The following is a 60948-nucleotide window of genomic DNA, read 5'->3' on the forward strand; positions in this document are numbered from 1 at the left end:
GGTGATAATGGACACCCTTGTCTTACACCTTTCTTAATTTGAAATGTATTTCTCATGTCCCCATTTATTATTATTCTTGCCCTTTGTAATTTATACATTGTTTCTATCATTTTCTCAAAATTGGTTCCAAATTTCATTAATTTAATTTGTTCAATCATGAATTTCCAATTAAGGTTATCAAAGGCCTTTTGGGCGTCCAAAAATACCAGAGCCATTTGCTTCTCCGGATGGGCTTCATAATATTCGAGAGTATCCACAACTATTCTTATGTTATTCCTAATTTGTCTATCAGGTAAGAACCATTCTGGTCTGGGTGTATCATGGAATTTAATATTCTTTTCATTCTTTCTGCAATTATGTTCATAAAAATTTTATAATCCGTATTTAGGAGGGAAATTGGTCTGTAATTTCTTATTTGTTTTTGGTCAGTACCTTCTTTTGGCAATAGTGTGATATAAGCTTCGTCCACGAATCGGGTATTTTTGCTTCCAATAGGGCCTCATTGCATATCTCAAATAGTTGTGGTGTTATTATTTCATCAAATTTTTTGTATATTTCTCCTGGGAGACCATCTGGGCCTGGTGTTTTATTATTTTTAAGTTTTGAAATTGCCGCTCTTAATTCTTCAATTGTAATTTTTTTATTCAACCTTTCTCTCTCCTCCTCTCTTACCAGCGGGGGCTCTTCCTCCAATAAATATTTTTCAATCTTTTCTATTGATACATCCTCATTATTATAAAGGTCTGTGTAATATTCTTGGGCAATTTCAAGTTATCTTCTTCTTTATTCTGTAAATTTCCCTTCGTGTCTTCCAATTGTTGGATGATCTGCCTTTCATTTTCTTTCTTTAATTTATAGGCCAGCCATCTACCCGACTTGTTTGCATTTTCAAAATAATATTGCTTGGATTGCCTAATCTTATTCGCCATTTCCTCCTGATCTAATATGTTCATTTTGTGCCTCAACATTGTCAATTTCTCTTTCATCACTTTATCTCCTGGACTTAATTGTAGTTTCTTTTCCACATCTCCAATTTCTTCCTGAAGGGTGTTGTGTGCCTTCCATTTTTCTTTATTCTTATATGCAATATATGTTATTGTTATCCCCCTTAAGTACGCTTTCATCGTATCCCATAGATTAATTCAGGATGTATATTGATTTTCATTTTCTTTAAAGAATATTTTCAATTCTCCCATTATCTTTTCTATATATTCCTTCTCTCTTAAAATTTGTAAATTTAATCTCCATCTCCTGAACTTCATTCTTTTGGGGGTCTTTCATTTTACTTCTAGGGGGTTATGATCTGCCCATATCTTAGGGTTAATTTCTGCTGTTTCAATTTCCAGTCCTAATTCTTTATTTACCCACATAATGTCTATTCTGGACCATGATGATTGGGGATTCGAGAAAAAAGTGTATATTCTCTCATTTGGGTGTAGGGTCCTCCAAATATCTATTAAATTTAGTTCTATCAAATTGAAAAAGGTTTTAGGTAACTTCTCTCTTTTTTTTTATTGTCTTTGCCGCTCTTGTAATCTTTTTCTATGTCTATTATCCCATTAAAGTCACCCACTATGCAAATATTCCTGTATTCCATTTTACATATTCGTTCATGTATTTTTGTAACATTCTCCCTGTTTTTTTAAAAGTTTTATTTGATTAAAAACAAACTAACAAAAAGAAAAAACAGACAAACAAATACAGTTATGACAATACACAACATAGACAAAATATACATTTAAATCAAGTCTTGCAACTTGAGCCTAAATAGAAAAAGAAAGTTACATCGGTATTCTATATTTCTTTATATGTATTTCTACATCTTTCATTATATAACGATATTTTAAACTTATTTCTTAATTTATTGTTTCCTTAGTTGGTATTCCCTTTCTGTCTTGCTAATCTGTCTCTTTTTTTGTATGGTCCTATTTTTTATTTCGTTTTCCTTTTCTCCAACCAGTCGTACCATCGTTGCCAAACCAGTAGTATTCCGTATCTTCTTTTTCTTGTATTTCTTTGGTAAGCCTGTCCATCTCTGCACATTCCATTACTTTTAGTATTATTTTGTCCTCCAATGGTGTGTCTTCTAATTTCCAAGTTTGCGTGAATGTAATTCTTGCTGCTGTCAGGATATGATTTATCAAATATTGTATTTCTTTTTCATAATTATTTGTTAATATTCCTAATAGGTATGTTTCTGGTTTCAATGGAACTCTCTGGGTAATAATTTCTCCTAATTGTTTTTGGATCATTTTCCAAAAATTTTTTGCTTTTTGGCATGACCACCACATATGATCGTATGTCCCTTTTTGTGATCTGCATTTCCAACAATCTTGTGAAGTGTTAGGGAACATCTTTGCCAAGCATGCAGGAGGGAGGTGCCACCTGTAGAACATTTTATAGATATTTTTCTTATAGGGTACAGACATTGTCAGTTTGGTATTTACTTTCCATATTTTTTCCCATTTGTCAAGTTCAATATTATATCCGAAGTTTTTTGCCCATGTAATCATATTCTCTTTCACCACTTCTTCTTCCAATTTATATTTTAGTAGATAATTATAAATTTTAGTTATTAATTTATCATCTATTCCCAATAGAATTTTATCCAATTCGTTCGGCTCTTTTTGGATTCCAAATTTTTTCATGTCCATCTTATATCTTGATTTTATTTGTAAGTACAGCCACCAATCAATGTCTGTACCCTGTTCTTTCAATTATTCTCTTATCTTTTACTTAAGTATTCTTTAACATCTTCTTCTCGAATTTCTTCTTGTGTGTATAGATTCTGAAAAAAGTTCTTTGCAATTCTTTTTTTATCCTCATTCCTGTGGTACATTTGTCCTTGTTCGTCCTGTAGTTGATGTATTGTTCTTTTCTCCTTTTCTTTTTTTAGTTTGTAAGCCCCTCAACGTCCTGTTTTATTTGCATGTTCAAATTGATTTTGTTTTGCCATTTTAATTTTCCTCACTATTTCTGTTGTTGTGGCTAGATTTATTTTATGTCTTGTAAGATTTATTTTTTCTTTAACCATTTTACTGTGGGGTTCTTTCTGTAGTTCTGCTTCGTATTTTCCAAGTTCGGTCAATAGATTATCTTTCCATTGCTGTTTGTCTCTATTTTTCTTTGCTTTATAGGAAATTGTTAAATCTCTTATGTAGGCTTTGATGGTGTCCCATAGATTTTGAAGTGATGTTTGTTCTCTCGTATTTATTTGGAAAAATATGTTCATTTCTTTCTTGATCATTTCTGTGTAGTCTTTATCTTTTATAATCTCTTTGTCCATCATCCATCTTCTTTGTTTTTGGTGGCCTTTCCATATTACTATTATTGGATTATGGTCCGCCCATACATTTGGTGCAAGTTCGATTTCTTATATGTCCTTTCTTAGCTCTGTGGTCATCCAGGCCATATCTATCCTGGACCATGATTGATGTGGATTCGAATAGAATGTGTATTGTTTCTTGGTTTTGTTCATTTCTTTCCATACATCCTGTAGTTGTAGTTCCTGGGCCATATCTTTGAAGGTATCTGGGATCTTTTTCTATGTCTATTATCCCATTAAAGTAACCCACTATGCATTCCTGTATTCCATTTTACATATTCGTTCATGTAGTTTTTTGTAATATTCTCCCTGTTTTTTATTAGGCACATAAATGGCTACTAGTAATATTGGTAGGGTTCCTCTCTTTATTTCTATCATTAATGTTCTTCCTTTGGGGTCTGCATAAATTTGTTCTGCGGCAATCCCTCCCTTGATATATATTTCTATCCCCCTCTTTTTTTTCCCCCGCTAGTGCTGTAAATGTTTTCCCTAATTTGCTGTATTCTAGGTATTTTTCATCTTGTTTCCGTATATGAACTTCCTGGAGGCATATGATGTCAATGTTTTCTTTAGCTAGTTTTGTAAATATCTGTCTCCTCTTTTTGCTCTCGTTCAGTCCATTTATATTCATTGATAATAATTTCCAATCTTCCATCTTTTGATTCCCCTAAGAGGGGTTAGTACTTGTTTGTCCTTGTGACCCTTTGTGCTCTTGGTGTCAGGTTTCGATGCTATCTTAAAATAAATGAACTTCCAAACTGCCGATCTTTAAGGAAATTTTCTCTTTATTCGAGCACAGCAACCTGATCCTGACTCTTCGCGGTCAGTACTGACCTTTGCCCCCCAATCCCTCCCTTTCCGATCCCCAATTCTCTGCTTCTCATTGGCTATCTTCCAAGTCACTTTCCTGATTCCTTTCTTCGTCAGGTCACAGGAATGTCTCCCCCCTCCCCATCTCCAAGGAGACTGAATCGTCAAAGGGATTTAGCAGGCAAAAGTTCAGGCTTCTCCTCCCTTTTCTATGTTAGTTCTGAGGCATTTACATCCGGCCCCTCTCCCTTCACTCTCCCAGTGAGGCCTGCACGAGACAAACAACAAGTTTAGTACTTTTACCCTGTCCGAGAATGTGTCCCACCCCCTCCCGGCTTGTCCGGGTGATCTGCATGGAATTTAGCTATAAGGCGGTCAGGTTGAATGTTCGTGCTCTTCACCCAGGAAGCTTCTGACAAGGGGTAACCCTTCCACTTAATTAAGTATTGGAGGCGCCCTCTGTGCCACCTCGAATCAAGAATTCGCTGTACTTCATAGTGGGTATGGCCTCCAATAATCAAGGGTCCTGGGGGGTCACGTGGCACCGGCCTTAAAGTTGACCCTACCACAGGCTTCAGGAGGCTACTGTGAAAAACGGGGTGTATCCTCCCTAGTAACCGGGGCAACTACAATTGTACTGTAACAGGGTTGATTATTTTCACTATCGGAAATGGTCCTATGAATTTCGGGCCCAGTTTCCTGGTCGGGAGTCTGAGTCTTAAATACTTGGTGGAGAGGTAGACCTTCTCCCCTACTCGGAATGGCCTTTGGGGGGCTCGGTGCTTATCTGCTTGTTTCTTATAAGACCGTGCCACCTTGTCTAATGCCTTCTTGACGTTCTCCCAGGTTTCTCTCAGCATTGCCATCCATTCGGTCAAGCTAACTGAGGAAGGAGGTTCCCTTGGGTACTCTGGCATGGGGACGAAATCCATGCTGCTCACTATCTTAAATGGGGTTAGTCCTGTGCTACTGTGGACAGCATTGTTATATGCGACCTCCGCAAACGATAAGAGGTCCGCCCAGTTCGATTGTTGGTAGTCAACGTAGCACCTCAGGTACTGCTCTATCATGGCATTCAATCTCTCCACCACCACCACCCATTGGTGCTTGGGTGGAATGCTGAGCTGAGGCCTTGGGATGATCCTATGGATTGAAGGAATTCCCTCCAGAACTTCGCTGTAAACTGGACACCTCGATCGGAGATGATTCTTCTGGGTACTCCGTGCAGGTGGTAGATGTGTTTCATGAACAGTTTGGCCAATTGGCGGGCTGAGGGTAGTCCGCTGCAGGGTATGAAATGTGCCTGTTTGGAGAATAAGTCTATTACAGTCCAGATCACTGTGTTTCCGCCGCTCCTCGGCAGTTCGACTATGAAGTCCATAGCAATCTCCTCCCATGGCCTTGACATTTCAGCTATTGGCTGCAGCAGCCCCGGGGGTCTTCCTGGTCGGGTTTTCATCGTGGCACAGATGGTACAACTTTTTACATAGCTGTCTACGTCTTTTCTCATGTGGGGCCACCAAAACTGTCTCCGTGCTAAATGCAGAGTCTTTAGGAAACCGAAATGCCCCGCTGGTTTAACGTCGTGACTCCTCTTGAGGACCAGGGTGCGTAGAGTCTCTGGGACATAATGTTTCGTCCCTCTCCATGCTAGGACATCTCTTTTTGTCAAGAGATGTTGATTGTCTCGGAACCAGGGGTCCGCCAACGTTTCTGCCTTGAGCCTTGTCGTCAGGTCACTTGCTGGTTGCCGCTGCTGGTTGCAATGCTGCCGTCTGGTGGTTACCTGACCCACTCCTTGGGCAGAGGGGATGATGGCATTCACCACCTGCTCCCGTTCACTGTTGTATTGGGGCATTCGGGAGAGGGCATTGGCCAGAAAGTTCTTCCCCCCTGGGATGTGCTTCAGCTGGAAGTTGAAATGATTGAAGTATTGGGCCCACCGGACTTGCCTGGGCAATAACTTCCCTGGGGTCTTGAGGGCCTCCAGGTTTTTATGGTCAGTCCAAACCTCGAACGGTGTTTGGCCTCCTTCTAACAGATGTCACCAGGTTAACAATACCCACCTCACTGCGAACGCTTCTTTTTCCCACACCGCCCATCGTCTCTCTGTGTCAGTGAGTTTGCAGGATGTGTAGGCACAAGGTCATAGGTCCCCCTGGCTGTTCCTTTGGAATAGGACTGCCCCCACTGCCACATCGCTGGCATCTGCTTGGATGACAAAGGGTTATTCGGGGTCAGGATGCTTCAAGACCGGTTCTTTTGCAAACATTTGTTTTAGTGTTTCGAATGCCTGTTGGCAGGCCGGGTCCCACTGTAGAGGTTGTCCCGGGCGGGGTTTCATTGTCGGACTCCCTGTCTTTAGGAGGTCCATCAGGGGTTTGGCAATTCTTGCAAAGGAGGGGATGAATTGCCTGTAGAAATTTGCATACCCCAGGAAGCTTTGCAGTTGTTTGCGGGTGTGAGGGGGTCGCCAGTCTAGGACTGATTGTACTTTAGCGGGGTTCATCTCTATCCCCTCGTTTGACACTTGGTAACCTAAATAGTCTAGCCGCGCTTGGTGGAACTCGCATTTTGACAGTTTGACATAGAGATTTGCTTTCAGCAGTTTTTCCAGCACTTTACGGACGAGGGGTATGTGTTCGTCTATGGTCTCCATGTAAATGAGAATGTCATCTAGGTAGACGAGGACCCCCTTATACAGGTGGTCATGTAGAACTTCATTTATCAATTGCATGAACACCGCTGGGACTTCCTGTAGCCCAAATGGCATCACCTTGAATTGGAAACTTCCCAGGGGACAGTTGAATGCTGTTTTCCACTCGTCTCCTTCCCTGATGCATATTCGGTAGTAGGCTTTGCGGAGGTCTAGTTTGGTGAAAATCTTTTCCTTGGCCAGGTGGGCTAGCATGTCTTTCATGAGGGGGAGGGGGTATAGGTTGTGTACGCAGACCGCATTGAAACTGCGAAAGTCAACTACCAGACGCATAGAGCCGTCTTTCTTCTCTTTGAAAAGGACCGGTGCTGTGACTCATGGTTTCTGTCAGGTTTTGATGCTATCTCAAAATAAATGAACTTCCAAACTGCCGATCTTTAAGGAAATTTTCTCTTTATTCGAGCACAGCAACCTGATCCTGACTCTTCACGGTCAGTACTGACCTTTGCCCCCCAATCCCTCCCTTTCCGATCCCCAATTCTCTGCTTCTCATTGGCTATCTTCCAAGTCACTTTCCTGATTCCTTTCTTCGTCAGGTCACAGGAATGTCTCCCCCCTGCCCATCTCCGAGGAGACCAAATCTTCAAAGGGATTTAGCAGGCAAAAGTTCAGGCTTCTCCTCCCTTTTCTATGTCAGTTCTGAGACGCTGACATCTGGTTTCTTTCCTTTTGTGTCCTTGTCTTCTTTTTCTTCTATGTCCTTCTTCTCCAAAAGTCCTTCTTTAGGATCTCATTGGTTGGGGGTTTCCTCTTCCTGGGTTATCATCTCCACTTCTTCCTTACTACTCTGTTCTTCTTCTGCCCCTATCAGTTGGTCTAGGAAGTCTTGTGCTGTTACTAGACTATCAATCTTTATTTTTTTCCCTTGCCACTTAATGTTTCTTTTGTTTAATTGCATAGCAAGGAAACAGTAATGTCTTCGTAACTCTCTTACCCTCCTGGGGTCTTGTTTCAATGTTATGACCTCCTTCCCTCTGAATATCATTGGTTCTTCCCTCATTGTATTGTACAATATATCCCAGACTTTTTTTCTGGCAAATCTAATGTGGACCTCTCTTGGCAACTTTTGTCTCCTGACGTAATTTGTTTGGACCCGATATACCTCATCCAATTCTCTTATTATTTCCTGCTTGTCCCTCTGTAAGGCCTCTGCAATTATCTCCGCCATCATCTTCCCAAATCTTCCTCCTTCCCTTCCGTTACATTCTGGAATCTCAGGTAAAACGCTGCCCGGTCCATTTCCAGCTGGATAATGGAATCTTCAAGTTGTCTGTTTTGGGCCATCAATTTTTGGTCTACCAGTTCCAGTTTCCTTTCATTTTCTTCCACTTTAGTTTCTACATTCTTTATTTTTTGTTTGTTTTTGTGGATTGAGTCTTGAATGTCATTCACTTTACCATCCAGAGACTGGATATCTGTTTTCAATTCGTTATGATTACTAGACTCCTGCATCTTCATCATCGTCTCCTGTATCAATGTTAAAGTAGATTGCATGGCCTGCATTGTTGGAATTACCATGTTTTTTTCAGTCTTTGACAATCCTTCTGTTGATTGTTGAGTTGCGGGTGATGCCATAGTAATTGTTGGGTTTGAAGTGGTTTTCTTTCCAGTTTTTAATACTGTTGTAGATCTCTCTCTTTGATCTCTCACTATCCTGTCTATATTTCTCCAAACTATCATCTACTAACGTTATCTATGTGCCTTCTTCTTATTCTCCTTATCTTTCCTTGAGTTAGTCTAAAATGTCACTAAAAAGATCTTTCAGTATTTTGTCCAAAAGGGGCTTATATCTATTAGTTCTGTACCTTATATTTTCTTATCACTTCTATTCCTTATATTTGTTTATCCTAAAGAGACATGTGTTCACAATCAAAATAATTCAAATAATTTTAACAATAATCTTTAATTTCTATGCAATATAATCTATATAAAGAGTAAATTAATCAATATTTCAATCAATATTTCAATTAATATTCAGTTGATCTAATAAGATATATGTTCGTTATTTAATAATTTCTACTTGATTAATAATTAACAGTTAACTTATTTCTCAAATATATATAACTTACTTAATTAAACAGATAGCATAAAAAGGGAGAGAGGGGAAGATAAAATAGTAAAAAAAAGTTTATCTTAGTAAGTATATTGCCAAACACTATTCAAGACTTATTTCACTTTGTTATATTACAGTTTTCCTTTCTTTCTTTTTTTTGTTTTTGTTATTGTTGTTATTACTGTATGTCCCAATGATCATATAATAGCCTTTTTACACAGTTTCAGTTTCTTATATTGTTCCAGCTGTTTATTCTTTAAGTTTCTACAATCTTTTTAAGTTCAAATATTTTCAAAGTCCTTCTGTCGCCACTTTATCCTCTTGGGTCTAGATCCAAAAATTAATCCAATTATAAGTTCGTTTTTCTTATGATAGTCCTTTCTTTCTTTCACAGTTCTAGTGATCACTCTTCTTCCTCTATTTACTCCTTACAATGGCAGCTCTTCCTGTTTCCTTTCTTTTCAGTCTCGAATCCAAATCCCTTCTATCCCTCAACAATGCCAATGCTCCTTCTTCTTTATTGTTTACTCACGAAATCCACCAGCTCTTCCTCTTCATGCCTCTGCTGTGTTAAAAGTGCTGTTTCACTCCAGTGTCGTGCTTGTTCTGTTGATTCATATTCCTTCCATCCAATTGCCGCTCAATCTCCTTCCGTGAGTCCTTTATCCTGACAGGCACGATCTCACTCCACCAAGTTTCTGTATCCTTATGGTGTTCTCGTAAAAATCCACTCCTGACACTGTCTGCTCCAATCTTTTTCGCTCCCCGGCTCTTTTGTCAGCTTATCGCAGCCTCGAGTCTACCATTTCAAAATGACAGACGCATTCGTGCTGGGTTAACAGAGGCGTCCGTTCGAGCGGCAAGCGTTCGCCCCACGCTTTACCACTCTCCGGACTGCCTCTCTTGTTCGCAATGCCCTCCAGGCTCTTGCGCCCCTAAGGGTCCCCAAAACACAAAGAAATCCGGGGTTCAAGAGCAGAGATCGCTCTCCTTCCACCGTCTGCCACAAATCACCAACCAGAAGATATCTGTTATCTGCTATTGTATTTAACTCACAGAAAATTTACAGGAGCTTCTTATCTACCACAGACCACCACAATCATTATGTCTGATCCATCCAGAAACTCTCCAGGGTTAAACATCATTGTTTAATTCTTAATAATAATGCATTTCCTTAAAATTTTAATTAGGATCTTTCCCAACAACTGCTTTCCATCCCCCAAAATCACAGGACCTCCTGTAAATTGAAACTCAGTGACTCTTAAGACTTGTTTTCCAGTTAAATATGACAACTTTATTCCCCAATCTCCCTCAATCTTCTTGAAAGAATCCATTTTATCAGTCATTGGTTCTGCCCACTTTGAGTCTTCAGGGTCCATGGTCTCTCCAACCATCTCCAAGCAGCCTCCCTTCAAACCAGACTCCTCCTTCAGGGATGCCAGCAGCAAATTAAGTTCCAGTCCATCCGACCATCCAATCCATCCAATTCAACAATTGTAGCTTGCTTCTGATTATCCCCTTTGATAAACTTTTATCAAACTTTTAAAATGAAGTTTCAATTAAGGCTTGTAAGTTGAAAGACTTTATATTCTTTAAATCACATCAAATTAGCTTACTCTAAGACCATATTAATTACTGTATTAATGACACCATAGAAAAATTGATGAGCAATAGCAAATTGTTATCCACCACCTTCAGGTTTCATAGGAAAGATTTAAAAGGGTTAAAAATTATTTGTGTATCATTTTGAAGTCAGTTTTTATCCACTTAGTTATCATACCATCCGCCCCTCAGTTTTCTAATCACATCACACAATTGTTTGTGAGTCTTTTACTGAAATCCAGTTCTATCACCAGAGTTCCCATAATCTATTTAGGAAGTGTAATGATGTGTGAGAATGACTTTTGGGATGAGGGGAAGAGAGGCTGCCTAGGGAAGGATCAGAGAAGAGGGGAGAATCCTGCAGCTGCATAATGGGAGAGAAAGAAACTCAGAAAGGATCCTGGCTAACTTTTCAGGCTGAGAAAAGAGTTGGCGGGAGATTTGTTCTTTCAGATCTGCAACATTTTGTTAATGTTGCATTACAATCAAGTAGAATTAGCACATCTGGAGGTGTTTTCCATCAGGATGACCAGGGAGAAGATTAGCCTGACAACTTTCTTCTTGATCAACCCATGCTTTCTGGGAATCAACCTCTTGTTTTCAAAGAGTTTATGAATCATCTGTTTTTTCCTGTTCGTTTTATTTGTCATCTGCTCTAGAATGTTCCCTATAATTGACCAATTGTGTCAATTATTTTTATATTTTGTCAGTATATGATTGACAATTCTTTCTCAATCTTTTTCATTCAATTATGAAGATAATGGCAGTATTTGTATCCTATTTAAGCATATTTGGAGATTAGACAATTGTGGAAGAAAGATTCAATGTGCCATAAGAAAAAAGTTTTCTGTTTTTCAAATTCCTGGATGTTCCCATTCCAGTTTCATCCCTTTCTGGAGAAGAATGAATTTTGGAATATTTCCAACATTCAACTGTACGTGGACCAAAATGGAGAGATAACAGCAGATCTGACCATTGACAGCTTCTTCGTTCTCTCCAAGGGTAATCCCAAGGTAGTGACTCTGGCATATTTTGTAAGACAGAGACTTTTTGTCAACCAAGATGCTCTTTCACGGCTAAAGTTGCTCAATAAGGTGAGAGAAATTTTGGTGTCTTTTCTGTTTTCCAAAGCCTGAGGTCCCATTTAAAGTGGGCAAAGCCTAGAGATTCTAGGGTGGTTGGCCTTCCATGCCAGGTGGTGTCATGTAATGGAAGCTCTTCAAGAGATGGGACCTAAGTGGAGTGGCTTTGCCATGTTTTAGGAAAATATTTGAAGATCTTACTGGTTAGAGGTTTCTTTCTTCATCACAGTTTAATTTCATATTAAAAAATCTAATAGAATAAAATTTCTTAAATCTTTTACAGTAAACTTTGTTATCAGTTTTAATAAGAATATATCATCATATTTAAAACTTTTTTCAACTCCATCCCTCTAGACTACATTAAATAGAAAAGTATCTTATTATAATGTTAAATTCCAAAAGTAAAAGGGAGGAAATAAATGAAGAATCTGCTAATTGTACCTCCTGCATCTGTTTGGAAGTAGTCAGAGGTTTCATATTTACCTCAGTGAAGACCAGAGGCTACTTGTCTCCATCCATTTCTACCTCCATTTTCCACAGATGGAGAGTCCTAAACTATTTCCTTTGGCATTCCTTGTTTTTCTGCTCAGTCCCTGCCTCAGTCCAAATGTGTGGAAAGTTGTCGTCCTGGATTTGTCAAGAGGGCTCGAGAAGGAGAGCCAGTTTGCTGCTATGACTGCGTTCCTTGTCCGGAGGGGACCTTCTCCATGCAGGAAGGTGGGTCACACTGAGGAAAATGGGAGACTTTATGGAAGTGTATCCAAATTAAAAAAAAAAATTGAAGCTCACCTGGTTTTTTTATTTTTAACCTGCACAATTTCTTACCTAAAAGGAAGTAAATCAAGAAGACTTGGAAGGAGGGGCTGGGAAGAGATGGGAGGAGGGAGTGGCAGACTGGGCAAGCTTTACTAACAGCAGAGGAAATATATGTTCTGCTTTTTAGTTTGGATATGTGCTGCTAAGTTCACCTTTCTAGGAACATCTGACTTCTTTGAAACTTGATGAATTATTTCAGGCCCACCTTCTGAAAGGCCTTGCAATCCACTGTATATTGGATCCTCCCCTTGAGGATCACTGAGAAAGTGCCACTGGGCCATAATCTGCTGCTGTGGATAGTTATGGGGGAAACTCATTACACAAATAGTCTTCCAATCATATAGATCAATCAATCAATCAATCAGAATAGAGCTAGAAGGAACCTTAGAGGTCTTTTAGTCCTACCCCCTCCTCAAGCAGGAGACTCTAGACCATTTCAGACAAGTGACTGTCCAGTCTCTTCTTAAAAACCTCCAATGTTGAAGCACCCACAACTCCTGGAGGCCAACTGTTCCACTGGTTAATTGTTCTCACTGATAAGAAGTTTCTCCTTAATTCCAGGTTGCTTTCAGACGTAACAAGATAATGTAGGTAACCTCCAAGTCCATGATATTAACTGGCATGTGGCAGGACTCAGCATGTTTGCCTAAAAAGATTATATGATTCATTATTTATCTCTAATAATGTAGGTTCCTATGAAGATTCTACACATTACACAAATAATTAACATCCTAGAACTTCCCTCAACTTCATATACCTAGCTACATTTTATAAGGGAAAAAAAATCCTTTTCATGTTCTTTTTAATGAAATAGTAAAGAAATTCTTCTTGGAAAATGTCTGTGGTATCAGCTGTCATCCAAAGAAAGTTTTCCTTGCAAGAGAAAAGGACAGAATATTAAATATATATTGCTTTTTTGCTATCTCAGATATGGAAAAATGCACCAAGTGTCCAGATGATAAATACCCAAATGAAGCCAGAGTCCAATGTATCCCCAAAGTCATAACCTTCCTGTCTTATGAAGAACTTTTGGGCATCATCCTGGTCTCTTTTGCTCTACTCTTGTTCCTAAACTCAGGCCTTGTTTTAATCATCTTCATGAAATACCGAGAAACTCCCCTTGTCAAAGCCAACAACCGGGACCTCTCCTACATCCTCCTGGTCTCCCTCCTGCTTTGCTTCTTGTCTCCTTCTCTCTTCATTGGTCAACCAAGGAAAGCCACCTGCCTTCTCCGACAAACGGTTTTCAGCATCATCTTCTCAGTTGCCGTTTCTTCTCTCTTGGCCAAAACCATCACGGTGGTGCTGGCCTTCCTGGCCACAAAACCTGGAAACCGAGTGAAGAGATGGTTGGGGAAGAGCTTGGCCAACTCCATCATCCTTTCTTCTTCTTCTGTTCAAGTTATCATCTGCTCCATCTGGCTGGGAGTTTCTGCCCCCTTCCCTGACTCTGACCTCCACTCCCAGCCTGGAGAGATCATCCTGCAATGCAACGAAGGGGCCGTTGTCATGTTCTACGTCACCCTCAGCTACATGGGCTTCCTGGCTGCCATCTGCTTCACGGTGGCTTTCCTGGCCAGGAACCTGCCTGGGGCCTTCAACGAAGCCAAGCTGATCACCTTCAGCATGCTGGTCTTCTGCAGTGTCTGGGTGACTTTTGTGCCCACCTACCTGAGCACCAAAGGGAAATCCATGGTGGCTGTGCAGGTCTTCTCCATCCTGGCCTCCAGTGCTGGTCTGCTGGGCTGCATCTTCATCCCCAAGTGCTACATTATCCTTCTGAGGCCGGACCTCAACACAAAGGACCATCTCACAGCCAGAACAAATGTAAAAACCTGAGATATAACACAAATGTTATATTGAAAGAATTGTTAAAAGTTTCTTTTATTTGGAAGGAGATATTCTTTCCATTAGCATGCAGGAGTCAAAGAAAATCGTATGTATGTGTTTCAAATTTGGAAATTATTGAATTCTTCACAAAGGAGCAGCTTACAGCCAGAAGAAATGTGTAAATGTGAGACTGAGGAATTTCAACTTTTAACATTTTCCACAGTCCAAACATAGAAAATGATCTAAACTCTTCTCCATGCATGAGTGGGCCAACTATTTTTCTTGAAATAAATAAAGGGTGCGTGGAATATTGTGAGGAGACAAATTTCTTGGAGAAATGGGAGCATGTTAGCAAGACAGAAATATAGAAGGAATGTATGGAGCAATGTTGATGCCCTCATTTCTCAGTACATTTCACCTAAACTGCTGTGGCAACGCAACTGAGACGGTTCTTTCTGTTTACACAATAACTCTTTCTTGAGGGTAACAACAATACAAGGCTGGGGAGGTAACTTGAGTCTCCCTAATTCTGAATATTCATGCTCACATCATCTATTAAATGAAATATGCATATGTATGATTGTCCTTTTCTCCTCCTTTCCTGGAATATATAAATATTTATTTATTTTATTTATTTATTTTCAATTTATATACCGCCCTTCTCCCTGAGGACTCAGGGCAGTGCACAGCCAGAATTAAAAACATGAAATACAAATATTAAAAACAATTAAAATCTATATAAATTTGGCCCAAAATTTAAAAAATCACAAACCAATTAAACATTTAAAAATTTCTTCCTAAGCCACCCCGGCTTGCTGGAAAAAGTGGGTTTTAAGGGCACGGCGGAAGGCACTGAGGTCTTGGATTCTCCTTATCTCTGGGGGCAGCTGATTCCAGAGGGTAGGTGCCCCCACAGAGAAGGCCCTCCCCCTGGGGGTCACCAGCCTACATTGTTTGGCTGATGGCACCCTGAGGAGGCCCTCTCTGTGGGAGCGCACGGGTCGGTGGGAGGTCGTCGGTAGCAGCAGGCAGTCTCGAAGATAGCTAGGCCCTATGCCATGGAGCGCTTTAAAGGTGATAACCAACACCTTGAAGCGCACCCGGAAGACCACCAGGAGCCAGTGCAGCTCATGCAGAGCGGTGTTACATGGGAGCGCCATGCTGCTCCCATCACTACCCACGCTGCTGCGTTCTGGACCAGCTGGAGCCTCTGGGTGCCCCTCAAGGGGAGCCCCATGTAGAGAGCATTGCAGTAGTCAAGGCGAGAGGTGACAAGGGCGTGAGTGACTGTGCACAGGGAATCCCGATCAAGAAAGGGCCGCAACTGGCGAATCAGGCGAACCTGATAAAAGGTCCCCCTGGTTACAGCCGTCAGATGTTCCTCCAAGGACAGCTGAATATCCAGGAGGACTCCCAGATTGCGAGCCCTGAGTGCATATGAGTGCATCTTTTTGTCTGTAAGATTTCCTCCCACTATTTTCTGGAGGGAAATTCCTCCAATGGACACTGAATAAATAACAACTGCAGTGAGCCTGGATTATTGGGTTTTTTAGGTCCTGTGTTTGATTCCACAGAAACTGGTGTCAGGAGTGGGATTCACAATCTTCCATCTGTCACCAGGGACAACAGATGGGGCAGCCCTATAGGGTGAGTGTTGTGAGATTGATCCCATAACTCTTCCCGCTCCCACATAAAGGCACTATTGAGGAGTGTGTGTGAGACCACAGTATGTGTCGAAGTGTCTCTTGTGGCTGGAAAGGTTTGTGGTCCTTTCTGTCCCAATTTCTCAGCCGCCCTGGCCCTGCTGTGAGCTCAGCCGAGCGATGTCTGAAGGTATCCAGGAACTGAGGGGGAATTTGGCTTTGCAGAGTGAGAGGAAGAAGAAGAATGGAGACTGACCCAGAGGTTCTGTGCAAACTCCCTTTTCCCTGTTGTCTGAATGGAGGAATTCAGTTGATCCCAGGCAGGGAGGGAAGTGGATGATGGGGCTCCAGCAGACTCTGATTGGGGAAGGAATCTTTCCCAAAGAAACAGGGAAACATGCTGTGTCCCAGGGCTGGGAGGGGGTCCAATGCCCCCAAAGGCTGGAAAAGAAGGGAGAGAGTGAATTTGGAAAGGATGACTAAAAAAAAAAAAACTGTTCCTCCTTGTGAGAAGAGAAATTCCTGTATCTGCACAAGGCTGTGACAGATTCCATGCAAACAGAAGCAGGAAAGACAATTTTGATTTTTCTTAGACTTTTTTTCCAGGGTTTTATTATTTTTTCAAATACCTAAAGGAGGTGAACATCTCCAACTCTTCTTCCTCTTCCTCTTTTCCCCACAACAATCACCCTGTGAGGTGAGCTTGTCTGAAAGAGAGTGTCTGTCCTGAGGTCAGCAAACAAGCTTTCAGGGCTAAGGCAGGACTTGAACTCAGGATCTCTTGCTTCCTAGTCTGCTGCCTTAACCATTGTCAATGTTAAGGATGGGCAGATTTTGGGCAAAGGCCCTGCTGGTCACCACTGTTGCCTCGTCTTCCAGCAGAACACCAATCCCCACCTCTGCGTCTTTCTGGGGTAGAGCAGCCCCATCCGAGAGCAAAGGAGAGAAACTCCTGGACACAGAGAGCCCCTCCCCCCATCACAGCCCCTCCCTCTTGCCAGGGTTCAGCTAAGACTCACTGCCTGTAGGGGGCAGCATAGAGTCTGGCCCTGAAGTCCTAGCTGGGCCCTGGGAATTGAAATTGGGGCCTCCAGGTGATTGGCTCAAAGCCAGTGGTGGGATTCAGTAGGTTCGCATTGGTTCACCTGAACCGATAGCTAACCACGCCCAGCCACGCCCCTTGCCCCTCCCAGCCAGTCATCTCGGATGAGGCTGATGTGTCTGACAATGTCTTTGCCATGTTGCCTTCGGCTGAACAGGCAGGTCTGGAGTGCGTCTCCCTCCCGTGGTATGCCGCCTCCCGCATTTAATTTTGGAGCCACCCAGGTGAGGGCACCCCCCCACCCCCCCCAAGCGGTGGTCCCTGCCACCATCACGCAAGCCAGCCAGCCAGCCAGCCCAGCCCAAACCCACGTGGGAAGGAAGGACCGCCCTCCACCAGCCGGCCCTGGCCCACCTTGGTCAGGTTGTGGGGGTGCCTGGCCTCCCAGCTGCTCCCCCTTGCCCCCTGGAACGGCAACAACAGCAGCTCCCGTCGTCCCAGCAACGCTGCGCAGCCTCTGCGGCCTCGTGTTGTGGTTCCCGGCTGCCTGGGGCTTGAGGGGGAAGAAAGAGGCCAGCCGGCTCTTCAGAAGCACCGCTGGCTCTGTCCTCCTGCCTCCGCTCTTGCAAAGGGGGAGGCGGCGCCTTCTCTCCCGGTCAGCAGAGGCTCCTGGGTGGGAAAGCTGGCTGGGGCCAGTCCTAGCCTCCCTAGGAACCTCACATAACACACGGAAGGAATGCTTTTTTTGTAGCCGCCACTCTGGGCATTAGCTAGGCAGGCTGCCTGCCAACTCCGTGGTCTTCCGAGGACCCTGGCCGAAGTTTCACCCGTGGAGGCTCCAGGACTCCCGATGATGGGATGGGGTCCTTTGGGCTCTTCATTTGGCTACCCAGGAGCTCCAGCCCAGCCTCCGCCGCAGCCAGTGGAGCGCGAAAGTCCGGCTGGGCTCCTGGAGAGGCAGAGGTGGCAGGAGGCCGATCCAGGCACTGCTTGTAGCACAAAGGTTCCTCCTGGGCTTTGAGGCTCCTGGCTGCAACGGGCAGCAAAGCTGATGCAGCAGCTGGGAAAGGTGGGGGGGAGAGAAAGGGTCCCGTTGCCCAGGTACGCGCGGGTTGGAGGGTGGAGGAAATGCCAACTTTGGGCTCCTGGTGTGGTGCGGGGCTTTGGGCAAAGGCTGGAGGGAAGGGCCTCTGGCTCCCTCTCGCCTTCCCTCCCTCCCTCCCCAGCCTCGGGTGATGCAGGCAGAAGCTCCCGCTGCCCTTTCCAAGGCCGCTGCCGGAGAAGCTGGGCGCCGGTGAGGGCCGGCGTTTTGCCTGGCTTTGTCCGGCTGTGGGGGGGGGGAATGGACGGGGGCCTGGGGAGGAAGCCTTTTTCCCCCGACAGCTGGACAAAACAATGAAAACAGCCAGCTCTCACCGGCTTCTCCGACAGCGGCCTCGCACAAGGCAATGTGGCTCCACCTGCAAGCAAGCTAGATTGGGGAGGGGGGAGCCTGAGCGGGCACTGAGGAGGCCATGGGAGAAGGGAAGCCAGGCAAAGGCCCAGGAGAAGCTCCGGGTATTTGGGAGGCCGTTGCCTGGAGGGGATGAGATCTCCCTGGACCAAATTCTCTCCCTCCAACAGCCGAGGCTCTTTTCCATATATATATATATATATATAAACCACCAAAGACCAGATTGACCCAGACTCCATACTCACAAACACTAGAAACTTGAATTTGATTTAGGGTTTTTTGTCTCTACCTTCAATGGCTGGGGTGAGAGTTTTATTTCACAAATAGGAAAGCTTACACATTTTTTTATCGAAATAAAGAAAAATTCTAAATTCTACATCCTTTCAACCTGTGCAGAAAGTAATCTTAACACTATAACTATTTTAGCTATTTTCTATAAGCTGTTTGACGACACTATTTTTTTAAACGTCCAATTTCACTTCATCTTCCTATCTTTCTTCTCTGCATCTCCAATAGATTTGCTTAAGGCTGATTTTTATCATTCTTTGCTTTAATTGCTGTATATCTCATGGATCACACTCTACAGAGCTAAAGAAGTTTTTCTACAGAGTTTGATAATTTCTCTTTTTTTGGTGTTCGCTTTTTATTTTTCTTCTGTCAAAGTCTAGGTTTTCCTTTGTTTTTTAAAATAGATTTTTAAACATTCCTTCATTTTCTCTGACCCTTCCCTCCTTCTGATTCTGGGCTGCATCTGAACAGAAGAAATCAGATTTCACATTCAAATCCTCCAGTTCTTTAAAAAAAAAAAAACCATTTTATTAGATTATAGAATAAAATACAAAAAAAAAAACAAAGAGGAAGAAATGGGAGGAGGGGAAAGAGAAGTGGGGGGGAGGGAGAAAAGAAAAAAAAAGTGCTGACTTCAGACTCCCTCTGTTGCAGTAAAATAAAGCCTTAAAATCAAATCTCAACTTTTTATTTTTCCATAATAATATAAATGGTTTTGTAAAAACCATTTTTTACATGGGGGAGCGTGAAAAGCTCCCCCAGTACCTGGATGAATCGTCGTATCTGGGTCTATTCCAGTCGGGCTTCAGGCCTGGGTACAGCACGGAAACGGCATTGGTCGCGTTGGTTGATGATCTCTGGAGGGCTCGGGACAGGGGTTGTTCCTCTGTCCTGGTCCTATTAGACCTCTCAGCAGCTTTTGATACCATCGACCATGGTATCATGCTGCACCGGCTAGAGGAGTTAGGGGTGGGGGGCACCGTCCTACGGTGGTTCTCCTCCTTTCTCTCTGACCGGTCGCAGTCCGTGTTGACAGGGGGGCAGAGGTCGACCCCGAGGCCCCTTGTATGTGGGGTGCCACAAGGGTCGGTCTTCTCGCCCCTCCTGTTCAACATTTATGTGAAGCCGCTGGGTGAAATCATCCATGGTTTCGGGGTGAAGTACCATCAGTATGCTGATGATACTCAGCTGTACATTTCCACCCCGGACCACCCCAATGATGCCCTTGAAGTGATGTCCCGGTGCCTGGAGGCCGTGTGGATCTGGATGGGGAGAAACAGACTCAGGCTCAACCCATCCAAGACCGAGTGGGTGTGGTTTCCGACATCCTGATATAGTCAGTTGGTGCCATCACTGACTATTGGGGGCGAGTCATTGGCCCCCACGGAGAGGGTTCGCACCTTGGGTGTTCTCCTGGACTCACGGCTGTCTTTAGAAGAGCACATGACGGCCGTAGCCAGGGGGACTTTTTATCAGGTCCGCCTGATTCGCCAGTTGCATCCCTTTCTGGATCGGGACTCGTTAAATATGGTCACTCATGCTCTCGTTACTTCCCGCTTGGACTACTGCAATGCTCTCTACATGGGGCTCCCCTTGAGGAGCACCCGGAGGCTCCAGCTGGTCCAGAATGCGGCCGCGCGGGTGGTTATGGGAGCGACGTGGCGCTCCCATGTGACCCCCCTCCTGCACGAGCTGCACTGGCTCCCTGTGGTCTTCCGGGTGCGCTTCAAGGTCTTAGTTACCACCTTTAGAGCGCTCCATGGCTTAGGACCGAAGTATTTACGAGACCGCCTTCTGCTACCAATAGCCTCTCACCAACCAGTATGCTCCCATAGAGAGGGGCTTCTCAGGGTGCCGTCGGCCAAACAGTGTCGACTGGCGGCCCCCAGGGGGAGAGCCTTCTCTGTGGGGGCACCTACCATCTGGAACGAGCTCCCCCCAGAGATACGGAAGATCCCGGACCTGCGCACGTTTCGCCGTGCTCTCAAAACTTTTTTATTTCAGCAGGCCGGCCTGGCCTAACTCTCCTTTTTTAAATTTTTAATTCGTGATTTTATAAATTGGGTGTTTTAATCTGTGTTTCGGCCAAAATATTTAATAATTTTAAGTTTTTTTTTTTTAATATTTGTATTATCTGTATTTTATCTTGGCTGTTCACCGCCCTGAGTCCTTCGGGAATAGGGCGGTATAGAAATTTGATTAATAAAAAAAATAAATAAATAAAAGAAAGCAGATTTCACATCCAAATCCTCCAGTTCTCAGGGACGATAAAAGTCCCACCTCTCTTTCTCTCTAGTGGCTGCTTCTATTCCCGCCCCCTTCGTCATGACAACCTACAACCAATCAAAGAGGGGAAAGAGACGGTTGCCTGGGACCTTCCTTGCCCTCAGCCTGATGGAAAAGAGACTGAAGAAGCCAAGCCAAGGGGGGGGGGGTCAAATAAAGAGCAAAATTCAAAGCTTTGGCGGGGATGAGAAAGAGGCAAATCCTCCCAGAATTGCAGAGGGAGGAGGGCGTAAGCCCCTTCCCTCTGAAGAGGGTCTCCTCAGCTGGGGGCTCTGGAGGGGCCACAGGGGACCCCCAACTTCCTCAGAGTCACAGAGGGTCCCGTCCAGGGTCAGGCCGGCTGCCTTTTCCTCCAGGGGAACTCCGGATCCCCCTCAGAAGTCCCAGCCCTGCATGGCTTCTCCCCCACAGGAGCCTCTCCTGGAAAGACACGGAGCCCAAGCAAAGCTGGAGAAACCCCGGGGGCTGCGTCCCCCCAACATTCAACCCTGGGACCCATAAACCAGGTTAGTCTCTTCCCAGGAATGCGCCAGATCCCTTCCTCCTCCCTGGCCATCCTGGGCTTTCTCTATGGGTCTGGGCTTTGCTTTCCCCCCTGAGTGCCCCATGCGTGTAAAGAGGTGGCTGAGCAATATGGGATATGGTTTCCCCCCTTCCCAGGATTCAAAAGATGGAAGATGGATTTTGCAGATCAGCTTTCCATCTGCAACATGAGGGTCCTGAGCTCCCCTTCCCTCCTTTCTTCCCTCCCTCCCCTCCCCACATGGGGAGAGAGGCAGCCTTGATTTCTCCATCTCTTTTCACTTGTTTTTTTCCTAACCTCTCTGTGTTCATGTCTCTTTGTGTGTTTTTTCAACTATTCAATATTCTGATAACTACTTTTTCATTAATGTTTAATCTCTTCATCTCTTTTCATTTATTTATTTTTTCTAGTTAGTTTTTTTTTTCCCACTAAAGTTGATTTTGTTCTTAGAAACTGGCTGCACTATTGCATCAGCCCTTTTGTGCGATGCCCTTGAGCATTAGCTTTCAAAATAAAATAAATTTTGGTTTCAACTCAGCTGGCAGCTATTTCAGATCTGTGACATGCTCCGGCATTAACTGGCCCCCGGAGTTTTGTCTTTCATCAGTATGCAAAAAAACCATCAGATTTATTTATTTCTTCAGCCACAGGTGCCATGTATTCCCTGCATAGAGCTCCCAAACCTCTCAATTCTAGATGACCGATTTAATTCCATCTCTGCCCCTGTTATTATGAAAGATATGAGGATTATTTCCCTTTCATTTCCCTCCAGAGAATTTCCTAACAATCTTCAAGTCCAAGAACTAGTTGAATTATCCAGGGATCCCTCCTGAAAGGTAGAATTATGGTAAAAGTTTCAGCTCTGCTCTTTGGCCGAATCCTCCAGGGGAGACTTTGGGCAGAGAAATATGGAGGTTTGGGACAGGCAGAGTCTGTGCTCTTGAATGTACGTCTCTCTCCTTTCCAGATGAAGCTGAGTGTTTCTCTGTGTTTAAAGAAGGAAAGCAACTGGAGTTTCCGAATTCTTCACCTTCTTCTTTAGAAATAGGAAAGGGATTCATTGATTCATGCTATGAATTATGGATCTCCTGCTTCTGCCTCTAATGCTGCTTTTGTGCCATCCAGTCTCTGGGAAGCTGAGAATGAAATGCCCACTGAATTTCAAACTGGAGGATGGAAAACAACCACAGAGCTTTTACAGCCCAGGAGACCATCTCATTGGTTTAGTCCTCACTGGAAATGAAATATTGCATATAAAGTTGCTTTTCAACATGGCTCCTTCTCTTCAGTTTGTTTTCCGTGATTCGTAAGTCACTCAGGGTGATGAAGTTGCACTTCATGCTAACACTCTCCTTTTCTCTTATTTATTTATTTATTTATTTATTTATTTATTTATTTATTTATTTATTTATTTATTTATTTATTTATTTATTTATTTATTTATTTATTTATTGGTTCGATTTATATGCCACCCTTTTCCGGAGACTCAGGGCGGCTTACAATGCGTTAAGCAATAGCCTTCATACTTTTGTATATACCTGCTTAGTAGGGTGTTCTATTTTATACAAAGTCAGCTTATTGCCCCCACAAACCGGGTCCTCATTTTACGTACCTCGAAAGGATGGAAGGCTGAGTCAACCTTGAGCCTGGTGAGATTTGAACTTGCGGTAATTGCAGGCAGCTGGTGCTACTTAACAGTGCTTTAGTCTGCTGTGCTATATTGGAGAATATGTCTAATTTCCTGAATGATTTTGATTTCCATGGCTTCTCTCTTTTGTCTGATTTTGTGAAAGAGACTCAAATCGAGTTGAAGACGCTTTTATTTCATCAAGCGGGCCTCGCCTAAATCTTCTCCCTTTTAAGTGTAAATTTTAAATTTTTTAATGTATTTTAAAATATAGGTATCTTAAATTACGGGTATTAATTCAGCCAAATTTATTTAATTCATTTTATTCGATTTTAAATTTTGTATATCTATGTGTTTTATTTCATGGCTGTGCACCGCCCTGAGTCCTTCGGGAGTAGGGCGTATAGAAATTCAATAAAATAAATAAATAAATAAATAAAATCCAAAAAGGGGTCTGAAAAAAAGCTGAAAGGGCTGCAGATTATTTTCCTCTCTCAATTCAATCCTTAATTTATCGCTTGAATAATGAATTTAAAGTAGTGGTGGAATCAGTTGTAGTTGCTGTACCTCAGCCCATTTCCATATTTGTGTAACTGATCTTTGCTTTTGGATCAATGTTGGCTTAAGGCTCAGTAGGCTTCTGCAGGATTATATATTAAAAACAGTATTTATTGTTGCTTTTGATTATAATAACATGTTTTAACAATAGGAATGTTTATGGTTTTTCATATGGCTTACGATTCATTTTCAACATTCAAACGTTCAACAAGAATTCCCAGTTCCTGCACAACCTCACACTTGGCTACAACATCCACGATAACTATTTGAATACTTTCCACACTTCAGATGCCTTGCTGGACATTCTCTCCACTGGAGAAGCCAATGTCCCCAACTACGGCTGTGGAAAGAAGGAGAACTTCCTGGCTCTTCTTGATGGAGCTGACAGGGACATCTCCATCCAGATGTCAACATTAGGAGGCACCTACAAAGTCCCACAGGTTTGTGTGTGTTTTTCTCCTTCTGGTAAAGTGAGGGGTGGGTGATGGTGGGTGAGCAATAGATGCAATCATGTCTTCTCCATGGAATTCAAGAGCTGCTTTTCTCCATATTTTCAATATTTTACCCCATTATGTTCATGTTGAGATTAATCATAAAAGGCCTGAAATGCAAGTAATAAATTCCCTGGAGAAGACATTCTAGCAACTATTTAATTGATCAAAAAATATCCCTGGTTGTTGAGGCCTCTAATGGCATCTTCATTTTCACAGATAAATAATGTCAGCCCTATCTAGTCAGATTGAAGTTGGCAATAGTAGCATTTTATCTATCTAAAATGTGGAATAAAAATTACTTTAGCAATTATAGGCCAAATAGACTAGCAGATATTGTGGCTAAAATTTATGCCATGATCCTCTTAGTTAAACTTGAGAAAAATGCATTCTTTGCAGAAGAACCAGAAAGTTTTAGGTAGAGTGAAAAGCTATATAGATTTTATAAGAAATAATGGATAAATTAATAATCTAATATTGGCAACAAATTTGTCTTGAAATATCTCATCTATATCAGTGAGGTAAAACAAGGTTTTCAGGCTCTCTAGATGTTAGTGCAGCATTTGACTCAATACACAGAAAATTATGATGGAGAAAATGGATGGCCCTCAAAATGGAGCTCAGCCTGTTGGCCCTGATCCAAGCCCTTGTTTGAGAGGGAGGTTTGGGCTCAATGGAGCCATGAGAAGAAGGATCTATGCTTACCAAGGGGGAAGGGAAAGATGCATATTTGAATCCTTGTCTAAATATTTCTTCTTATTCAGTGTAAATATGAATGATTTACTAGCAGTAATGAAGGATAAAAAAAACCCCAGATCATTAATAAATGTTATTTCATTTTTTGAAAAAAAAAATGACTAAATTAGTGGACCAGTGAAATGCAGTGCATGAAGTATACAGTACTTGGATTTCAGAAAGGCTTTGACAAAGTAAACCACAACCTATTTCTTGGGAAGCTGAAAATATGTGGGATAGACAGCATCACCCCCAGATGGAGTCAGCCTGTGGTCCTCAATGGAACTACGTCTGCATGGAAGGAAACAAGCAGTGGGGGGACTCCAAGGTTCCATTTTAGGCCCAGTTCTCTTCAACATCTTCATGAATGATTTGGATGAGGGAAGAAATGAAGAAATCATCAAATTTGAAGACAACACTAAAGTGGCAGGAATAGCCAACACCACAGAAGATAGGCTGAAGATCCAGATGGATCTAGATAAACTTGAACCCTGGGCCTATCTAAGAAACTGTAATTCATTGTAGAGAAAAATAAGATTTTATACTTAGGCTAGAAAAACCAAATGTCCATTTACGGATGTGGTGAAACCTGGCTCAATAGCAATAACTATGAAAGGGATCTTGGAGTCCTAGTGGACAATCACTTAAATATGAGTCAGCAATCTGTGGCAGCAGCCAAAAAAGCTAATTCAGTCCTAGGCTGCATTACCAGAGGAATAAAATCAAGATCATATGAAGTATTGGTACCACTTTATGATGCCTTGTCAAGACAACACTTGGAATAGTGCATCCAGTTTTAGCCACCATATTATAAAAAAGATGTAGAGACTCTGGAAAGATGCAGAAAAGATGATTAAGAGCCTGGAGACTAAAACATATGAGGAACAGTTGCAGGAATTCAGTATGTCTAGTCTAGTGAAAAGGACTAAGGGTGACATCATAGCAACGTACCAATATTTGGGGGGCTGCCACAGAGAAGAGGAGGTCCACCTATTTTCCAAAGTATTAGAAGGCAAGACAAGAAACAATGGATGGAAGCTAATCAAGGAGAGAAACAACCTAGAACTAAGGAGAAATTTCCTAATGGTGAGGAATGCAACGTCTCCCCTTCAGAAATTGTGGGTGGTCCATCACTGGAGGCTTTGAAGAAGAGACTGGACAGCCACTTGTCTGGAATAGTATAGATCGATACAGATTAACAGAGTTGGAAGGGACCTTGTAGGTCATCTAGTCCAAGCAGACCCTACACCATTTCTGACAGATGACGGTCCAGTCTCTTCTTGAAAGCTTCCAGTGATGAAGCTCCCACAACTTCTGAAGGCAACTTTATCTCTTTATTTCCAGGTTGAATCTCTCCTTGTTCAGTTTCCATCCATTATTCCTTGTCAGGCCTTTGTCCGGCCTTTGGGTGCTTTGGAAAATAGCTTGACCCCCTCCTCTCTGTGGCAGCCCCTCAAATATTGGAAGACTGCTATCATGTCTCCCCTGGTCCTTCTCTTCACTAGACCAGCCATGCCCAGTTCCTGCAACCGTTCATTGTATGTTTTAGCCTCCAGTCCCCTAATCCTCTTGGTTGCTCTTCTCTGCACTTTTTCTAGAGTCTCAACATCTTTTTTATAGTGTGGTGACCAAAACTGGATGCAGGATTCTAGGTGTGGTCTTACTAAGGCTTTATAGGGTGGTATTAGTACCTCTCTTGATCTTGATCGTATCCCTCTGTTAATGCAGTTTAGGATTGCATTGGCTTTTTTGGCTGCCGCTGCACACTCTTGACTCATATTTAATTGGTTGTCCACCAAGAGTCCAGGATCCCTCTCACAGTTACTGCTATTATGCCTGGTTTCCTGCTTGAACAGGGGGTTGGACTAGAAGACCTCCAAGGTCCCTTCCAACCCTTTTATTTTGTTATAAGTTCTGTTATAGGTACACATGTTTAGCCTGCTAAATTTCTATTGGAATACACTGATTTATACAGATAATATGATATTATCATACTTACAGATTGGATTGTATAGACTTGGATTGTATTGTCTTAATAATTATCTGATAATTTATAAAGCAAGTTCAAAAGTTATGGTCCTTGTAAAATGACATCATAGCCATTAGAGCAAGTAACACCTTTCCTTACCTGGGGTTGTTTTCTCTGAGCCTGAATCTTGGCTCCCTCATCATCCAAGGAGCTCAGTTAGAGAAAGGGCAGGAGTGAAAGTGGTGCTTAAATGAAAACCTCTCAGCTCTCCAGCTTCCTCAGCCCCAATGATTAAAGTATACGAGGCCCAGTTTTCCCCCATGTTCTTCCATCAATCTGATGTTTGGGGCTTCAGAGAGAAACCACCAGCAGAACCAACCCAATCTCAGCCCCTGAGGAGGATCTTGGGGTGGGTAAAAGGACTCCAGCTGCTGCCCTCAGAGCTGATTTGGGAATTTCCACAATTTCTGCTTTGTCTAAATTCAGAAAATACGGGTATTATTGGCATAAAATGTAATCTATGGAAACTGACAGACTCTGAAAATTGTGGCTCTTGGAACAGACAAAACTTCAATTAAAGATCAAACTTGGATTATGAAACTAACAAATCTTTTTAGGCTTTGAGGTCTTCCTGTTTCTTGTATAACTGGAGAAAGAAGTTAAAAAATTTCCTCCAGAAAGAATCTGGGATAGAGAAGCAAAAAAAGGTGCAGCTATCCTTGAAAATTATAATAGTTCCTTTATTGGAATAGGATATTCCAGTTGGCGTTTGCATGTGTTAATCTAATTGTGATGAATTGTAGGGATGATAAAGTAATATTATTTACATTTTTATTGTTTTTTAATTTGCTTATTATTTTCCATTATTATGATACAATCTTGCTAATATTCTGCCTTTAATATTTTAAACAATGTCTGATTAACAAACTATTCTAATACATTCATGAGAACCAGGTTGGATTTATTAAAATCTAATATTTTGGACTTGATCTGATCCCAAATGTAACACAGCATTCTTCATTGCTTTTTCAGATCAGTCATGACATTGTTTCAGAGGCTCTGAGTGATAAAAGGAAATTCCCCTTTTTCCACCATATTCTCCCCAAAGAAGGATTCCAGTACCCAGCAATTGTCCACCTGCTCCTCCATTTCAGATGGACCCTGATTGGCCTCTTTGCTTCAGACACAGAAAATGGAGAAAATTTCATGAGGATTTTTCCTCCTATGCTTGTCAGGAGTGGAATTTGTGTGGTTATATCACAACTGTTCTCAACAACTGGATATACAGCATCCCTCAGGGATTCCCTCTCTAAGTGGAGACAAGTCAACGTCTTTGTTCACTTCATAGAAAATGTTCCCATTTGGGGCAGAATCCTTCCTTTCCATTTAACATTTATGCGTCTCTCAGGACCCATTGAAGGGAAAGTCTGGATCCTCACAAGTTTTGTAGGGTATAAAATAAATAGGCGCAGACTTCTCAAATACATCCATAGTATTTTGAACTTTGGTTATCTGGGAAAAGAAAGGCCAATGGATGATGACTTTGAACCCCATTTCTTTGTGGAAGAAAAGTTTCAAGATCCTTATTTCCGCTGTTCTCTTTCAAAGAACGTCTTTTCTGTCAAAGGCCGCAGAAGATGCACCCAGGAAGCCCCACTGAAGTCCCAGTGGAAATGGGACAGGATCCGGATCCCAAATGACTACCATGAGTACAGTATCATTCAGACTCTGGCCCAGGCCTTGAATGCCGCTTATTCCTCCAGATCGAGGAGGAGAAGGAAGGAGGGAGAAAAGAGTTTGGGGTCTCCAAGGCTGCAGGCGTGGCAGGTATGGGGGTCCTGATATGGATCCATCTAATCTTAGATCCTTTGGAGGAGGAATCCAGAGGAGAAGGAGGGGAACCAACTCAACAGATCTGGCCAATTCAATTACTCAGGGAATAATGGTTCCAAAGAGTAGATACCATGGCATTTCGATATTAAACTCTGCTCATTTGAAAATGCTGTATTCTTTCTTAAATAAATTCCTGTATTTGTGGGTTTGTGATTAGGATGGTGGAATTTCCCCTTAGTTCCGTCCCCACTGCAGGTGGGTCTGTGTGCAGCTCAACAGGCAGCTAAACCCCCCTCTTCTCCTCCAGTGAAAGGGAGCCTGGGGTGGATCTGGGTCTTTCATTGGGAGAAAAGGAGAAACTGAGGAAATGCAGAGAGTGAGAATCAAATATAAATAGGAGATAGGCAGCATTAACTAACAGCCAACAAAGAAGCAGCTGGAACCTCTCCAGTGATGCTCCGTGTGTGGGACGGAGGCTGTTTCCAGATGATCGTGTGTCTCGGTCAAACCGGCTGCTTCCGTCTCCTCCAAAGGCTGAGAGAAAAGGGAGTCTGGCTTCAGACCATACAGTTAGGCTTATCTGCCCCCGGCCACTAGGTGGTGCTAGAGCAACAACAGCCCAATAGATACCTGTTGTGGCATGACAACCTTTCTAAATTTGGAGGAGACCCTGAGACCATCTAGCCCAACCCCTCCTCTCTGCAGGAATCCCACTTAAAGCTTCTCTGACTGATGGCTGCTCAGTCTTTGCACTCAGACAATCCATGAAGAGGAGACTGAACTTCTCTGCTTCACTGGCTCAGCTATAAAACAGCTCATCCTTTGATCATATTTTTTCTCTCCTTCAGCTAAAATCTCCTCTCTTGCAACTGAATTCATTTTTCCGTGTCTGACACCCTGGAATAATAGTGAGCAGATCTTACGCTTGTGTGTAACCTGTGTCAGTGATTGGAAGAGGGCTGCATCCTCCCTTCTCCAACCGAGAGATTGTGTCAGTTGGAAAAGGGGCTCCCAGACTCCTCCTGATCTTCAGCTCTTCTCCTTGTTCTCTTTCCTCAAGGCTAAGAGCAGCTCCTCTGATATCTTCCTTGGCTTATTTCTCCTTCCCTGAAGTTCACACGTAGATTTTGTGGAAATTCTCCTCCAAGCGTGATGCCCGCAAGGGGACCTGGTCCTTGAGTTGGGGTCTCCCCAAACCACAAAGTTCACTTCCTGAGATTCTTATGGCTGCATTTGCCTTCTTTCCATGAACATCTCCCTGCTGACTCCGATTCTGTTTCTAGTTAACTATGATTTTGAGATCATTTTCACAAACATAAATATCAAGTTTGGTGTCCCTCATCTTTCTTCCAGTCCATCATTAATGTTCTTATATGAGACTCTATTGTTAGTCAAGTCCTAGTTGCTAAAAATCAAATATTTTTCTATTGCTTTTTACTTACGCACCATTCTGTGTCCTAATGATAAATATTGTTTCTGGAAACTTGATATTCCTCTTATTAAATTTTATTTTATTCAAAAAAGTAAAATACAACTTTGGAAAATAAAACTATTACAAAGACAAAAAAAGCTGGACAATATATATATATTTTAATTGTGCATTAAAAACAGACAAAACTTGCATATTGTCCCCCCAGTTGAATACAATACAGCAATAATAGTTTCTCCCCCTTGCAAAATAGGCCCACAATTATAAACTACACATCTATTTGCAACTACTTGACTTGTCATCTATATGCTGTATATAAAAAACGTAGTTAACAGGCAATCCAACAATAAAGTTAAAATTAAAAACTTCAAAATGGTCTGTTATCTGCTATTGTATTTAAATCAGAGAAAATTTACAGGAGCTTCTTATCTACCACAGACCACCACAGTCATTATCTCCGATCCATCCTGAATCTGTTCATGATTCAATATCTTTGTTTGATTCTTAATAATAATTCGTTTCCTTAAAACTTTAATTAGGATCTTTCCCAACAACTGCTTTCTATTCCCCAAAGTCACAGGACCTCCTGTAAATTGAAACACGACAACTCTTAAGACTTGTTTTCCGGTTAAGTATGACACGTCCATTCCCCAATCTCCCTCAATCTTCCTGAAAGAATCCATTTCTTCAGTCATCCGTTCTGTCCAGTTTGAGTCTTCAGGGTCCATGGCCTCTCCAGCCATCTCCAAGCAGCCTGCCTTCAAACCAGACTCCTTCTTCAGGGATGCCAGCAGCAAATTCTTGGTAGTACAGTGGTTTAATGCACCCTGTTATTAACACAGCTGCCTGCAATTTCTGCAGGTTCAAATCTTACCAGGCTCAAGGTTGACTCAGCCTTCCATCCTTTCTAAGGTAGGTTAAATGAGGACCCAGTTTGTGGGGGCAATAAGCTGACTTTGTATAAATATACAAAAGTATGAAGGCTATTACTTAACACATTGTAAGCCGCCCTGAGTCTCCGGAGAAGGGCGGCATATAAATCAAATTTTTTTTTTAAAAAAAATTCAGTTCCAGTCCATCCATCCATCCAATCCATCCGATTCAACAATTGTTGCTTGCTTCTGATTATCGCCTTTAAGTTGATTTAAAACCATTGTTATTTTATCAAACTTTTTAAATGAAGTTTCAAATAAGATTTTTAAGTAGAAAAGCTTTATATTCTTTAAATTAAATCACATCAAATTAGCTTACTCTAGGATCTACATCTTAGATCAAATCTTGCGTGAAGGGGATTTATCAACTTGACAGTATTAATGATAACAGAAAAATTGACATCCAATAGCAAAAAGTTATCCCTAACCTATTAATTCCCATTAATCTATTATTAATCCCTGGCCCATTAATTAAAGTATATAAAGGTTCCCCCTATGCTCTTGTATGGAGCAGAAGTTTGGGATTTCTACTCAACCACAGTACTAGAACAAACACAGTCCCAGCACCTGAGCTGTATTGTGGGTGTAGATCTAAGGACATCTGCTGCAACAGTTAGAGCTGAATTGGGAATGTATACAATTCATCCACTATCCAAAATCAAAGCATGTAACCACTGGCACAAAGTCAATGAAATGGAGACTGATAGACTCCCCAAGTTATGCTTACTAGAGCAGATAAACTCACAATCACAAACCTCTTGGATCACTAAACTGATTAATTTTGGAAGTAGCTGTGGCCTTCCTGTCTCTTGCGTAACAGGAGAACGATTAAAAAAAACAGCTGCCCAAAGAATTAAGGATGTAGAAGCACAAAATGACATGGCTATTCTTAGTAAGGTGGGTAAGTTGAAATGGCTGAGCAAATACAAACCTACTTTTCAACTAGACAACTATTTAAAGTTACAACTGCCAAAACATCTTAGGGAGAGATTTACGCGAGCGAGATTCAAACAGCTGGACACAATGGTCAGATATGGGAGATGCCACTCTAGACCTTATAATGGACGTCTCTGCATTTGCAGAGTGGCAGAGGCAGAAGACCTGGCTCACATCCCATTTGATTGCTGCCTGCATAAGAGGGTGAGAGGCAGATACCTTGGTCCATAGACCAAACGAAGGACCCATTGGGAATCCCATATCAAAATGACTCACCTTATCTGCAGCCAGAATTTGAAAACAACATTTAATACAGCTCAGTACTTGAGCAAAATGGCTCGGTTGAGATCGGCATTTGTGGGGCTGATTGGGGTAGACTGAAGGGGTGATATTGAAATATAATTTTATCATATTTTATTTATCCATATATTATTGTATTCTATTCCAATCTTATTTTGAATTGCATTTTATTCAAATTCCATTTTAAATTGTTTTTATCGGATTTTAGTAATAATTTGTGTTTGGAACTCTGCACTTTGATTTGGCCCATGGACTAATCAATCAAGTAAACAAACATAACCTTCAGGTGTCGTTGGAAAAATTTAAAAAGATTAAAAATTATTTGAGTATCATTTTGAAGACAGTTTTTATCCATTTAGTTATCATACCATTCGCCCCTCAGTTTTCTAATCACATCACACAATTGTTTGTGAGTCCGTTACTGAAATCCAGTGATGTCACCAGTCTTCCCATAATCTATTTAGGAAGTGCAATGATGGGTGAGAATGACTTTTGGGATGAGGAGAAGAGAGGCTGCCTAGGGAAGGATCAGAGAAGAGGGGAGAATCCAGGGGTGAAATTCACTTACCTTCCACACCAGTTCGCAAATGTGTGCGCACTACCACAGAGCCCTCATCAGAGCCTCCCCCAGACTCCAGGACTGGCCCATGTCCCTCCCCAACCTCCTCACTGTCCAAATCTGCTGCCGGCTCCACTGGCCACTGGTGGGCCACAACAGCTATATGGATTCTTGCTTCGTCTTCTGTCAATCCTGTCTCCAGGCGCAGAAGTGCATTTGAGACACAACGTGGCATCTGGAGAATTGATCTGGTGAATTTGGATTGAACTACTTCTAATGATGTAAAACATGAAGCTGACGGTCCGAGCAATGTCCCATAAAGGAGCTGTGCTAGCGACTTGGGCACAAAAAGCTGAAGAGCAGCAGGGACATAGTAGCCTCCCTTTGTGCGGAAACAATGAAGAATGGTGCTGGCTGATCTTTGGCCCAGGGCAGCTGCATGTTTCTTGAACCCTTGGCCTGAATGGCCACCCCCAGGGATTTGAAGGGGCTTCCCTGCTCTATTTTGTGGCCATTTAGATACCATGAATAAAGTTTTGGCCTTTTTGATCTTTGTTTTCTCATCATTTATGCCCAGTTGATTGTAATTGCAGTGCTGGAGAAGGGCTCGCAAGGCTCTTTTCAGGCCTTCTGGTGTCCTGGAGAGGATCACAGGGGCATCTGCATAGAGCAGGAGGGCGATGCTTCGGTCACCTATTTTTTGTGGGGGGGGGTGATTTGGTTTGTTTAGCCATTTTACCATGCCAGTTATGTAAAAGTTGAAAAGCAGGGGGGCCAAAATGCCCCCGTTTAACCCCCTTTTGAGTTTTAACTGACTTCGAGAGGGACCCCTGCATATCACACCTCACCTTGAGGGACGTTTTGGTATGTAGGGCAGGTAAGAGATGAAGAAGCCTGTGGTCAATTGAGGCAGCTTCCAGCTTCTCCCATAGCTTAGTCCTGGGAACCGTATCAAAGGCTGCCTTGAGATCTATGAAGCAGGCGTAGAATGATGCAGGTCTATTTGATATGTATTTTTCCATCAGTTGATGAAGAACTAAGCACTGATCGGTAGTGCCTCTCCCCTCTCTAAGCCCGGCTCCCTCTTCAGCGATCAAATTCTCCAGAGCCAGCCACTCTCCATCTGGAGGTGTTTTCCATCAGGATGACCAGGGAGAAGATTAGCCTGACAACTTTCTTCTTGATCAATCCATGCTTTCTGGGAATCAACCTCTTGTTTTCAAAGAGTTTATGAATAAACCTTTTCCCCCCTCTCTTCATTTTATTTGTCATCTGCTCTAGAATGTTCCCTATAATTGATCAATTGTGTTAATTATATTTTCTCTATGCTTTGTCAGTAAATGATGAACGAATCTTTCTCAAACATTTTCATTCACTTATGAAGATAATGGCCGTATTTGTATCCTATTTAACCATATTTGGAGATTAGACAATTGTGGAAGAAAGATTCAATGTGGGATAAGAAACAAAGTTTTCAACTTTTCAAATTCCTGGATGCTCCCATTCTAGTTTCATCCCTTTCTGGAGAAGAATGAATTTTGGAATATTTCTGAGAGGAAACTGTATTTGGACCAAAATGGAGAAATAAAAGCAGATCTAGGCATCAAAATCTCCTTGGTTCTCCCCAAGGAGGATCCCAGGACAGAAATTCTGGCGTATTTTGAAAGACAGAGACTTTCTATCGACCAAGATGTTCTTTCATGGCTAAAGTTGCTCAATAAGGTGGGAGAAATTTTGGTGTCTTTTCTCTATTTTCCAAAGCCTGAGGTCCCATTTCAAGTGGGCAAAGCCTGGAGTCTCCAGGGTGGTTGGTCTCCCATGCCAGGTGGTGTCATCTCATGGAAGCTCTTCAACAGACGGGACTTAAGTGGAGTGGCTTTGCCATGTTTTATGGAAACCTTTCAAGATCTTACTGGTCAGAGGTTTCTTTCTCCATCAGAGTTTTACTCTACATTAAAAAATCTAATGGAATAAAAGCTTCCTAAATCTTTTAGAGTAAACTTTGTTGTCAGTTTTAATATGATTATATCATCATACATAAATCATTTTTCAATTCCATCCCTTTAGACTACATTAAATAGAAAAGGACTTTATTGTAATGTTAAATTCCAAAAGAAAAAGGGAGGAACTAAAGGAAGAATCTGCCAGTTGTTTTACCTCCTGCATCTGTTTAGAAGTAGTCAGAGATTTCCTATTTACCTCAATGAAGACCAGAGGCTATTTGTCTCCTTCCATTTCTATGTCTATTTTCCATGGATGGAGAATCCTAACACCTTTTCTTTGGCATTCCTTTTCTTCTGCTCAGTCCCTGCCTCAGTCCAAATGTGTGGAAAGTTGTCATCCTGGATTTGTCAAGAGGGCTCGAGAAGGAGAGCCAGTTTGCTGCTATGACTGCCTTCCTTGTCCGGAGGGCACCTTCTCCACTCAGGAAGGTGGGTCACACTGAGGAAAATGGGAGGCTTTGTGGAACTGGATCCATCCAGAGGATTTTCATGAAAGTGGAAGTTAAAAGACACATTGAAGCTCAGCTGTCATTGTTTTTTTTAATCTGCACAATTTCTTATCTAAATGGAAGTAAATCAAAAAGATTTGGAAGGAGGGGCTGGGAAGAGATGGGAGGAGGGGATGGCAGACTGGGCAAGCTTTACTAACAGCAGAGGAAATATCTCTTCTGCTTTTTAGTTTGGATATGTGCTGCTAAATTCACCTTTCTAGGAACATCTGACTTCTTTGAAATTTGATGAATTGTTTTAGGTCCACCTTCTGAAAGACCTTGCAATCCACTGTATATTGGATCCTCCCCTTGAGGATCACTGAGAAGGTGTCACTGGTCCATAATCTGGTGCTGTGGATTGTTATGGGGGGAACTCATTACACAAATATTCTACCAGTCATGTAGATCAATCAATCAATCAATCAATCAATCAATCAATCAACCAGAATAGAACAGAGCTGGAAGGGACCTTGGAGTCTTTTAATCCACCCCCTATACCCTATACCAGGGGTTCTCAACCTGTGGGTCACAACCCCTTTGGGGGTCGAACGACCCTTTCACAGGGATCCCCTAAGACAGTGGTCACCAACTGGTGGTCCACGGAGAAATTTTCGTATTGCATTTTTGCAGGTGGTGCAATACGGAAAAAGGAGTGCAGCCCTCGCCGTCCGGAATGAATGGTGCTGTTGTGGTGGTGGTCGAGGGGGCGACACAAGCGGCAAGAAGCGGCGTTTGCGATGGGACTCGGAGTGATAAATGGCATCTGGTCTGGGGAGCAGCCAGATTTTGCTCTCCATTGCGGACGCCAGATCAGCCCCCTGCAAGCTCTCGTCTCTTGAGGAGCGCTCCCTGAAGCGGTGCTGGAAACTTTGGTCGGGCTCCTCGAGAGACGAGAGTTTCCAGCGGGCCGATCTGGTGTCTGCAATGGAGAGCAAAATCCGGCTTCTTCTCTCCGCTGTAAGTGCGGCATCAGAATTCTGCCTTGGTATATTTGCGGCGCAAGGCAGCTCTCATCTCCTGCCGCTTGGGACTTGGAGCGGTAAATGGTGTCTGGTCTGGGGAACAGCCGGATTTTGCTCTCCATTGTGGATGCCAGATCGGCCCCCTGCAAGCTCTCGTCTCTCGAGGAGCGCTCCCTGAAGTGGCGCTGCAAACTTTGGTTGGGCTCCCCGAGAGACGAGAGCTCACAGGAGGCCGATCTGGCATCCGCAATGGAGAGCAAAATCTGGCTGCTCCCCAGACCAGTCACCATTTACCGCTCCGAGTCCCAAGCGGCAGGAGATGAGGGCTGCCTTGGCCACCGGCTGGCACAAATATACCAAGGCGAATGCTCATGCAAGTTCAAGTAGTGCTTTGCTCCCACACTTCTTCCGGCCCTTGTTGGTGCTCCACACACCTCGGTCTCTCAGGGAGACGCTTGACTTCCTCTCAGCCCCAAGACACTGGCTGGCCCATGAGATGAGAGAGAGAGAGAGAATGAGAGAGAGACAGAGACAGAAAGAGACAAAGAATGAAAGAGAAAGGCAGAATGAGAGAGAGAGAAAGAGAGAGAATGAAAAAGAATCAGAGAATGAGAGAGAGAGACAAAATGAAAGAGAATCAGAGAGAGAATCAGAATGAGAGTGGGGGAGAGAGAGAAAGAGGGGGGAGAAAGTGGGGGGAGAGAGAAAGAGAGAATGAGAGAGTGGGGGAGAAAGGGAAAGAGAAAGAATGAGAAAGAGAGGGGGGAGAGAGAAAGAATGAGAGTTGGGGAAGAGAAAGAATGAGAGAAAAAGTGGGAGAGAGAGAAAGAGAGGGGAGAGAGAGAAGGAGAGAATGAGAGAGAGAAGAGTGGGGGAGAGAGAGAGGGAGGGAGAGAGAAAGAGAGAATGAGATAGAAAGAGTGGGAGAGAGAGAGAGGAGGGAGAGTGCCTAAAGGACCCCATCATGTCACTGAAAGTCCAGGTGCTTCAGCAAGCGGCATGCTGGATTCGTATTAGTGGTCCGCAAAATTTAAAATGATGAACTTGGTGGTCCCTGAGGTCCAAAAGGTTGGGGACCCCTGGCCTAAGACCATTGGAAAACACATATTTTCAAAGGTTTTAGGAATAATTTTATGTTTGGGGGTCATAACAACATGAGGAACTGTATTAAAGGGTCGCGGCATTAGGAAGGTTGAGAACCACTGCCCTATACCAGTTCAGACAAGTGACTGTCCAGTCTCTTCTTAAAAACCTCCAATGTTGCAGCACCCACAACTTCTGGAGGCCAGCTGTTCCACTGGTTAATTGCTCTCACTGATAGGAAGTTTCTCCTGAATTCCAGGTTGCTTCCAGATGTTACAAGATACTGTAGGTATCCTCCAAGTCCAGGATATTAACTGCCATGAGGCAGGACTCAGGATGTTTGTCTAAAAAGATTATATGATTCATTATTAACCTCTAATAATGTAGATTCCTATGAAGATTCTACACATTACACAGGAAATAATTAAGATCCTAGGACTTCCCTCAACTTCATATACCTAGCTACATTTTTTAAAAAATATCCTTCTTTTGCTCTTTTTAATGAAATAGCTAAGAAATACTTGTTGGAAAATGCCCATGGTAACAGCTGTCATCCAAAAAAAGTATTTTTTGAAATGTAACAAAAACAGTATATAAAAGAAATATTGCTTTTGGACTTTCTCAGATACGCAAAAATGCACCAAGTGTCCAGATGATAAATATCCAAATGAGGCCAGAGTCCAATGTATCCCCAAAGTCATAACCTTCCTGTCTTATGAAGAACGTCTGGGCATCATCCTGGTCTCTTTTGCCCTATTCTTCTTCCTAACAACAGGCCTTGTTTTAATCATCTTCATTAAATACCGAGAAACTCCCCTTGTCAAAGCCAACAACCGGGACCTCTCCTACATCCTCCTGGTCTCCCTCCTGCTTTGCTTCTTGTCTTCTTCTCTCTTCATTGGTCAACCAAGGAAAGCCACCTGCCTTCTCCGACAAACGGTCTTCAGCATCATCTTCTCAGTGGCCGTTTCTTCTCTCTTGGCCAAAACCATCATGGTAGTGCTGGCCTTCCTGGCCACAAAACCAGGAAACCAAGTGAAGAGATGGTTGGGGAAGAGCTTGGCCAACTCCATCATCCTCTCTTGTTCTGCTGTCCAAATTCTCATCTGCTCCACCTGGCTGGGAGTTTCTCCCCCCTTCCCTGAGTCTGACCTCCACTCCCAGCCTGGAGAGATCATCCTGCAATGCAACGAAGGGGCCGTTGTCATGTTCTACGTCACCTTCAGCTACATGGGCTTCCTGGCTGCCATCTGCTTCACGGTGGCTTTCCTGGCCAGGAACCTGCCTGGGGCCTTCAACGAAGCCAAGCTGATCACCTTCAGCATGCTGGTCTTCTGCAGTGTCTGGGTGACTTTTGTGCCCACCTACCTGAGCACCAAAGGGAAATCCATGGTGGCTGTGCAGGTCTTCTCCATCCTGGCCTCCAGTGCTGGTCTGCTGGGCTGCATCTTCATCCCCAAGTGCTACATTATCCTTCTGAGGCCAGACCTCAACACAAAGGAGCAGCTCACAGCCAGAACAAGTGTACAAACATGAGATATAACACAAATGTGATATTGAAAGAATTGTTAAAAGTTTCTTTTATTTGAAAGAAGGCAGTAATTATCCCCACTTAAATAGTTTGTTTTGAAATGGGAAATGGTTGAATGACTGGAATTATTGCATTATTCATCCCAATAAATCTAGCTAAAGAGAAATCTGTGAAAGTCATTCAGAGGAATTTAATATTTTGCAGCTCCCAAGAACAGTTTATAATTTGAGCAAATATTCCTCCTGTCAGTGGCTGAAACTATAGGTTTGTAGAATGAGAAAGTAAGAAAAGAGGTAAGATGGAAGCTGTAGGACCCATCCTCCAAGAGTTATACAATCATCTTCATGAGAACCCTTGTTCACCAATCCAGGTGGGGGGTGGGGGCGTCCCTGAAGGCTCTCTCGCTGAGAGACCCCATCAGCACCTCTTTCCCGCAGCTGCCCCTCCCTAGGGAAGGAGGGCTTTCTAAGGGATCCTGCATCCTCCCCCCTCCGTCCCTTTAGTGGGTGATAAGGACCCCTCCAACAGCCGGATCTAATCTCCTCCTCCCCAGCCCGCGGGGCTGCAACCTCGGTGAAGGGCACTGCGAAGCGAAGCCTCCGAGGTTTCCCGGAGCCCAGCGGTGAAGGATCCGCTAACCCGGAGAATAACTTCTCAGTCGCCCTCCTCCTCCTCGCCTGCCCAGCTGTCCTCCTCTTGTGGGGAGGCATCGGGTGAAGCTGCTGCTCAGAAGCCCCGCTTTGGCTCCAGCGTCCCAGAGGCCTCCCTGCCTCGATCCCCCAGGCAGCTCTCTTCAGTGGGGCTCCCGCAGCCTCTGAGCTCCGACGGGGCTGGGAGGGGAGAGGCGCAGAGCTGCCCGCTTAGCCCTCCATCCCCGCAGCCGGGCTGGGAGGAAGGCAATGCAGGCAGCCACTGCTCCGCTGCTTCCTCGCCCGCTGCGCTTCCCAGAGGGGCCCTCAGCCAGTCCTGAGGGGGGGGCTCCTGGGGGGCCAAGGCGGGAGGGGACAGGGATGGGGATCCGGCCAAGAGGACGAGGGCCCAGAAAGAGAAAGCGAGGAAAGCAAGAGAAGTAGGAAGGAGAGAAAAAAGGAGGGGGAGGGGAGGACCCCAGCCCCCCCTTCTTAACCGGCTTCCAAAGGTCTGCTGAGTAAGGGGGGGCACAATTGGGGTCTTTGCAAGGTGTGGGGTTCCCCCTTGGGCGCAACCGAAGCCAAAGTGGCCCAGAAAAGCCGTGACGTCAGCCGAGCAGCTTTGCCTGGTCTTCCCCCGAGGGGATGGGGCCCTTCTTGCTTTTCTCGCCCCCGGGGCTGCGCTCCCTTGGCTGCCCTCCACGGCTCCCTCCGGAGCGAGAGTCGGTCTTCCGCATCTCCTTCGGCTCTCCCGGGCCCCCATCTTCCCCCGCGGGGAGTCCAGGCCGTCTCTGCCACTCAAGGCGTTTCCATCCGATTCTTCTGCGCTGCGCTTGAAGGCGGTCGGGTCTGACTCGGTGGTCGCTCCTGGGCGCTTCCTACCCGGGCAGAGCCGGACCTCCCGGGAAGCCATGGCGCCCTGCCTGCAGCTTGGGGAGGGGGGCTGCTCACTCTCCCTGCACGGAGGCTGCCTGAGGCGGCCCAGTGGTCCAAGCAGCAGCCTAGGAACGGAGAGATTCTGGGTTCGAATCCCACCAGCTGGGGGGCTCTGGGCCAATCGCTGATCCCAGAGGTTAACCGTCTGCCTTTGCCCCCCTGCGATCAAGACCCAACCCTCCCCACTAATGGACTAGCAAGAATAATGGGTGGATCCCACCATCTTCCCTTCTCTGGATCTGGAGCTTCCCAATCCCGGACTGAAGGTTTCCCTCTGGGAGGGGAAGAAGAAGGGCGGAAGGCGCCACCCAGGCGGGGCTTCCTTTGCCAGAATGCAGGTGAGGAGCCACACCAGCCCCACACACCCCTTCACGCCCTGGCCCCGCGCTGCCCAACCCCCCCCCAGCTGCTCTTGGGAGGGGAGCCGCAGTAGGCAGCCTCCAGCTGGGTGGCCCCTGATTTCTACTTCTGTGCTTGTTTACCGAGGCCTTCCTGGTTTCATCACATTGTTAAAGCTTTTTTTTTAAAGGCAGGAATCGTTGAGAAAATGGGGGGGGGGCAATGGATTGGCGGCGGGGGGGGCGTGTCCTCCGCGGGGGAGAGGTCGGAGGGGCGACCGCGGGGGGCAGAGGGCGGGGGGGGGTTGGGCAGTGGGGGACCAGGGCTTGAAAGTCGGGGGAGGGGGGGGGCTGGGCGCAAGGGGGCGGGGCAGGGGAAGGCGGAGGGGCGTTTGGGGCAGGCGAGGGGGGAGGAGGGAGGCGGCGTTTGGGGTCCGGGGGAGAGGAAGGGGCCGCGGCCGGAGGAAGCGGCGGCTGCAGAGTTGAAGGGGCCGAAGAACCGCGGAGATTCTCCCGCAGCGCCTGGAGCGTCTCCGGGGCTAAGCAGGGCTGCGGAAGGTCTCGCCTGGATGGGCGCTGCGGAGGAGCCCAAGAGCCGGGAAGCCCCCCCTCCCTCTTCCCTCCCCCGGAGGAGCAGCAGGAGAGGCTCCCCCGCCCACAAGCGCCGCCCCTCCTTTGCCTTCGCCCTGCCCGACGGTCCCCAAAGCCCCCCCGGCTCTCCTGGCCCCTCCCCTCCCCTCCGCCCCCCCCAGGCTCCCCCGCCGCCCCGGAGAGTCCCAGGAGCCTCTGCCTTCCTCCGCGTGGCTCCCCCGCGGGCTCCCTCTCTCTGCCACTGGGGCTGGGACCTCCGGCTTCCCGGGGCTGAGCGAGGCTCCGGGGCTTTGGGGCCGGCTGGGTTGGGCTCCGCTGTGGAAGGGCTGCGGAAGGAGAGGCGCCACGAAGAGCTCCGGAGACTTTGGGGCAGCTGAGGGGGAGGAAAACGCCATGGAAGGAAAGGGGGGGGGTTGTGGGGGGGGGAGAGAAATGAATAAATGCCCAGAAGCTTCTCCTTGGTTTGAGTCGGTCAGGCGGAGACTTTCCCAGTTCAACCAGTTCAGCCCAGCCAGCCAGTCCAGCTCAACCACCAAGGCAGAATCCCCGGGAGCGCCCATCACCCCCGGCCAGAGCGGGCTCCGTGGCCCAGGAGAAGCGGGAGGGAGGCGGAGGGACGGCCAGGCTGAGGAGGCGGACAGGAGGCAGGAGGAGCCCCTGGGACGGCGGAGCTGAAGGGCTGCTCGGCGCCTCCCCAGCTTCCTTCGCGCCCTTCAGCTCGGCCGGCGGAGGCCCCGGACGGCGCCTGGGAGTCCAAAGAGCGAAGGGGGGGGGGGCTGGAGCTCTCGGGGGCTGCGGAGGGAGCCTCGGTGGGGCTGAAGGCTTTTGGCCAATGGGGAGGAAGAGCGCCCCCTGTGGGAAGGGCGAGGCAGCGATCTGGCTAGTCTAGCGGTGGGTGGGTGGCGGAGCTGTCCTAATTGGGGGAGTTTGGGATCTGGGGGGCAGAGCGAAGGGGAAGGAGGAGCTGGGATTCTGAGGAGGGGGGGCTGCTTTTCTTGGGGGGAAACAGGCTTCCCTGCTGGCTGGCTGGCTTTTCCTCAGAGATCGCTGGGGTCGCCCATCCAGAGGAGACCCTCAGCATCCCTGCTTAGCACCAGAGACCATCCAGGCAGCTGCGCCTCCCTGCTCCCCTCTCGCCTTGCCCCGTTGCCCGAGTGGGGGAGGCTGGATTCTAGAATCTCCTTTGCGTGGAGAAGAAATCACAATCTGCCTCTTAGAAGTTTAGAGCTCTTTCTGAGCTCACCTGCTTGCCTTTCCCTTCCACTTGAAGCTGGGCTGGGAGGGGGAGAAGAGAGAACCCTGAGAGCCTGGACAGAAGCATCAGCTCCTCTCCATCATCTTCCAGGCATTTGGGAGGGGGCCTCAACCAGGGTCCCCATGCAGCCAGGCTGGGCTGCCCCAGTTGAGGTGCCCTGGAAACAGGCAGGAGGTCCTGAGTCCAGAGTGGGATGGAAGCCCCGAAGTTGCCGTTGACCTGGGAGCCTCTGGATGGAGCTTGGCGCTGGGTCCTCTGGAAATTGTCTGCCCTCTTCGGGTCTCTCAGTTGTCGTCCTTAAGCAGATCCTGGCAGTTTAGGGGAGATTGGGGGTCATCTTGCTTGAGATGGATGCTTTTTAGGCTGTGCCTTTATGGTTTTGTTTAATTCTCTTGAATTAATAATAAAGCTTAAAATCTCTTTTTTCACTGGGGAGAGTAGAGTAGAGTAGAGTAGAGTAGAGTAGAATAGAATAGAATAGAATAGAATAGAATAGAATAGAATAGAATAGAATAGAATAGAATAGCTGTGCCCAAGTCCAGGCGCCCCCCCCCCCCATTTCCCCCTTTGCCTTTGTGGAGAGCAGGTGGGCTAAGTCCTAGGGACTCCAGAACCTTGCCCCTCCCCCCCACCATATCTCGGGGTCGGGTTTATTGGGAAGTTGCAGGTGGGGGGGAGGGGTGATTGGGACAACTGGGCCCTTTTCACTCTCACAACTGTAGACAGCAACATCTGGAGAAGGAGGGGCTTCCTCTGCCTTGAGGGAGGAGAGAAATAAGGGCAGCTGCTCAGATTCAGGGGGGCAAAATCCTCCTTTTGTTTGAGTTCAGGTGGACCCGGTTCCTCCCCTCCAGACCTTCCGGCTCTGGGGATCTGCAGAGGCCCCTTCATGAGGGCCCTTCAATTGAGTCCCAGGAGACCCTCCCTTCCTCGGTCAAATGGCTCAGACTGGCCGTCCTACTGGATTCCTTCTTCTTCAACTCTGGCAGGGACCTCGATCTGGCCGGGGATGATTGGCAGCTCCTGGGTATTTTGGGTTGGTTGTTGAGGTAGCCTGGCTGGGTGGGGTTTGCTCTGCTGCGTAAGAGCTGCGTAAGGGAAGGTCACAAATATGTGGCGGACACCTGGTGGCAGGTGAGGAGGGAGGAAAAGACGAGAGGGAGGGGGGAAAGAGGGGGAGCGGGAGGGAAATCAACAGAAGCCCAGACAGCTGCACGGGGTCCCTTCTGAAGAGGGCGGCCTTCGGATTGCTTTGATCTCGGAAGTTTTGAGCAGGTCAGGCTGATTCTTCTTCGGGTGTTTGTACTTAGAAAATCATCCAAAGACAAGGGAAGGGGACGGGGCTTCCTTCCCCCTCCCTTCCCCCTCCTCTTTACAGCAGCTGTCAGATAGGGAGAAAAACAGCAGCTGTCAGATAGGGAGGGGGGTATTGGGAGGGGGGCTGGAAGGAAGGAGGATCCTTCTGGATTAGGAGGGATCCCTGCAGATCCTCTCCGCCTGCTCCTCGTTTATCTGAGGGCTTTCCTGTCTTCCCTTCAGATTGGGGGGTGTCTGTCTGTGACCCCCAAGTCTCTCCCCCCTCTGCCTCTCCCCCCTCCTCATCCAGGCAGCAACTCTTCCGAGGGCAGAATCTTCACCTTCAATGAATGGGGGGGGGGGGAGAAAGGGAGGAGGGAGGAGGGGGGTGTCCTGGCCAGATGCTTCCAACCCCAGAGGAGGAATCGGCGGTTCTGAATTGGGGGGGGGAAGAAGCCTTTTTCTTGGACTTTGGACTTTTCAGCTATTCCACTCCACTCCTTTCCTTTCCTTTCCTTCCCCTTTCTTTTCTTTTCCCCTTTATCCCACTCTTCTCCTTCTCCTTTCTTTCCCTTTCCCATTTCTTTACTACCTTTATTTTCTATTTTATGCCATGATAATTTTAATAAAAAAATAATAATAGAAAGGAACATTTTGTTTTAGGAGCGCTTCTTGTTCCACAGCTGGAATATGCACATTCCTGGGGGGGAAAGCTCATCACAAAACACAACTTTTGTGTAAAGTGTGATAGTTTGTTTTTGAGCTCTCTGTGACAGACATTTTGTGTGAAGTCCAGCTGCTTTTGCATTGTGTCAGACTCAGTTGCATAGCTTTTGTGTTATTTTTGTGTAAAGTGTGATAGTGGGTTTTCCTGGTCACATGACCACCAAGCCACGGCCACCCAGTCACATGACCACCAAGCCACACCCACCAAACCACACCCACAGAACCTGTAGGGAAAATTTTTGAATTTCGCCCCTGCCTTCCACCTCCTCCTGGGGAGAGTCTCCAGGTCCCCTTTCTCTGGGCATCTTCTCCAGCCCTTCACAGACAAGACAAGCTTGGAAGAGGAGCAGAGAAAATGCTTTAGGTAGAAATTGTGGAGTTGAAAATTAAAGGGCCTGAAAACTGCTATTTTCTTTCTCTGGTTGAGGAAAGAAAAAAATATACAAAGTGTAAAGTTGAAATTTCTTTACACATTTTATTTTTTTATTTACTTTTTTATTATTTTAGTGTAATTAAATTATTTAATGTACCAAAATAAAAACAATCCCAAACTGAAATCCCAGACAGCTGTTCTGCCAAATTCCTTCTGCAAAGGAGCTTTTATCAGGAAATCAAGAAAGAATTGTATAAGATTTCCCTCCCCAGCTGACAGCCGATCAAACATGGCATATTTCACATCATTCCGACATTCTCACGGAGAGGATCAGGCAATCAGGCTGGTGCTTGGTTCCCACAGCTCCCTCTGACCTCTTCTACTCACTCCCTCTCACAAACACACTTTTAGCTGCTGTCAGTAGGAACAAGTGCCCACATTATTTTCTATAAGTGTCACATAAAGTAGCTGGAAAATTTCTCCGAATAACTTTCAGAGTTCTCTTTAGCAAGAATTATTGAAAGGGGAGGGAACAACAAGAATTCCAGTCATTTAAAAATTTCCATTGTGGAACATATAGATATCATCTTCTTTGACTTCTGCATACTATATAAGGACTTAATATCTCCCTTCAATTAAAAGAAACTTTAACAATTCTTCCAATATCACAATGGTGTTATATCTCATGTTTTTACATTTGTTCTGTCTGTGAGCTGCTCCTTTGTGTTGAGGTCCGGCCTCAGAAGGATAATGTAGCACTTGGGGATGAAGATGCAGCCCAGCAGACCAGCACTGGAGGCCAGGATGGAGAAGACCTGCACAGCCACCATGGATTTCCCTTTGGTGCTCAGGTAGGTGGGCACAAAAGTCACCCAGACACTGCAGAAGACCAGCATGCTGAAGGTGATCAGCTTGGCTTCGTTGAAGGCCCCAGGCAGGTTCCTGGCCAGGAAAGCCACCGTGAAGCAGATGGCAGCCAGGAAGCCCATGTAGCTGAGGGTGACGTAGAACATGACAACGGCCCCTTCGTTGCATTGCAGGATGATCTCTCCAGGCTGGGAGTGGAGGTCAGAGTCAGGGAAGGGGGCAGAAACTCCCAGCCAGGTGGAGGAGATGATAATTTGGACAGCAGAACAAGAGAAGATGATGGAGTTGACCAAGCTCTTTCCCAACCATCTCTTCACTCGGTTTTCTGGTTTTGTGGCCAGGAAAGCCAGCACCACCATGATGGTTTTGGCCAAGAGAGAAGAAATGGCAACTGAGAAGATGATGCTGAAAACCGTTTGTCGGAGAAGGCAGGTGGCTTTCCTTGGTTGACCAATAAAGAGAGAAGGAGACAAGAAGCAAAGCAGGAGGGAGACTAGGAGGATGTAGGAGAGGTCCCGGTTGTTGGCTTTGACAAGGGGAGTTTCTCTGTATTTAATGAAGATGATTAAAACAAGGCCTGTGGTTAGGAAAAAGAGTAGGGCAAAAGAGACCAGGATGATGCCCAGATGTTCTTCATAAGACAGGAAGGTTATGACTTTGGGGATACATTGGACTCTGTCCACATTTGGATATTTATCATCTGGACACTTGGTGCACATTTGTGTATCTGAGAAAGCCAAAAAATAATATTTATTTAATATTCTATCCTTTTATCTTTCAACAAAGATCTTAAACTAATAGCATGATCAATTTCCAAGATGTGTTCCTTAACAATTTCACCAAAAGAATATGTATTTGCAAACAAATGTAGAGCGAAGTCTATGAAACTGGAGGAAGTCCTAGGATGTTAATTATCTCCTGGTTAATGTGCAGAATCTTCATAGGAACCTACATTATTAGAGGTTAATAATGAATCAGCTAATCTTTCTAAGCAAACATCCTGAGACCTGACCCATGGCACTTCTTAATATATTGACTCAGAGGGTTCCTATCCTGGGATATTTAATTGGCTGTCAGAATATTCGTGTAATGAGGTTCCCCCATAACTGTCCACACTACCTCCCTGTGGACCAGCAACTCGGAGATCCTCAAGGGGAGGCCCATGTAGAAGGTATCAGAGTAATCCTTCCAGGTGATGGACCTAAGACAGTTCCTCAAGTTTCAAAGAACTTGGATGGTCCCAGAGAGTTAAATGTGGCAGGAAACATCCACACTAAAGAGAAATTTTCACTTTAAACATGAAATCTGAATAGATAGGTTTGGGCCAGCCACTGTCTCTCAGCTCCCATCTCTTCCCAGCCCCTCCTTCCAAGTCTTTTTCATTTACTTCCTTTTAGGTAAGAAATTGTGCAGGTTAAAAATAAAAAACCCAGGTGAGCTTCAATCTGTCTTTTAGCTTGCACTTTCATGAAAAGGTTCTGGATGGATCCAGTTCCACAAAGCCTCCCGTTTTCCTCAGTGTGACCCACCTTCCTGAGTGGAGAAGGTCCCCTCCGGACAAGGAACGCAGTCATAGCAGCAAACTGGCTCTCCTTCTCGAGCCCTCTTGACAAATCCAGGATGACAACTTTCCACACATTTGGCCTGAGGCAGGGACTGAGCAGAAGAAAAGGAATGCCAAAGAAAAGAGGTTAGGACTCTCCGTCCATGGAAAATGGAGGTAGAAATGGATGGAGACAAGTAGCCTCAGGTCTTCACTGAGGTAAACATGAAACCTCTGACTACTTCTAAACAGATGCAGGATGTAAAACAACTGGCAGATTCTTCCTTTAGTTCCTCCCTTTCGCTTTTGGAATTTAACATTACATTAAAGTAATTTTCTATTTAATAAAGTCTAGAGAAATGGAATTGATTTTTTAAGTATGATGATCTATTCATATTAAAACTGAGAATAAAGTTTACTCTAAAAGATCTAGGAAACTTCTTTCCATTAGATTTTATAATATGAAATTCAACTATGATGAAGAAAGAAACGTCTGACCAGGAAGATCTTGAAAGGTTTCCATAAAACATGGCAAAGCCACTCCACTTAGGTCCCGTCTCTTGAAGAACTTCCATGAGATGACACCACCTGGCATGGGAGGCCAACCACCCTGGAGACTCCAGGCTTTGCCCACTTGAAATGGGACCTCAGGCTTTGGAAAACAGAGAAAAGACAGCAAAATTTCTCCCACCTTATTGAGCAACTTTAGCCGTGAAAGAGCATCTTGGTCGATAGTAAGTCTTTGCCTTTCAAAATATGCCAGAAACTCTCTCCTGGCATCCTCCTTGGGGAGAACCAAGAAGATTTTGATGCACAGATCTGCCATTATCTCTCCATTTTGGTCCAAGTACAGTTTTCTTTGAGAAATATTGAAAAACTCATTCTTCTCCAGAAAGGGATAAAACTAGAATGGGAACATCCAGGAATTTGAAAAACAGAAGACATTGTTTCTTATCCCACACTGAATTTTTCTTCTACAATTGTCTAATCTCCAAATATGGTTAAATAGGATACAAACCTCCGCTGACCTATGCTTCTTCACCAAAAGGGAGGGCACATCCATTGAATATGTGCTTGTTTATGTGGACGATATTTTGTACTGTGGCCAGCATAAACAGAAATGTGATGATTTCGCTGATAAGTTGGGGAAGCATTTCGCACTAAAAACTCTGGGAAAGGTAAACAAGTATTTGGGTGTCCAGATCGACAGAACACAGAAAGGATTCAGAATCTCCCAAAAGGAGAAGATATTGGAACTACTACACAAGTGCAACATGAAGGATGCCAAGACATGCGAAACACCCATGCAAGTTGACTTTCTGAAACACATGAACGAAGAAGGTGAAACATTTAAGGACAATACCCTCTATAGGTCTGTCGTTGGGTCCCTTCTATATATAGCCAACTGGACTAGGCCAGATACCCTCCTAGCGCTCAACCTCTTGTCTAGGCATGTCAGCGATCCAAAGACGTACCACTGGGAAGGTGTAAAATGCGTGCTCAGATACCTAAAGTACAGCATAGATGCCTACCTAAGTCTAGAGCCAGTGAGCTCCAAAGAGCCCATATTAACCTGCTATGCTGATGCTGACTGGGCAGGCGACACAAAGAGCAGGAAAAGCACATCTGGCTATGTATTCCTCATCAACGGCTGCCCAGTGCACTGGTACACTGGGAAACAAAACCTGGTGGCCACATCTACAGCGGAAGCAGAATACATCTGTCTCTCCAAGGCAGCCAACAACCTGACATGGTTCAATGACCTGCTCTCCAACATCTGGACTGAGCCAGCCTACCCGATAATAATACATGAGGACAACCTCATGACAACCTCAGACAAGAGCCTTGGTAGTACAGGGGTTTAAGGCACCCTGTTATTAAGCTGGTTATTAAGACCAGCTGCCTGCAATTACTGCAGGGTTCGAATCTCGCCAAGGCTCAAGGTTGACTCAGCCTTCCATCCTTTCTAAGGTAGGTAAATTGAGGACCCAGTTTGTGGGGCAATAAGCTGACTTTGTATAAATATACAAAAGGATGAAGGCTATTGCTGAGCACATTGTAAGCCGCCCTGAGTCTTCGGAGAAGGGCGGCATATAAATCAAATTAAAACAACAACAACAACAACAACAACAACAAGGCAGCCATAGACATATCCATGGCAGACACTATGGGCCAGAGATCAAGGCATATAGACATTAAGCATAAGCACGTCAGACAGTTAACGAACATTGGTTTTATCAAGGCTATACACTGCGAGACTGTTGAGCAAATCGCTGACATCCTGACCAAACCTTTGCAGAATAAACAGCACGTTTACCTAACTTCAAGACTAGGTGTACACACACAACATACACACACAGCTCCAACTGTTAGGCATTTAGAGGGGGATTTGTTACATGTAAATGCCTAATGTTGCCTCCCCATGGCAGAGTAAGGGTTAAACCCATCCATCCACTTAGACCCTCCCCTGATCCCTCCTTACCTTGGCCCCACCTCCCAGGTATATAAGGTATGGTCCAGGGATCCAGAGGTGCTTCCAAATGTTTACCTGTAACAGAAACATCTGATTAATAAAGAACTCTGATTCAATTGCATTTCGTGTTGGAGTCATTGGGTAAGATCCTTGGAAACACGTAACACAAACCAACAGAAGAATAAGTGCACGCATTGAAGAACACAAGAACTCAGTCAGAAAAGAGGAACCAACTTCTTCCCTGGTCCAATGCCTGAAAGCCACAGGACATGATATTGACTTTAAAAAGACCAGAACTATCGCCAAAACTGAACACTTTAACAACAGAATAATCAGAGAAGCCATCGAGATAGAAAAACGCCCACACAGCATGAATAAACAAGATGATACCTCCCGCCTACCAGCCATTTGGAAACCCACCCTCATTGACAAACGAGTCCCTAACACAAAGAATGACACCAGACCCACACTCACAAAAACCACACAGGATGTCACCACCACACATCCACGCAAAAAGCAAACCCACACCGATGAGACATGACCACAAACCAGAAGCCAGACCACAGCTGCATCATTAGCCACTTTAAACCCCTCCAATCCATACAGGAAGCAAACTGACACCCACCATGAAGATGTGGCACGACCACGAACGTGAAGCCAAACAACAGCAACGCAGCTCACCAGCTCAAATCCCCCTGTAACTCAGACTAACCCGAGCACAACCAAGCCCCCACCTAAACAGAACACACCCCCATCCAATCAGAGCACAGCCAACCCTCCATCCAATCAGAGCACAGACAAACCAGCAACCAATCAGAACACAGCCAAGCTCCCACCCAATCAGTTCACACCCCCACTGGCAGTTAAAAGGAAGAAACAGCTGCGATCACACATTGCTCCTAGAAGCTCGAAGCCGAAAACACCAGCCTGAAGATGACGAATGAGACTTCGTCGAAACGTCGCCAAGACACTTATATATATTTGTTTTCTGAGGTTTTCGCGGGTGTTTGTATGTAGGTCTTTGGTTATTCGGGTTTTCTCCCGCGTAAAATTGGAGGTGGTTTTTTGGTCTCTCCCTTTAATGGCTGGGGTGAGATTTTTATTTCAGAAATAGGAAAGCTTATACATTTTGTTATCAAAATAAAGAAAAATTCTAAATTCTACATCCTTTCAACCTGTGTAGAAAGTAATGTTAACACTATAACTATTTTAGCTATTTTCTATAAGCTGTTTGACGATACTATTTTTTTAAACGTCCAATTTCACTTCATCTTCTGATCTTTCTGCTCTGCCTCTCCAATAGATTTGCTTAAGGCTGACTTTTATCATTCTTTGCTTTTAATTGCTGTATATCTCACGGATCACACTCTACAGAGCTAAAGAACTTTTTCTACAGAGTTTGATAATTTCTCTTTTTTTGGTGTTTGCTTTTTATTTTCCTTCTGTCAAAGTCTAAGTTTTCCTTTGTTTTTTAAAATATATTTTTAAATATTCCTTCATTTTCTCTGACCCTTCCCTCCTTCTGATTCTGGGCTGCATCTGAACAGAAGAAAGCAGATTTCGCATTCAAATCCTCCAGTTCTTTAAAAAAAATTTTTAATTAGATTATAGAATAAGTTACCAAAAAAAGGAGGAAGAAATGAGGGGAGGGGAAAGAGAGGTGGGAGGAAGGGAGAAAAGAAAAAAAAAGCCCTGACTTCAGACTTCCTCTGTTGCAGTAAAATAAAGCATTAAAATCAAAACTCAACTTTTTACTTTTCCATAATAATATAACTGGTTTTGTAAAAGAAAGCAGATTTCGCATCGAAATCCTCCAGTTCTCAGGGAAGACAAAAGTCCCGCCTCTCTTTCTCTCTACTGCTGCTTCTATTCCTGCCTCCTTCGTCATGACAACCCTGTAGCCAATCAAAGAGGGGGAAGAGACGGTTGCCAGGGAGTTTCCCTGCCCTCAGCCTGATGGAGAAGAGGCTGAAGAAGTCAAGCCAAAGGGGGGGTGTCGTCAGATAAAGAGCAAAATTCAGACCTTTGAGGGGGATGAGAAGGAGGCAAAAGGTCCCAGAATTGCAGAGGGAGGAGGGCTTAAGCCCCTTCCCCAGAAAAGGCTGCAATGAAGAGGGTCTCCTTAGCTGGGGGCTCTGGAAGGTCTGGAGGGGCCATGGGGGACCCCCATCTTCCTCAGAATCATGGAGGGTCCCTCACCCTCTATGGTGAGGCCGACCCCCTTTTCCTCCTGGGCAACCCCAGATCCCCGTTGGAAGACCCAGCCCTGCATGGCTTCTCCCCCACAGGAACCCCAGCTTCCTTCTCCCAAGAGGGGCTCCCCACTCAGCCGGGCAGAGTCCTGTCTGGCATCCCTGCAAGAGCCCCCTTGCCTGGCCTCTGCATGGGAAAGGGTGGCAGGGGAACATGGGACATGGGCTTCCGCATTCCCAGGTCTCTGAAGATGGAAGTTTGAAGGGGATTTTGCATAACAGCTTTCCATCTGCAACACGAGGGTCCTGAGCTCCCTTCCCCTCCTTCCCTCCCTCCCCTCCCCACATGGGCTGAGAGGCAGTCTTGATTTCTCTATCTTTTCACTCTTATTTTCTAACTTCTCTCTCTCTCTCCCTCTCCCCCCCCTCTCTCTCTGTGGATGTGATTTTTTTAACTCCGCAAAGTTCAAAAAACTAGTTTTTCATTAAAGTTTATTTTGTTCTTGGAGTCTGGCCACACTATTGCATCAGTCCTTTTGTGGGTGCCCTTGAGCATTAGCTTTCAAAATAAAGTTCCATCTCAGCTGGCAGCTATTTCATATGTGTAGCACGCTCCAGCATTAACTGGCCCCCGGAGTTTTGTCTTTCATAACTATGCAAACAAATATCAGATTTATTTGTTTCTTCAGCCACAGGTGCCGTGTATTCCCTCCGGGGCCACTTTCAAGCATGGAGCCCCCAAACCTCTCAATTCTAGATGACTGATTTAATTCCATCCCTGCCCCTGTTATTTTGAATCACATGGGGATTATTTCCCTTTCATTTTCCTCCAGAGAATTTCCCAACAATCTTTGACTGCAAGAACTAGTTGAATTATCCAGGGATCCCTCTTGACAAGTACAATTATGGTAAAAGTCTCAGCTCTGCTCTTTGGCCGAATCCTTCAGGGGAGACTTTGGGCAGAGAAATATGGAGGTTTGGGACAGGCAGAGTCTGTGCTCTTGAATCTACGTCTCTCCTTTCCAGATGAAACTGAGGGTTTCTCTGTGTTGAGAAAAAGCAACTGGATCATATTCCACCTTGTGAGAGTCCTTTGAATTCTTCTAATTCTTCTTTAGAAACAGGAAAGAGATTGATTGATTCACCCCATCAATTATGGACCTCCTGCTTCTGCTTCTGATGCTGCTTTTGTCCCATTCAGTCTCTGGGAAGCTGAGAATGAAATGCCTGCTGAGTTTGAAGCACCAGGATGGAAAACAACCACAGAGCTACTACAGACCAGGAGACCATCTCATTGGTATAGTCAGCAGTGGAACGGAAATATTGCATACAAAGTTGCTTTTCAATGTGGCTCCTTCTCTTCAGTTTGATTTCCATGATTGGTAAGTCATTCAGGGTGATGGAGTTGCACTCCCTCCATTCTAACACTCTCCTTCTTTTCAGTTTTTTTATTTTTCATTTATTCCTATATTGGGGGATATGTCTAATTTCCTGAGTGATTTTGATTTCCATGGCTTCTCTCTTTGGTCTGATTTTGTGAAAGCGACTCAAAAAGGGGTCTGAAAAAAAGCTGAAAGGCCTGCAGATTATTTTCCTTCTTCAGTTCAATCCTTAATTTATCACTTGAATAATGAATTTTATTTAAAAAAGGGGTGGAATCAGTTGTAGTTGCCGTACCTCAGCCTATTTCCATATTTGTGTAACTGATCTTTGCTTTTGGATCAATGTTGGCTTAGGGCTCAGTAGGCTTGTGGAGGATTATATATATTATATATAACAAAACTATTTGTTGTGGCTGTTGATTATAACAACTTTTTTTTTTCAATAGGACTTTTTACCTATTTTTTTATTGCTTACTATTCATTTTCAACATTCAAACGGTCAACAAGAATTCCCATCTCTTACACAACCTCACACTTGGCTACAACATCCATGACAACTATATTAGCACTTTCCGCACTTCAGATGTCTTGCTGGACATGCTCTCCACTGGAGAAGCCAATGTCCCCAACTACAGCTGTGGAAGGAAGGAGAACATTCTGGCTCTTTTTGATGTAGCCCAGAGGGAGATCTCCATCCAGATGTCAACATTAGGAGGCATCTACAAAGTCCCACAGGTTTGTGTGTATTTTTCTCCCTCTGGTAAAGTGAGGGGTGGGTGGTGGTGGGTGAGCAATAGATGCAATCATGTCTTCACCCTAGAATTCAAGAGCTGCTTTTCTCCATATTAGCAAAAAATTCAATATTTTACCCCATTATGTGTATGTTGAGATTCATCATAAAAGGCCTGAAATGCAAGCAAAACATTCGCTGAAGAAGACATTCTAACAACTATTTAACTGATCAAAAAATATCCCTGGTTGTTGGAGCCTCTATTGGCATCTTCATTTTCACAGATAAATAATGTCTGCCATATCCACTGGGTTAGAAGTTGGCAATAGTAGCATTTTATCTGTCTAGAATGTGGAATAAAAAGGACTCTAGCAACTATAGACTAAATAGACTAGTAGATATTGTGGCTAAAATGTATGCCATGACCCTCTTAGATAAACCTGAGAAAAATGTATTCCTTGCAGAAGAACCAGAATGTTTTAGGTAGAATTAAAAGCTATATAGATTTTATAAGAAATAAGGCATAAGTTAATAATCTAATATTGGCAACAAATTTGTCTTGAAATATCTCATCTATATCAGTGAGGTAAAATAAGGTTTGCTGCTTTCTAGATGCAGCATTTGACTCAATAAACAGAGGAATATGATGGAGAAAATTGATTCCTCTCAAAATGGAGCTCAGCCTGTTGGCCCTGATCCAAGCCCTTGTTTGAGAGGGAGATTTGGGCTCAATGGAGCCATGAGAAGAAGGATCTATGCTTACCAAGGGGGAAGGGAAAGATGCATATTTGAACCCTCAGTCGAGATATGAATGACTTACTAGGACTAATGCAGGGTCAAAAAACAGATCATAAATAAAGGTTATTTCATTCTTTGACAAAAATGACTAAATTAGTGGACCAATGAAATGCAGTGCATGTAGTATACAGTGCTTGGATTTCAGAAAGGCTTTGACAGAGAAACCACAACCTATTTCTTTGGAAGCTGAAAATATGTGGGATAGGCAGCATCACCCCCCAGATAGAGTCAGTCTGTGGTAGCAGCCAAAAAAGTCAATTCAGTCCTAGGTTGCATTAACAGAGGGATAAAATCAAGATCATATGAATTATTGATACTGCTTTTTAATGCCTTGGCAAGACCAGACTTGGAATTGTGCATCCAGTTTTAGTCTCCATATTATAAAAAAAGGATGTAGAGACTCTGGAAAGAGTGCAGAAAAGAGGAACTAAGATGATTATGGGCCTGGACACTAAAACATATGAGGAACAGTTGCAGGAATTGGGTATATCTAGTCTAGTGAAAAGGATTGGGGTGAAATAATAGCAATGTACCAAAATTTGAGGGGCTACCACAAAGAAGAAGAGGTCAACCAATTTTTCAAAGAACTAGAAGACAAGACAAGAAACAATGGGTGGAAACTAATGAAGGAGAGAAACAACCTAGAACTAAGGAGAAATTTCCTCATGATGAGGAATGGAATGTCTACCCTTCAGAAATTGTGGGTGGTCCATCACTGGAGGCTTTTAAGAAGAGACTGGACAGCCACTTGTCTGGAATAGTATAGATAGATACAGATTAACAGAGTTGGAAGGGACCTTGTAGGTCATCTAGTCCAAGCAGACCCTACACCATTTCTGACAGATGACGGTCCAGCCTCTTCTTGAAAGCTTCCAGTGATGAAGCTCCCACAACTTCTGAAGGCAGCTTTTGTTCCATCGGTTGATTGCTCTCACTGTCAGAAAATTTCTCCTTATTTCCAGGTTGAATCTCTCCTTGTTCAGTTTCCATCCATTATTCCTTGTCCAGCCTCCAAGTGCTTTGGAAAATAGCTTGACCCCCTCCTCTCTGTGGCAGCCCCTGAAATATTGGAAGACTGCTATCATGTCTCCCCTGGTCCTTCTCTTCACTAGACCAGCCATGCCCAGTTCCTGCAACCGTTCATTGTATGTTTTAGCCTCCAGTCCCCTAATCCTCTTGGTTGCTCTTCTCTGCACTTTTTCTAGAGTCTCAACATCTTTTTTATAGTGTGGAGACCAAAACTGGATGCAGGATTCTAGGTGTGGTCTTACTAAGGCTTCATAGGGTGGTATTAGTACCTCTCTTGATCTTGATTGTATCCCCCTGTTAATGCGATTTAGGATTGCATTGTCTTTTTTGGCTGCCGCTGCACACTCCTGACTCATATTTAATTGCTTGTCCATTAAGACTCCAGGATCCCTCTCACAGTTACTGCTATTATGCCTGGTTTACTGCTTGAACAGGGGGTTGGACTAGAAGACCTCCAAGGTCCCTTCCAACCCTTTTATTTTGTTATAAGTTCTGTTATAGGTATACATGTTTAGCCTGCTAAATTCCTATTGGAATACACTGATTTATACAGATAATGTGATATTATCATACTTACACATTGGATTGTATAGACTTGGATTGTAAGAAAGGGCAGGAGTGAAAGTGGTGCTTAAATGAAAACCTCATAGCTCTCCAGCTTCCTCAGCCACAATTATTAAAGTATCTCAGGCCCAGTTTTTTTATTAAACCCAATCTCAGCCTCTGAGGAGTATCTTGGGGTGGGTAAAAGGACTCCAACTGCTGCCCTCAGAGCTGATTTGGGAATTTACACATTTCTGCTTTTTCTCAGAAAATCAGAAAATATTGGCATAAAATGTAATGTATGGAAACTGACAGACTTTGAAAATTGTGGCTGTTGGAACAGACAAAACTTCAATTAAAGACCAAACTTGGATTATGGAACTGACAAATCTTATTGGGCTTTGAGGTCTGCCTGTTTCTTGTACAACTGGAGAAAGAAGTTAAAAAATTTCCTCCAGAAAGAATCTGGGATAGAGAAGCAAAAAAAGATGCATCAATCCTTGGAAATTATAATAGGTCCTTTATTGGAATAGAATACTCCAGTTGGCATTTTCACGTGTTAATCTAATTGTGGTAAATTGTAGGGGTGATACAGTAATATGATTTACATTTTTATTGTTTTTTTAATTCGCTTATTATTTTCCATTATTATGATACAATCTTGCTAATATTCTGTCTTTAATATTTTAAACAATGCCTGATTAACAAACTATTCTAATACATTCATGAGAACCAGGTTGGATTTATTAAAATCTAATATTTTGGACTTGATCTGATCCCAAATATAACAGCTTTCTTCATTGCTTTTTCAGATCAGTGAGGACATTGTTTCAGAGGTTCTGAGTGATAAAAGTCAATTCCCTTTTTTCCACCGGATGCTCCCCAAAGAAGGATTCCAGTACCCAGCAATTGTCCACCTGCTCCTCCATTTCAGATGGACCCTGATTGGCCTCTTTGCTTCAGACACAGAAAATGGAGAGAATTTCATGAGGATTTTTCCTCCTGTGCCTGTCAGGAGTGGAATTTGTGTGGTTATATCACAACTGTTCTCAACACGTGGATATACAGCATACCTCAGGGATTCCCTCTCTAAGTGGAGACAAGTTAACGTCTTTGTTCACTACATGAAATATGAGATCATTTGGGACAGAATTCTTCCTTTCCATTTAACATTTATGCGTCTGCCAGGACCCATTGAAGGGAAAGTCTGGATCCTCAGAAATTTTGCAGGGTATACAATGGACAAGCGCAGACTTTACAAATACATCCATAGTATTTGGAACTTTGAATATCTGGTAAAAGAAAGGCCAATTGATTCTGCCTTTGAACCCCATTTCTTTGTGGAAGAAAAGTTTCCAGATCTTTATTTTCTCTGTTCTCTTTCAAAGAACGTCTTTTCTGTCAAAGGCCGCAGAAGATGCACCGAGAATGCTCCACTGGAGACCCAGGAGAAAGAGAAAAGAAGAGAGATCCCAAATCAATATAAATATTACAGTATGATGAAGACTCTGGCCCAGGCCTTGAATGCCGCTTATTCCTCCAGATCGAGGAGGAGAAGGAAGGAGGGAGAAAAGAGTTTGTGGTCTCCAAGGCTGCAGCCGTGGCAGGTATGGGGGTCCCGATATGGATCCATTAATCTGAGATCCTTTGGAGGAGGAATCCAGAGGAGAAGGAGGGGAAACATCTCAACAGATCTGGCCAATTCAATTACTCAGGGAATAATGGTTCCAAAGAGTAGATATCATGGCATTTTGATATTAAACTCTGCTCATTTGAAAATGCTGCATTCTTTTTTAAATGAATTCCTGTATTTGTGGGTTTGTGATGAGCATGGTGGAATTTCCCCTTTGTTCCGTCCCCACTGCAGGTGGGTCTGTGTGCAGCTCAACAGGCAGCTAAACCCCCCTCTTCTCCTCCAGTGAAAGGGAGCCTGGGGTGGATCTGGGTGTTTCATTGGGAGAAAAGGGCACAGAGAAACTGAGGAAATGCAAAGAGTGAGAATCAAATATAAATAGGAGATAGGCAGCATTAACTAACAGCCAACAAAGAAGCAGCTGGAACCTCTCCAGCGATGCTCCGTGTGAGGGACGGAGGCCTCTGGATGACCATGTGTCTCGGTCAAACCGGCTGCTTCCGTCTCCTCCAAAGGCTGAGAGAAAAGGGAGTCTGGCTTCAGACCATACAGTTAGGCTTATCTGCCCCCGGCCACTAGGTGGAGCTACAGCAACAACAGCACAATAGTTATATGTTGTGGCATGACAGCCTTCATAAATTTGGAGGAGACCCTGAGACCATCTAGCCGAACCTCTCCTCTCTGCAGGAATCCCTGTTAAAGCTTCTCTGACTGATGGCTGCTCAGTCTTTGCATTCTGACAATCCATGAAGAGGAGACTGAACTTCTCTGCTTAACTGGCTCAGCTCTAAAACAGCAAATTCTCGTCCATGCTTGGTGCCTGCAAGGGGACCTGGTCCTTGAGTTGGGGTCTCCCCAAACCAGAACTTTCACTTCCTGAGATTCTTATGGCTGCATTTGCCTTCTTTCCATGAACATCTTCCTGCTGACTCAGATTCTGTTCACAGTTAACTACGATTTTGAGATCATTTTCACAAACATGCATATCAAGTTTGGGGTCCCTCATCTTTCTTCCAGTCCATCATTTATGTTCTTATATGAGACTCTATTTAGTTAGTCAAGTCCTAGTTGCTAAAAATCAGATAATTTTCTACTGCTTTTTACATATGCACCCTTCTGTGTGTGCTGATGATAAATATTGTTTCTGGAAACTTGATATTCCTCTCATTAAATTTTATTTTATTCAAAAAAGTAAAATACAAACTTCAAAAAATAAAACTATTACAAAGACAAAACAAAATTAGATGAAACATTTTTTAAAAAAATTGTGCATTAAAAACAGATAAAACCACATACACATATATTGTTCCTCAGTTGAATACTGACAGATGTACATTTCTCCCCCTTGCAAAATACGCCCACAATTATAATCTTCTACCGATATATTGCAACCACTTGACTTGTCATCTGTCTGCTGTATATAAAAAAAATGAAGTTAACAATAAAAAAAAAATTAAATTTCAAAATTTCAAAACTGTCTGTTATCTGCTATTATTTTTAACTCTCAGACAATTTGCAGGGGCTTCTTATCTACCACAGACCACCACAATCATTATCTCTGATCCATCCTGAATCTGTTCATGATTCAATATCTTTGTTTGATGCTTAATAATAATACATTTCCTTTAAACTTTAATTAGGATCTTTCCGAGCAACTGCTTTCCATTCCCCAAAGTCACAGGATCTCCTGTAAATTGAAACACGATAACTCTTAAGATTTGTTCTCCACTTAAATATGACAAGTCCATTCCCCAATCTCCCTTCTTGAAAAATTGCATTTTTTCAGTCCGTTTTGCCCACTTTGAGTCTTCGGGGTCCATGGCCTCTCCAGCCATCTCCAAGCAGCCTGCCTTCAAACCAGACTCCTTCTTCAGGGATGCCAGCAACAAATTAAGTTCCAGTCCGTCCATCCAATTCATCCGATTCAACAATAGTTGCTTGCTTCTGATTATCATCTTTAAATTGATTTAAAACCATTGTTATTTCATCAAACTTTTTAAATGCAGTTTCAAATAAGGTTTCTAAGTAGAATAACTTTATAATATTTAAATTAAATCTCATCAAATTAGCTTACTCTAGAATCTACATATTAGATCAACTCTTGCGTGAAGGGGATTTATCAACTTGACTGTATTAATGATAACATAGAAAAATTGATGTCCAATAGCAAAAAGTTATCCCTAACCTTCAATCCCTGGCCCATTAATTGAAGTATATAAAGGTTCCCCCTATGCTCTTGTATGGAGCAGAAGTTTGGGATTTATACTCAACCACAGTACTAGAACAAACACAGTCCCAGCACCTGAGCTGTATTGTGGGTGTAGATCTAAGGACATCTGCTGCAGCAGTTAGAGCTGAATTGGGAATGTATACAATTCATCCACTATCCAAGATCAAAGCATGTAACCACTGGTACAAAGTCAATGAAATGGAGACAGATAGACTCCCCAAGTTATGCTTACTAGAGCAGATAAACTCACAATCACAAACCTCTTGGATCACTAAACTGATTAATTTTGGAAGTAGCTGTGGCCTTCCTGTCTCTTGCGTAACAGGAGAACAATTCAAAAAAACAGCTGCCCAAAGAATTAAGGATATAGAAGCACAAAATGACATTCTTAGTGTTATGTCCTTATAAGGACACCCGCCCGTATTGGCTGCCAGCCTCGGGCGGGAAGTTTGAATAGCTGTCTTAGGGGCGGTGCG

General features: G+C 44.2%; 4 protein-coding genes across 4 annotated transcripts; 3 read left to right on the forward strand and 1 right to left on the reverse strand.

Annotated features, from left to right (window-relative positions):
- Positions 1 to 12870: 12870 nt before the first annotated feature.
- LOC148111969 (vomeronasal type-2 receptor 26-like) lies at positions 12871 to 14809 on the forward strand. Its single transcript, XM_087879202.1, has one exon. It carries the CDS (start codon positions 13335 to 13337, stop codon positions 14241 to 14243), a length of 909 nt encoding a protein of 302 aa, XP_087735328.1. The 5' UTR covers positions 12871 to 13334; the 3' UTR covers positions 14244 to 14809.
- Positions 14810 to 32312: 17503 nt separating this feature from the next.
- LOC148111970 (vomeronasal type-2 receptor 26-like) lies at positions 32313 to 39132 on the forward strand. Its single transcript, XM_087879366.1, has 3 exons — positions 32313 to 32351; positions 35144 to 35270; positions 38003 to 39132. The coding sequence occupies exons 1-3, from the start codon at positions 32313 to 32315 to the stop codon at positions 38911 to 38913; spliced, it is 1077 nt and encodes a 358-aa protein (XP_087735492.1). The 3' UTR covers positions 38914 to 39132.
- A 2795-nt stretch (positions 39133 to 41927) lies between these two features.
- On the reverse strand, positions 41928 to 47571 carry LOC148111971 (vomeronasal type-2 receptor 26-like). Its single transcript, XM_087879367.1, has 4 exons — positions 47449 to 47571; positions 45880 to 46646; positions 43290 to 43414; positions 41928 to 42147 (listed from the first exon to the last, which is right to left on the reverse strand). The coding sequence occupies exons 2-4, from the start codon at positions 46636 to 46638 to the stop codon at positions 41928 to 41930; spliced, it is 1104 nt and encodes a 367-aa protein (XP_087735493.1). The 5' UTR covers positions 46639 to 46646; positions 47449 to 47571.
- Positions 47572 to 48329: 758 nt separating this feature from the next.
- Positions 48330 to 59460, forward strand: LOC148111972 (uncharacterized). Its single transcript, XM_087879185.1, has 3 exons — positions 48330 to 53509; positions 53956 to 54244; positions 57422 to 59460. The coding sequence occupies exons 1-3, from the start codon at positions 53283 to 53285 to the stop codon at positions 58529 to 58531; spliced, it is 1626 nt and encodes a 541-aa protein (XP_087735311.1). The 5' UTR covers positions 48330 to 53282; the 3' UTR covers positions 58532 to 59460.
- The last annotated feature ends 1488 nt before the right edge of the window (positions 59461 to 60948 follow it).

Source organism: Pantherophis guttatus, chromosome 15 (genome assembly GCF_059756535.1).
Source record: "Pantherophis guttatus breed Tessera chromosome 15, ASM5975653v1, whole genome shotgun sequence".
In the NCBI taxonomy this organism is placed as follows: Eukaryota; Metazoa; Chordata; class Lepidosauria; order Squamata; family Colubridae; genus Pantherophis; species Pantherophis guttatus.

Bases quoted from the DNA above. Each gene is read 5' to 3' on its own strand.
- LOC148111970 (XM_087879366.1), top strand. From the start codon at position 32,313: ATGGCTCGGTTGAGATCGGCATTTGTGGGGCTGATTGGG. The intron at 32,352-35,143 runs GTAGACTGAAGG...TCTTCTGCTCAG, and splicing joins CATTTGTGGGGCTGATTGGG to TCCCTGCCTCAGTCCAAATG. The intron at 35,271-38,002 runs GTGGGTCACACT...GGACTTTCTCAG, and splicing joins CACCTTCTCCACTCAGGAAG to ATACGCAAAAATGCACCAAG.
- LOC148111971 (XM_087879367.1), bottom strand. From the start codon at position 46,638: ATGTGCACCAAGTGTCCAGATGATAAATATCCAAATGTGGACAGAGTC. The intron at 43,415-45,879 runs GTGGCTGTGCAG...TCCTCCCTCAAG, and splicing joins GCACCAAAGGGAAATCCATG to GCAGAGGAAGCCCCTCCTTC. The intron at 42,148-43,289 runs GTGGGGGGGAGG...TTGGACTCCCAG, and splicing joins AAACCCGACCCCGAGATATG to GCGCCGTCCGGGGCCTCCGC.
- LOC148111972 (XM_087879185.1), top strand. From the start codon at position 53,283: ATGGACCTCCTGCTTCTGCTTCTGATGCTGCTTTTGTCCCATTCAGTC. The intron at 53,510-53,955 runs GTAAGTCATTCA...TTTTTTCAATAG, and splicing joins CAGTTTGATTTCCATGATTG to GACTTTTTACCTATTTTTTT. The intron at 54,245-57,421 runs GTTTGTGTGTAT...TTGCTTTTTCAG, and splicing joins GCATCTACAAAGTCCCACAG to ATCAGTGAGGACATTGTTTC.
- LOC148111969 (XM_087879202.1), top strand. From the start codon at position 13,335: ATGGAAAAATGCACCAAGTGTCCAGATGATAAATACCCAAATGAAGCC.